The sequence below is a fragment of the Wolffia australiana genome, chromosome 12, assembly GCF_029677425.1.
Source record: "Wolffia australiana isolate 7733 chromosome 12, ASM2967742v1".
NCBI classification, from domain to species: domain Eukaryota; kingdom Viridiplantae; phylum Streptophyta; class Magnoliopsida; order Alismatales; family Araceae; genus Wolffia; species Wolffia australiana.
In genome coordinates this window covers 3,459,475-3,522,211 of record NC_135846.1, presented here as the reverse complement: position 1 = coordinate 3,522,211, position 62,737 = coordinate 3,459,475, and the positions used below count along the sequence as shown (strand labels likewise).

At 41.4% G+C, this 62,737-nt stretch overlaps 2 protein-coding genes across 6 annotated transcripts in view; both read right to left on the bottom strand.

Moving 5' to 3' along the window:
• Positions 1-2,826: 2,826 nt before the first annotated feature.
• BLI (protein BLISTER) lies at positions 2,827-29,368 on the bottom strand. 2 transcript variants are annotated; one of them, XM_078584420.1, is made up of 14 exons: positions 29,083-29,368; positions 28,812-28,937; positions 27,772-28,303; positions 27,149-27,687; positions 21,301-21,420; positions 19,783-19,848; positions 16,843-16,953; positions 16,437-16,513; positions 15,285-15,352; positions 7,857-7,967; positions 6,485-6,711; positions 6,317-6,385; positions 4,295-4,450; positions 2,827-3,061 (listed from the first exon to the last, which is right to left on the bottom strand). In XM_078584420.1, the coding sequence occupies exons 2-14, from the start codon at positions 28,899-28,901 to the stop codon at positions 2,981-2,983; spliced, it is 2,247 nt and encodes a 748-aa protein (XP_078440546.1). In that variant the 5' UTR covers positions 28,902-28,937; positions 29,083-29,368; the 3' UTR covers positions 2,827-2,980. The 2 variants fall into 2 exon arrangements, with proteins under 2 accessions (XP_078440546.1, XP_078440547.1); XM_078584421.1 differs by having other exon boundaries at positions 6,485-6,696.
• Positions 29,369-58,690: 29,322 nt separating this feature from the next.
• The window catches only part of LOC144709993 (wall-associated receptor kinase 2-like), a 4,189-nt gene continuing 142 nt past the window's right edge, over positions 58,691-62,737 (bottom strand). Inside the window, exons 1-6 of one of the 4 annotated variants that reach the window (XR_013583181.1) lie at positions 61,982-62,737; positions 61,773-61,910; positions 61,589-61,708; positions 60,316-61,521; positions 59,500-59,734; positions 58,691-59,177 (exon numbers count right to left, since the gene is read on the bottom strand). The exon at positions 61,982-62,737 is cut by the window's right edge and continues 142 nt beyond it. Coding sequence is in view for 3 of the 4 variants with exons in the window: in XM_078583630.1 (XP_078439756.1) it covers positions 60,317-61,521; positions 61,589-61,708; positions 61,773-61,910; positions 61,982-62,737 (2,219 nt within the window). In the remaining variant the exon portion in view is untranslated. Of the gene's footprint in view, positions 59,178-59,223; positions 59,735-60,196; positions 61,522-61,588; positions 61,709-61,772; positions 61,911-61,981 lie in introns of those variants that run through there. The other 3 variants (XM_078583630.1, XM_078583632.1, XM_078583631.1) reach the window with 3 other exon arrangements.

The window sequence follows — 62,737 nt, the reverse complement described above, 5'->3', positions numbered from 1 at the left end:
TCCTTCCTCTTTTGTTTTGGATCATGATAACCAAGTTCTCATTTGCCAGCGGAGCCTCTGTAACTTGAATAATTTTCTCAGCAGTTCTTGCAAAGTCAGCTAGCTTTCATGCTTCACCTGTATCCTTTTTTTGCTCCATGTCAATCCTTTCTAACTAGTGTCCTTTTCTCACCTTTTGCTTTTCTTTTGGCAGATTCTTTTTATGGAACCATTCCCCCGGCTAGCTTCGTTAAGCCGTTGAGTAAGGTGACAACTAACCCCCGAGGAGGCAGTGAGAGGAACTTACTCCTCGAATCTCAACTTCGTAGGAGAGTGAAAGCGCGCACTTGGAATGAACAGAATGGTCCTGTTTTTCTAAGATCTTGGTTGAGTTGGCTATCCCAAAAATCTCGTGCACTCTGGCAAACTTCTCTTGCTCGTTGGTTGGGAAGTAGGACATGACCAGGCATTCGCTGGTGCCTTTTGAGTTGCAAAGTCCAGAGAAGTAAGTGCACTGATGAATGCCTTGTCATGGCTTACTTCCCACCCGGCAAGCCGGAGAAGTGTGCCGGAGTTCACCGGATTTTTAGGGTGGCCAACACAACCAAGATTTTGGAAAAACATGACAATTCTTTTCATTCCATATGCGAACCTTCACTCTCCTACTAAGTTGAGAATCGAGGGATATGTCCCTCTTACTGGCTCCTCGGGGGGTTATTTGTTACCTTACTCAACGGCTTAATGAAGCCAGCCGTGCGAGTGGTTCCATGAAAAGAATCTGCCGTAAAATGGATGCGAGATTCTTCCGTAAGTATGCAATCCCAGTGATCAATTGAAGGAGGAAAGGTGTATCCTAATCTATTGTTTAGATTGACAATTTATTTGACATTCGTCTAGTCCTTCTGCAAGCCCTCAACTGATGATAAAATGACGGATGATGGTGGTAGATTTGTGTTGATTGCATGGCAATTTCTGTTGTTAATGAATTATTGGAGTTGTATGTTTGTTCAATGTCTCTCTACCTCCCTCTCGCTCTATTATTACCTTACCAGTGGAGACCAGTAACAGTTTGAGAAAATGTCTTCAGTAGAAGCGTGGAATGCAACCTAAGATGATTTACATCAGAATGTCTGTTGTTAATGAATTATTGATTGTAGGGCAACTTCTGTTGTTAATGAATTATTGACTGCAGGGCAATTTCTGTTGTTAATGACTTAATGATTGCAGGGCAATTTCTGTTGTTAATGAATTATTGTTGTTAATGAATTATTGATTGCAGGGCAATTTCTGTTGTTAATGAATTATTGTTGTTAATGAATTATTGATTGCAGGGCAATTTCTGTTGTTAATGAATTATTGTTGTTAATGAATTATTGATTGCAGGGCAATTCCTGTTGTTAATGAATTATTGTTGTTAATGAATTATTGATTGCAGGGCAATTCCTGTTGTTAATGAATTATTGTTGTTAATGAATTATTGATTGCAGGGCAATTCCTGTTGTTAATGAATTATTGTTGTTAATGAATTATTGATTGCAGGGCAATTTCTGTTGTTAATGAATTATTGATTGCAGGGCAATTTCTGTTGTTAATGAATTATTGTTGTTAATGAATTATTGATTGCAGGGCAATTCCTGTTGTTAATGAATTATTGACTGCAGGGCAGTCTGTTAATGAATTGTATGTATGTTTAATTCAACAAAAAATGTTTGCTCACTGTCTCTCTTCCTTCCTCTCGCTCTACTATTACCTTACCAGTGGAGACCAGTAACAGGTTGAGAAAAAATCTTCAATAGAAGCGTGGAATGCTACCAAAGATGATTTACATCAGAATGCCCAAAACAATGGGTTAAGTGGCTACCATGGGCAGAATGTAGTCATATTACACCCTACCATTCTGCCATTAAGACGACACATTTTAAGATAACAAATAAACAAGATCTGTCCACAGTATTTAGAGATTGGGGGCTTCTGTTTCATATTGACTCCTTGGACAAGCTTAAGGCTGAAATATTAAGGTCGTATGGTTTATATGAAGAAAACAGGCCCAGACTTTCATTATCATGTAGAAGACAATGTGATTGTCAAAAATAGTTTTTAGTATGAAACCATTAGCCAAACAAACCTCATGGAAACTCGCTCCAAAATATTTCAGTCCATTCAGCATAAAGATTAACTTAATTGGCATATCACCTGAAGCTACCTGATACTTCCACTATTCATCCCATCTCCCTTTTTTTCAAAACATGACAAAGTTATTGGTGACACAACCATCATACAATACCATTAACATCTCATCTTTCTTCTGTTTGGGAATGATAGATGTATGTGAAAAAGGCCATATTATCTCATCATTTCAACATGTATGACATGTGACTAGTAGTAAGTTAGAAATAACATGCCAAATTATGAAGCAGCTAGGAATAAGTTAGTGTCAAAGATCACCAATTTTCCAAGTTCTAAATTGAGGACAATGGGGCCCTTGAGGAGAGGGGTTCTGATAGGATTCATTCCCAAACATATAGGACAAGGAAGAAACATACCAAGTTTGCATGTGCAGATTCAAATAAATGTAAAAAGGATGACAAAGCGGTTATGTACTAAGTAAATAATGAAGGGAGAGGATACCCTGATGATAATTTCAGATTCATGTATTAATTTCATACCTAAATAATTACAGATCAATTAAAGTCTTTTATTTACTAATTGAGTTATTTTGATGTTAAGGCATCCTTGAACAATAGCAGGTTGAGAAAAAGAGCTCATCTTGTCAATTGTTCCCCAAATTGTCATCACATTAACTACAATAATCACCCATAATTTCACTGAAGTGGAATCTCCCACAGCTTTACTCAAGAGGAGCAATTGCTCTTTATCACCCCTCAATCAATGAATCTAGATTTTTCACAACGCATAATATGCTCTTCGTTTCTTCTGAGAATTATAAAAAAAATACATGAGGCTTATATAACATAAAATAGGCGCATTAGATTTTTAAAAATCATAGAAGCTTGCTAGTCCGGCGCTTAGATGGACCTCCTGGAAACAATTTCATAATCCAACCCAAAACTCTTTCCACGACCTGTTTAGAGTGAAAAATTCATTAGACAACAGTTTGAGGACATTGCAGAAAAAACAACGATAAAAACAAGCAAAATCAGAGTAAATGGTCATTTTATGCAACTTATTGAAGAAAGGAAATAAAATAGATAAAGGAATGAGATAGAATATCATCCAATACAGGCAGATTCTAAGAAATAAAAAAATAGACAGAATAATTTTTTTTTTGATTTTTTCAATTAAACTACATAGTTCGAAGAGATACAAAAAAAGAGAAACTAAAGAAAAATGACAGGTAATGATTATTTTTTTATTTCTTGAATACCGGGAACAAAAGAGAAAAAGAAATGAAATTAGACAGCACATCATTCAATTCCAGTGCGGCCACCTTCCCGTACCCTCAAAAGATTGCCTCAGATAATGAGTATCGCATGAAGACTCCAAGAAATCATGAAATCATGAAATTTTTTGAAGATATTCCACAACAATAACGAGAAAATTAGGAGAAAACCACAATCAATGGTAATTGTGAGCAAATTATTGAACACAGGAAACGAAAAAGTCCGGAATGAGTTGGAAAAGTTTGCCTCTAATGATGAATATCGCAGGCAGATTCCAATAAATCATGTTAAGGATAGACACAAAAGTAACACATGACGAAAGTTTAAAGGTTCTTTAATAAGGACATGAAAGCTCAGTGAAACAACATTTATGCAATGCAAAAGTTACTATGTCGAATAATCATTCTGTTGTAGTTTTTCATGTTACAGACCTGCATTCGATCGACCAATTCTGTTGACAAAATTTGAACAGAAAACAACAATGACCAAAATCCAATCCAGTTATGTATTATATTTCATTGCATTCGATGCTTATTCTCAAATTTGAACCTCTTCTTGGCTGGGCCTGAAAATTACCCGTCTGTCATTTGAGTTGAATACGTAACTGGATTGTTTTTAGTGACACGAATTGACGATAAACGACCTCAAGCACATAATGCTTTAGTTTGTGGTGTCACAAACATTTTTATGGATATTTTATAAAAAAGGTTGCAATTCTTTATTAAATATCCAACAAAATGTTGCTGAAAAATCTTTATACATGTAGAATATTCAGCTACTTCTCAGCAAAAAGTAGAACTTAATCTACTTTTTATTTTAATCTACTTTTTGAGAGCATGTTTTTTGCTTTTTTTGAAACGTGAGAGCAGGTTTTTGCTACTTCAGCACATGATTCTACAGTTAAATATACTGACCTCATCGCCTTCATCAGTGTATGCAGTCGTCTCCGGCAAGTTTTGAGCCTGTACTGGCCTTTGCAACACAGCCTCACTGGCCATTTGTTGAGAAGCGATGAATTCTAGTCTTTGAGTCTGTCTCTCCAGCTTTTGTGATAAATCCTTGTTTGCATCCTTTAGAGAAAGAGTTCAAATCGTGAGTGCACTTCCTTCAACTATGAGAAATAAATCAAGTTTACACATTAAGAGAACATTAAATCGTGGAAATAATATGAAGAGATGGGCACAGTTTGAAGATATTGCAAGATTGTTAACTTGTACCAAAGACTGAAAAAGTTGAACATTTTTAAATAAAATCCCCATGGGAGGAAATATTATTACCTAGAGAAGGTAAAGCAGCGTTTAGAGCAGTTTAGAGAAGGTGGTCTTGGAAGAGCTAAAAAATTCAAGCTAATTTTATTAGGCACAATAGTGACAAACAATCAACAACTGATATTGCACACAGCCCAGTGCAGCATCACAGAAGAAGGCACATTAAGACGAACACATTTCACCGAGGTGGACGATTGAGTAGAAGATTATTCAGATGGCCCATGTTTAATTGTCACTTCAGGTGGTAGATACATGCACAAAAAGAGTTCATGGCAGGACATTCTACAGGCTAACAGGAGATGAAGAGTATTTATGCATCAGCTTGAAAGGGGATGTAAGCCAGTCATGAGATTTCTACTTTATTATCTTTGTTGAAGATGATCTCTTCTTGAGTTGGACTCTGTTAGGCACCTGATGGACTGTTGCGATCCCCATGGAGATCTATCAGGAAATGGGACGAAGCGTAGAGAGAAGAATAGGAGAGATGGAAGAGGCAAGAGAGAGGAAGAGAGAAAGATAGGTGAACAAACTCTCAAGAACCTCCGAATCGGGAGTTCTTGCCCTCACGAAAGCCGGATACAGCTACTCGCGCCAAGAAACCACAAGTTGATCTTTCATCAAAAGTCCCTCTAATGACCTTACAAGGGGATATTTATAACCCTACGATTTCAAGAATCTGTTATCTCATCAGGATTCTAACATGGACCCGACAGGTGGTTGACAGTGGAAGGAGGATCGGATATCTGGCCACAACCTAATTCCTCCACATAGAGGTTCAGCCATACCACGACGACCTAGGCCTCATAACTAGTCAAAAAGCTCCGTTCCACAAATCGGGGTCTTTATGACCCATCAGAATCATCAGAAAGACTGCGTCCAAAAGACAACACCCTTTCCCTGACCAGAATAAGTCTGGGGCAGAGCATGAGGTCGTTTCTTATGATAGGTCCGGAAAAAGATCCTATCAGACTCTTTAACGCACTATTAAGAATGGCCAACTCCTTAACTGGTCTACCCGTTAAATTATTTCTCTCTTACCCTTTGTATCAACAAGAGGCCCATCTTCAACAAAGATAATAGAGAAAAAACATATCAAGGAAAGCATTTTTACCAGTGCACCCTGTTTGTAAAGGTAAGGATGCTTTTCAATTGATCATCTTCCTTTATCAATCCAGATGTCCTTTTTTATTTTCACATGCTTTTATTATTGCAAAGCCCCCCTTTTCATTAGATTATCGTCAATCATCATAATGGTATTCCTCATGTAGTGGTTCTTAGTACCCTACAATCTATAGCAGCGGTTGGTTACATGAACCAAACGAGGAAGTTTTATTTCAAACTTTTCTTTGCACACCACCTAAGCGAACAAGGGGTCAATGGACGGAAGGATTTAATCAGCTTTCAAGACAGAATTAAACTGGTTTAACTTTTATTCGTAATGAACAAATAATTGAATAAAAATTTTAGGACAAAATTTTAGAAAAAATGATTGAATAAAAATTATTTGCTTTCAAAGCAGGAAAAAAGGTTTTTTGTGTCAAGACGTCATGAATCTCCATGGTAAAAAAAGATGCCATTGATCAAAACGATTTAAGTAAATTCATTCAAACGACATGTGAAGGTCATTGATATGGATAAAAAGTCTGACAAATTCCCACAAAAAACTACCATTAGTTTGGAATTGTCCGCTGATTTGGCTCTTAACTTTTGGAGCAGCTCTTCTTTCTCCAGTGCCAGCTGATAAAGTTGATTCACACGAAAATGTTTAGTTGATTCAAGTCTAGGCACTAATGATATTTATTTCTAAAGAAGGGTGTCACAAAATGGGCAACCCACCTCTGAAATTAAAGAATTAATATTGGCTACCATTCTTTGCTGCTCAAGAGGGATGACACTTGGCAAGTCTGCGACAAAAGTTCTTCCGCTCTCCGATGAGAACTGGGACGATGATATATTCTCAGCGAAATTGCCATTGCTTTCTCTTGCTGGCGAGGAACCAACATCAAAGATTGATGCCGTTCCCATAGAATTATCCCCATCCCTGGCATCTGAACGCTTGATCACTAAAAGTTAAAAACAAATTGACAATTGGGCACTTGTCAACTGACGATACAAAAATTATCATATTTGTATCCAGATCTTTTTTGAGAAAAAAAACATACCAACTGACATTCAGATGAAAAAAACTAAAACAGTGGAGTTGAATCTATGATATTTAAACCTCTTTTGTGCATATATGATAAGCTCTGGAGTCTGAATCTATGAGTGGATGAAAACCCAGTGGATGAGCCAGGCCAATGAACGGGCCACGCTCACAAATGGAGCAAAATAAGCCCTCAAGCCATGCTCGGAAGGAATTGAGAAGTAAGCATCCTTACCCATTATCTCCTTCTTCTCTACTGGTTATGACTCATTCCCCATCTCGTTCTGCAGAGGACCGCATCCTTTGGAGAGCAGCGATCATGCATCGCCAATCCTTCTTTATCCTCCCCCATTCCTGTTCTTATCTTTTACCCCTGAAACTCCTCTCTCTTCTCCTCAACCTCTCTATCCTCTGATTGTGGAACTCAGTTTGAATTGAATCTTTTTTGTCCAATTGAATATTATTGGGAAAATCTTATAATCACGAGATACACCCATTAGGTTTGTATCAGTATATTTTTCCCAGGTGAAAGCAATTGAACCTTTTTGGTTTTCAGGTCCCTGTGTAATAGGGATCTACATACGAAACCTAACAGGAATGTGACCTCAGAGTAATAAGCATGCAGCCGCTTATCTACATCAGTTCACATCCAAGATAGTCGATGTACTTCCAAATTCCTTCCCTTTGTTCCTTGGGAGGCCGCATGTATCCTGGTAATCCATATTCAAATGGATAATTCTCTTAAAGTTCCATGGAGGCTTTGACAGTGTCCAGTCCAAGGATAACCAGAAACTATATATTTTTTTAACAATAAAGGATAACCAGGAACTATGAATACTGGAAATTGTTAGATGTGGGCCATTAATACTACTAAAATTTCTATCCTTGACATTAGCCAGTACTTTTCTAATGGAAAGTAATGATATACCATCACAATCCCTCATAACTGAACAGAATCTCCCGTCACCATATGAGTTAAGATTCAAGTGTCCAATAAACAAAGAAAATTTGAAGACAATGTTGAGATCAACAAAAAACGCATATTGAAAATTTTTAATCACAAACCTGAATCGTCTGTAGATGTGAACGCATCCTTCTTTGGAGAAGATGCCCTTGGAGCATCTACTCTCTCATTCAAAGCAGTTTTACGCACTTTACTCAGCAAAAGCTTTTTCTCTGCACAAAACCAGAAAATTACAAGGAAGTAATATTTTGCACATAAGAGTTGACACGGCTCTACTTGACAATCTTGTACTCATGATCAATATGCCATAGCATCACCAGCAAGGAAATGGAAGAGAGTGGAAAGGAAGGGGATCGGCGGAGGTTGACGCTATAAGGAAGGGGATCGGCGGAGATTGGTGGCGGAGAGCGGGGGGAAGGTCGGGAATGGCGGAGTAGTTTCGAAAACGGCGGAGGGGAGAAGCTTGGCATAGATCGGAGGCTTTCCCTGAAATTGCATTGATCGCTGGGAGATCGGCGGAGGTCGACAGAGATCGGCAGAGGTCGACAGAGATCGGCGGAGGTCTACGCTCTAAGGAAGGGGATCGGCGGTGATCGGCGGCAAAGATCGGGGAGAAGATCGGGAACGGCGGAGAAGATCGAGAACAGTGGAGGAGGGGGGAAGCTCGGCGGAGGTCGGAGGCTCTGTGAAGTCGCGTTTTGACCTCTGGGTGATCGGCGGAGGTCGGCGACCGAGGAAAGGGTAAAAGCTTGAGTAGGATCGGGGTCGGCAGAGGTGCTAGGAGAAAAAAAAAAAAAGCAAGCTTGAGGAAGGCCATCGGAGGAGCGTCGGAGAAAGGGCATCGGTGGAGGACCGTTGAAGGAGGATCGGAGGAGGAGGAGAGGACCGTTGGAGGAGGTACAAAGAAGGGCAGGATAGACATGCCGGGGCAAGAGGAGTGGACGGAGGTGAGAAAGCGCGGGGGAAGGCGGTCAGGATGGGCGGAGCATGGCAACGGGCGTGGACAGCCATGGCGAAGGAGGAGTGAGGCAGTGGAAGGCAGGGGACGAGAGACGTGGAGTAAATGCTTCAGGTGTCTGGGGGGGGGGGCGCATCATGCACGTGATTGTCGAAGTTCGCTCGTTTGCAGGCGATGTCGGGGGGTGGGACATCGACAAGCACAATGCCCCGACGTGGCCTCTGACCATAGAAAGACAAACAAATTAATGGTCGCGAGGCAGGTGAGTCTTACCCAAGCCGCGTGCATTGTTGGGTCGATTGAAGCAGGTGAAGTGAGAGAGGAGGAAATACGAGAGGCATTGGTGAGGAAATTCCCGGCATGCTTTGGTGGAAGGGTGTTGGGATGGAGTGTGGTGTCCAACTTTTGCGGTCATATTATCTAGTTAGCGGGTGGAGGATTTTTTAAGCCTTCAGCAAACACTGAACAACTGGAGGCCAATGGAGGGGATGACAGATGGGTGGGTATGGGCATCGGGTCCGTTCTCCAGCCGAGGAGTTTACCAGAGCTTGAGACCACACCACTATGAGGACCCAATCATTTTAGGGGCATGTCGCTCAATTTGGAGGCAAAAGATTCCCTTAAAGGTTAGGGTGTTTGCATGGCTGCTCGCCAGGAAGCGGACAATGACCCACATAAGACATCGAAGGTTCCTTCCAGCTGAATCTTCACTATGCCTTGTGTGTACGAAGGAGGAAGAGGAGTGCGAGCATCTCTTTTTCCAATGTCGGCTTGCTCGGGCGCTATGGGCAAGCCGGGGGCTAGCAGAGATTACGTCGAGCTCGCACCTATGGGCCACACTGCCGCGGCGCCAGCATGGGATTGACAAGGAGCGGGGGCTGAGATTCGCGGTGCTTTGGGCGATATGGTCCCATCGCAACGAGGTCGTATTCAAGGGGGCGACAATGTCGGTGGAAAGGGCTATAAATGATGTGGAGAGACTGGTATTTTGTTGGTTTGGTCCTGGATGAGGTGGTGGGTATGGGGGGAAGGATGGGCCATATGTGTCTTGGCCTAGACCCCTCCACGTCCACGTGTACGGAGGGTCACCAAGTAGGGTGATCTTCTTTATTGTTCAAAAAAAAAAAAAAAATTCACCAGCAAGGAAATCCATATAGGAGAACACATTTGACATATTCAGAATATCTAAGATTTCTTTTTTTGAAGAAATATCAACTATTTCTTTTGAACAGAGAAATGTCGAAGTTGAAACCTTATGTAAATTCCATAAAGCAGAACTCAATGGCTACAGAGAACTGACTAGACATGAGTTTCTACGAAGTCCACATAAAAAAAATGTAACTATTTTTTTCATTTGAATACTTTCTCATTGTTAACAGGCCTTATGTGGTTCCAATGTGAGATGGGATTTGATCCCTCTTTTTTTGAAACAGGATTTGATCCCTCTTTTGTCCAACCTTTGATATTTAAGTGTGAGAAACAATGTCCAGATCGCTCACGGTCGAGCTTCCTCAGCAGAGAGTCGTCTGCTAGGGTTTTGGAGAGAAAAAAGACTTACTTTTCTAATTCGATCCCATAGTCTTATGGGTACACGGTGGGCCCCGCTTACTGGGCCTAAAAACACTCATACATAGAAAGTACTTAAAAAGGAAATACAAATAAGATAAAAGGAACATAAAGAAAATATATTAGCTTGACGAGATCCCTCGCTGACACCCCCGCTCAAGCTGGTGAACAGATGCTTCTGATCCCAAGCTTGCTCCGTATACGATCAAATAGTGCTCTTGTCAGACCTTTGGTGAAGACGTCTGCAACTTGATTCGCAGATCTGACTTGTTTAATCAGAACACAACTCTGGTCGATCTTCTCCCTGATCCAATGCTTGTTTAGCTCAATATGCTTTGTTCTGTCATGTAGAACAGGGTTGTGGGCAATATCAATTGCTGCTTTACTGTCACAATACAAAACAGTAGGTTCCTTTTGCTCCAGCCCAAGTTCAGTAAGAATGTTTCTAATCCACAATGTCTCACAGATTCCTTTCACCAATGCTCTATATTCTGCTTCAGCACTGGATAACGAAATTTCCTGTTGCTTCTTACTCCTCCAGGTTATCAAATTTCCTCCCAGAAATGAGCAGTAGCCTGATGTTGACCTCCTGTCTATCAATGATCCTCAGGAGTCAGCATCTGTGTATACTTCAATATCTGCTCCTCCATGGCGTTGATACAAAATTCCATGGCCTGCTGACCCCTTCAAATACGCCACTACTTTATAAGCGGCTTCTAAGTGAGATTTCATGGGATTGTCCATAAATCTACTCAATAGCCCAACTGCGAATGCTATATCAGGTCGGGTATGATTGAGATAGATCAATTTTCCAATCAGTCTTAGGTATTGCCCTTTGTCCACAGACGACTCTTCTTCACATAATCCCAATTTCACATTGGAATCAATGGGTACATAAGACGGCTTACATCCCCCCATTCTGGTCTCTTTTAGAAGATCAAGGATATACTTATGTTGTGATAGAAATATCCCATTTGGAGAATACACCACCTCAATTCCAAGAAAATATCTCAGTCTTCCGAGTGCTTTTATTTCAAAGAGTTCTGATAGTTTGCCACTTAAGGCTCTATTCTCAACTTCATCGTCCCCTGTGATAATTATATCATCCACATAAACAAGTAATATTGAGATTTTTTGTGACGTGGACCATTTCACAAAAAGTGTGTGATCACCGTTGCTCTGTTTGTATTCCATATTAACCAAGCTGCATGAGAATTTGCCGAACCAAGCTCTTGGGGACTGTTTAAGTCCATACAAGGCTTTCTTCAACTTGCATACCTTTTTTCCTGATTCTGTCATATAATATCCAGGTGGTAGCTGCATATAAATCTCCTCATTCAAATCACCATGGAGAAATGCATTCTTTACATCATACTGCCATAACCCCCAATTAAAATTAGCTGCCAATGCAATAAGAATACGCACCGTATTGAGTTTAGCGACTGGTGCAAAGGTCTCTCCGTAGTCTATTCCATAGGCTTGTGTGTACCCCTTGGCGACAAGTCTAGCTTTATATCTCTCTTGAGTCCCATCAGCTTGATATTTCACAGTGAATACCCATCTACAACCCACAGGACGTTTACCAAGTGGGGCATCAACAATATCCCAGGTGTTATTTCTTATTAGTGCTTCCATCTCAATATCCATAGCCTTCTTACCGTTCCTCTCTTTAAGTGCTTCAGCATGAGTTCTTGGAATAGACACGGAATTAAGAGCTGTAATAAATGATTTATATGCACATCCCAAATGTTGATAGCTTACCACATTGGAAAGTGGATATTGGTGCTTCTGAGTACACTGCCTTTTTCCTTTCCTCAGAGCGATAGGCCATCCACTATCATCTTCTTCCACCTCAGCTGTTGTATCAAGAGTGTTGATTGCCTCCCTCTCTGAGGGTTCTTTCAACTTCACCCTGTCCATTCTCATCAACTTCACTTGATAATTCTTCCTGATCATATTCTGTCCTTGGGAGTCTTTCATTTCGAATGTCAGATGATTTGAGGCTTGTCCAGGGCGCTAGGAGAATCACGACTCATGACTATCTCTTGAATACCAGACAGAGGTGGCTCACGGATTTCATCATTCAGCTTTTATTGTGCCTTGAAGAAACTCACACTTTCATGGAATGTAACATCCGCCGATATCAGCATTCTCCTTGAAGACGGATCATAACATTTATACCTTTTTTGAGTATGAGAATAACCCAGAAACACACATTTCACAGCTCGAGGACTGAATTTATCTCTCGGATTATGAATGTGTACAAACGCTGTACAGCCAAATATCCTTGGAGTCAGATCAGTCTTCAACCGAGCATGTGGAAAAAATTTTATCATCAAGTTTACGGGACTTTCGTAGTCCAAAGATTTTGATGGTAATCTATTAATTATATGCACGCCTGTCAGGACAGCTTCCCCCCAGAAACTCTTGGGCACTTCATAATGTAAGAGCAATGACCGTGCCATTGTAGTTACATGACCGATCCTTCTTTCTGCTACCCCGTTCTACTGTGGAGTATACACACAGGACGATTCATGTACTACACCTTCCTGAGCAAATAGAGATGACAGGGTCTTGTTGAAAAAATCCTTCGCATTATCCGAACTTAGTCGCTTGATACAAATATCAAATTGATTCTTCACCATACGAAAGAAATTGCCAATTACTTCAGCAACCTCAGATTTGGATTTCAGTAAATAAACCCATGTTAGCCTGGTACAATCTTCTACAAATATTAGATACCATCTTGCTCCCGTTAAAGTTGTGGTTGAGGATGGCCCCCAAACATCACAATGAACGAGATGAAAAGGTTCTGTACTTTGTTCTCCTTTCCCAGGAAAGGGCACGCGCTTATGTTTAGCATATTGACACGTATCGCACAAGACATGAGAAGAATTTACTTTCTTAAAGAACACCGGAAACATAAGTTTCAAAAGTTCAAATGACGGATGTCCAAGACGATAATGCATCAGCTTAATAATACCCAGATTAGCGATTTTAACATCGCCTATCCCAGTAACCGGCAACATCTCTCCTCCTGCAGTAAACACCCGTCTACTCCCTTCAAGGAGCATAATTATGAAACTTCTTATAGCAGGGAGTCATATGATCCGTGGCACCTGTGTCAATAATCCAGTCTGAATAAATATTAGAGTAAGAAGTTGTCTCACCCACTTGGGCCATAGATGTAGAGCTGATCATAGTCTTCAGCTTGTCGAATTCCTCCTTCAATTTATCATATTCTTCCATCTGAACTGTTCTGACACCGTCTCCTTGTCCTTCTCCACCACTTGAATCTGCTTCTTTAGCATCTGTAGCATGAGCTTGGACAGGCCTGAGGTGTGGATTTAAAATCCAACAGTGTTCCCTTGTATGATTTCTCCTCTTACAATATGAGCAGTGAAGATTGGACTTATATTTGCCACCTTGACCCTTCTGACTTTGAGTATCTTCTCCTGGTTTCTTGTCATAGTTGTCACTTGCACCTTCACGTCCAGATGATGCCCCCCTTGCTTGCTTCGCCTTTACCAAGAATCCTGCTCCAGCTTCATCTTTCCCACCATCTGGAATTAACTTGATGCGGCTTTCTTCATTAAGTACAATCTGAATTGTTTCTTCCAAATTGGGTACATGTTCACGGTTGAGAATCTGAATCCGTAAACTCTCGTATTCTTTGTTCAGTCCCATCAGGAATCTGAACATACGATCTTGTAGGGTTGACTGCCATTCCTCAGGATTTTTGATTGGTCTGAAATGGTCAATTGCTAGCCACAGAGTTTGAAGTTCTTCGGCGTATTCTGCAACTGACATCTCACCCTGCACCAGCGTAGTTGCCTTAGTAACTAGCTCAAATATTCTCCAGGTGTGGCTCTTTCTCACATTACTCTTCTGAAGATGATCCCAAATTTTCTTTGTCGTCTTAAGCTATAAATATTTCCGGAATCGATCTCCAGCCATACTGCTCAGCAACCACTGACGTACATTTGCATCTTTGTTTGCAGGCTTTATATCTCGGGTTACTTGAGTCGACCTCATGAGTAAGGTGATCATCGAGTTCCCTGCTCTCAAGAATCATCTCAACATATTCGCTACAATCAAGTAGGTTGAAGCCATTGAATTTGACTGTCTCTGGCACAATAGGAAAGATTACCTGGTTCAAGATCTCTCGTCCAGCTTCAGTAGTCTGAACGATAACCTCCTGGTTTGCTTCCCCAGCCATATTTGAGACCCAGTCGCCTGTGTTGATAGGACCTTCTTGAGCCAAGTCAACTTTATGTGGTTAGCCTCCTAAATCGGAAGTACGTATTGCCAGTGGTGCCTTGAATGGCTTTCTGCCACTCAGCTGTGGAACATTTTCACCACAGGTACTCGACAGAGCTTCGTTTTTGACTTCTGTCCGAGTTCAACTCTTCTCCTGCGTTGGCAGATGAACCACAGATGAAGACGATCCTGCTGAAGAGCTTCCTCACCGTGGCGGGAACTGGGAGAGAAGCAGAAGAGAGATTTCTCCTCTGGGCGTCCTACGCCTGGAGCTCTGATACCATGTGAGAAATAATGTCCAGATCGCTCACGGTCGAGCTTCCTCAGCAGAGAGTCGTCTGCTAGGGTTTTGGAGAGAAAAAAGACTTACTTTTCTAATTCGTTCCCATAGTCTTATGGGTACACGGTGGGCCCCACTTACTGGGCCTAAAAACACTCATACATAGAAAGTACTTTAAAAGGAAATACAAATAAGATAAAAGGAACATAAAGAAAATATATTAGCTTGACGAGATCCCTCGCTGACATTAAGACTGAAAGAAAATTAGCGTCTGGATTTGGGGTCTTTCTTCTTTATTAAGGTTTTATGCAATTAAGTCCATTCTCTAACAAAAATATGAGGGTGACTTGTTTCAGTAGCCTCCAGAAAAACTAGCAAAAAGGGACTAACAATTCTACAGAGATTTGTTTTTGAAGAATGAATATGGAAATGAAGATTGCAGATCAGGAGCCACGAAAATTTAACCTTCTTGCAAAGCTTCAATTGTCGATTGAAAATCATTTCGTTCCTTCTCTAGGCTAGATAGTTTTCTTCTGCAAAACCACAGATTAAGAATTTTATTATGTGAAAATCCAAAATCCTGATTTCATAGGACTTTAACCCCTAGAAATGTTTCAAAATTAACACTCATAACGGCTAAGAGAAAAGTCAGACCAAAGTGAAAAAGATAGCCACGAGAAATAGTTTCAGAGAGAACCATTAGACCATGATATGAGTAATCACATCATTTATTTGAATAAAAGTAGACAATTAAAGCTTCTCGTTGACGCGGCATAGGAGGACAGAGAGGAACTCTAATTTGGGTCTGTAGATGTGTCCCGATCTTTTGCTATTTAAGATTTATTCTGGATTGTTTTGAACGATCAGTATTCTCTGATTGATTTGATCTCCGATGTAGCTAGGGTGAGTTTCATCATGTTAGTTCGGTAGGGTACTTCGGTCATTTGGCCTTTTACATGCAATCAATCACTTGTAATTATCTATTTTTATTCTTTTGAAAATAATGAGAGGAAAGCCACCAAAGATTGGTGATCCTTACACAATGATTAATATATAAAATTTATAAATATACATGTCACCAGTCTTCATCTCTTCTTGTCGTTAAAGACCTTCGTAACCAGATCCACCTCTGGTCTCAAAACTCTGCCACCCCCTTTGGCCAAAAGGGTGAGATTCATGTCTTGTAGCTGCAACTTCCATCGCAACCCCCGGTTGGCCCGTCTGCAGAACACGTACCAAGATATTCTTCCTATATCCTTTATATTCATCATCTTCTTCTTTCGATATTGCAACATTGGTATCAGAACAGGTCTCTTGTTTCGATTAATTTAAACAGAACTTGTCATGCACCAGAATCTCTTTTTCGACATGAGGAACAAATGGTCAAGATACAAATAAAATTTTGAAGAGGAAAAAAGTCACGAGCTCATGGGGATATACTTTTTTTTGAATTTATTCATGTTGATAAAAAGACAGTCATTATAATAAGTCAGAACCGATATTCTGGACCAAAAATAGCATGACTGCGTCAAACCAAGAGTAAAGGTAGCTCGAATGTTATTTAAGCACTATAGCTTACGATCGATTAAGACGATACTGAAGCAAAAAGAAACTTACTTGTAGGAACCAATTTCAGTATTCAAACTTTCTAGTTGTTTTTCCAATTTCAGCTCATTTGACCTCAGTCGGAGAGCCTAAGAAGCAAGAAAACGAATGAAGACTCCCACAGTAAGAAGATAAAAAACAAAAAAATTGAAATCAAATCAAATTAAAAGACCAACAATGAATATTAGATAAAGTCAATTATTTCAAAAAAGAAAGTCCGAGAAATTACGTCTAGCATTAAATATTAATAGGGAATCATCAAATCTGAGGAAAATCCACCTGTTCAGATAACATGGATGCTTTGTCACAGTGAGAAAAGAGACAAATAATATTTTTGAAATACAATTCTCCTTTTTATTTGTATCATATCAATAAGTTCAACTACGACAAGAAAATCAGATGAGAGTAAATAAATAACCTTATCTTCAAGGCCAATGACCTCAGATGCCAGTATTTTTGCTCTTTCATCAGCAGCAGAGCATTCCAGCAGGGCATTTGCCGATTCCATTTTTGCTGCCTCAACCGCAACCTATTTCAGATAATAATCAGAGACGAGATCTACACTATCTTTACATAATACATATTTGAAACAACTTATTGAAAGAACAAAGTTGCAACTAGGGAACTGTTTGTCACCAGTCCTTAATCCCACCTTTTTCTTATTTTAGACCTCATCATTATGCATACATCCATAATGTTGGGAGAACTGAAATATTTCCCTGGCATTGAGGTATATTGTAAAACTAATATTTTTGTGTCCTGGGAAAGTATATCATAAATTTATTGAAATTTACTAGTGTAAGTACTGCCAACAATCCAATAATCCAAATTTAGGCTAAACATTTTACTGGGACATTTTCAAAGAGTAACTGGGTGAAAAAATGGTAACTTGGATGTGGTCCTTGCTGCCAATGGAGACTAGGATGAGAAGGTATAGTGGGAGTGGGGAAATGGAAATACTGGACAGGGAGAGCCGGCAGAGAAGAGGAGATGTCTCCTATGATACGGTACTCTAAAATTCACCAAGCCAACTACTACCGAAAGAATTAAAATTATCCTACCATAAATCCTGCACAAATCTTTTAAGGGGAACAAGGATAGTGGCAGAAGACTAAGATACCCCTGATGGTTTATAGGTATATATGACATTTCACTGCTTGTTTGAAAGCCCATTTATTTATCTCAAACAAGACCTGGTATTGCTTTTTTCTGTGACCCCCTTAGCCAATCTATGCTTGACTCCAGTGAGGTCCACCAACAAGCTGGACCATACTTCTCGTAACACAGTTGTAGTGCAGGAGTTGTCGCCAAGCAGGGCCTTGGATACACAAAGCCTACTTCAACCCTTGAATCCAGAAGGAGTGTACCTAAATCTCATAAGGAAGGATAATTCAAAGAAAAACATCCACCAAAAAGAAGAAATCTGTTAAAGTGTGTTCTCAAGGGGTACACGGTCTTTTGTATACATGCAATGGAGAAAAAAAAAATCAAAAGAGCACTATTAGGCTAACAAGGATGCCTTTTTAGCACAATTGCAGTGCAGACAAGAGGAACAAAAAATGCAGCAGGATTCGAAGATTTAAAGTTCTGTCGACAAGTTGACAAAAAATATGAGATCTCTGCCCGGCCTGCAACTCTGATGAAAGGTGTGTCAGCCTGAAATGATACCTCTGAGAGATAATCTGTCACATGAAAGGAAACTCTGTGATACAGTTCTAAACATTGAATATAAGAGAAGTTGAAGGAGCCAAAAGAGTATGACATATAATGTGATGGCAGAGATCAATGTAGATCGCCAGAAGGGTCAATCAGCGATTGACCAAAAGCTGACGACATAGAGAAATGTAGAAGTTCAGTCACGTGCGGGCCCAAACGTGACAACTTGGGAATAAAGACCCACTGGGCAGGCCCATTAAGGCAAGCAAAGATAAGCCCAGTAAGTGCAATAACAGTTTCGAATAAGAGGATACATGGGCCTGAGAGGGAGGGAAGAAGGGGCTTTTGGAAGGTCACTCAAGAAGTGGGTGTTTGGCAGTTATCTGGGAGCAAGGCTGCATTGGGTTAACACCCGAGGAGGACAAAGGCTTCCGGAGTTCTTGATCTCAGGTAGAGCAAGAGGTCAGTCAAGCGAATATTTGAATTGCACGACAAGCCATGAGTGCTGACAAACCACTTTGAGATAAACCAGGTTCATTACCTTCCGTTGGTCATGATGACAGAATTTTGATAACTTCATATCACTCTGATAGGTAGCACTCACATCAAAATATAGCATCTGAAAGGTAAGGACTAGATATGGGCGTGCATCATATTGGGGAACCATTTGTAGATGTGTGGCATGCATCGGTGGGACACAGAGAAACGGTCTTCAATTTACATGTGAAGATTCTCCCCAAATTAGTGCTTCCACTGATGCAGATTATATTAGTTCTGTGGCTGACGAACGTTCGGCGTATGACCATTTTATTTTCATTGCTGAGAATCTTGTGAACAATAGTAGAAACCAAAAGCTGTTGCTCGATCCACAGCAGAACTAGAGTTCAGGGTTATGGCTGTGGGTCTGTGTTAAAGCATTTGAATGAGAAACATTTATGTGATTTCAAGATTCCAGTAGTGAGAACCCATCGCCCTCCTTCGGGATGATCATTCTGCTATTAGTATCTCTGAAGATCTAGTCTGGCATGATAGGATGAGTCAAATTGAAATGGAAAGATATTTCAACAATGAAAAAAGGAGTCAGGCATATTTTTCATTTTTAAGTGCGATCAGCTAATCACTTTGCGCACTTCTGTCTTAAGGGATCCAGGGAACAGGATTTCACCAAAAAAAGAGCACGCCAGAGCAAAAGATATCTATTCCAGCTTGATGGAGAGTGTTATACCACAAGATCTGTTAAGCTGTAGGGCGTTGCCAGTCACGGTCAGAGTTCTTCCTGCCATTAGTGTATTCTCTGTGCATTGAACATTTATCTATTTAAATAGCATCAGGTTAATTCCCGATGATCTTATTTATTTTTTCAATAAACAAAATATTGGGCCCCATTATGTTAAGCATTTATGTGTATGCTGAGACACTGCACACATGTGTCTCAGCATACACATCACTAAATCCGAGGAAGAGAAGCGTGAAATAGAACAAAAGAAGAAATGAGAAATAATCAAACTTCACAAGGGGAGAAGCCAGTGGCCTGCAATATTAGTAATTATAGGTTGGTTGCTAAAGGCCATACCTAGATCTTTGACATAGATTATCAAGAAACGTGTATTCTGGTGGCTACGATGAATGCATTGAAGACACCCAAAACTGCCAAGCAATGCTAATACTTAAATCATGAAAAAAATGGAATAAACCAACTCACCAGATGAACCCTGATTTCCTCTTGCATGTGCTCCATCTGTAGTTTCAATTCGTTGATCATTTTTCTCTGAAAAAAGAAAAGGGAAAATAAACTTCTGTCATAGAAGACATTGATAGTAAAATATTATACAAAAAAACGTACTATCAAAAGTGATGAAAAATCCCTTGTTATAGTTCAAAAAAAAAAGTGATGAACAATAACGAAACACCCAGCGCTTACACTTATGCCTCTCATAAGTAAAATTCAGTAAGAGATGCGATTAGTCAACAACACCCAATCAAATTAGGTAAGAGATGAAGAAATAAAATTCTAAGACTAGGATAATTGGCACGTGAACCAAAGGTTATCCTATCAGTTTCTGATAACTTCCCAAAACCTAATTCAAACCCAACAGTCCAATCATGTTTTTATTTTAAGTTAAATCAAATTTAAAAATCTAAAATGAAATAGGGAGAGAAGGAACCAAACAAGAATCACACGTGCAACACATTTCTAAAAGCCCCATGATAACTTCTTGTAAACCCGTGTCAGCAGTTCCCCAGCCACACATGGTGGATAGCTGAGTACTCCCTTTTTTTACGTTAACCCTACTCTCCCCACCTCCCATCATCACTTAAGGGTAGGTTACACTCTTATCACATGTGTTCATAAAAATGCACTAGGCGGGCTCTTTTACGTTAGAAGAATGAAATCGGCACATGACAATGCCTCTGAACGTGCAGGATAAAGATCTTTTGGTTCCCCTTTACCCCAACATTATGCAGTGAAGTGAATCAATTTTGACCACAATTCTTGAAGGCCATCGAAGCCTGCACTTCATCCTCCATGACTTAGGGTACCCTCACAAATTGGAGAGCCCTGATTGGCAAGAGGATCAAAAGAGAAGCCACTCATGGCTCACTTAAATGGAGTATAAAGCCTTTTAGGAGAAAGTGCTGTGCTTCAAATGTAACAAAATAGTTTATGCCAGGTCATCATTGTAAGAAGGAACGGCACACTGTGAAGAAAGATCTATAAGACTAAGGCCAGGGTTTCTCAAAGAGAAAAAACTCATCTTTTACAAAAGAGAAGACCTCTTTAAATTTTTTATTGAAACAAAGACCCGTTAAATCATGAGTAACAAGAAAAAGAATCTCAAGCTCAATGTTTAATTTTTGTGGACACAAGAAGTCTCAATGTATTTATAAAGGTGATATCCAATATAATAACAGATGAAAGGGGAAATAAGACATTTTTTGAGAAAGGGGAAAAATGATATTACATACAAACTACAAAAAGGGAAAGAAAAAACAGATCAACAAAAATAATAGCAAGTCCAACTAGAGAAAATGCAAAAATGACTGCTCATCATGAAATAGAACCACATAATGAACCCCAAGTACAAAGACGTAGGCATCGACCCTGAAAATTCCACAAAGTACTGCAATAGAATTTATATTTCTATTTCTTTCGGATATATTTTTTTTTTACATTTCTATGATGTAAAAAAACACCGCCAAACAAGGATATTAAGCTAACCTGTTGATTATAATTCTCAGTTAATGATGAGTTCTCAGATGCTAGAGACTCTGCTAAAGACCGCGAAGACTCAAGAGCTCGTTGCAAAGAGAACTTTTCTTGAGTTAGATCTTCAATGTGCTGCAGAAGAATACTTAATATCATCAGATAATTTATCGAAGCATAATATTCTTCTCTAAGCTTAAAATTTTAAAGAATGCGCAATAATACAGACCGACAGGGAAATGCCCACACATGGTAAAGACAAAATCACATGAGAACCAATCTAGATGATATTGAGAGTCCCAGAATAATCCTACCATTTAAGGTGTAAGCTTCATAAATGATAATATTTTGGAGGAAGAATCACATATAGTGGGAAAACAGACTTCAAATCATTTTCTGCACATATTGTGTGAATGAAGGAATCCAGATCCAGGCTCACTTCGGAGCCATTTAATGAAGAAGAAGTGTTGACATTATTGTCTCCTTTCCTTTTTCTTTTCTTCTTTCTATTATTAGCTCCTTTCTATTATTAGCCCATTAAGGGCCCTTTCTATTATTAGCCCATTAGGGCTCCCTATAAAACCCCTTGTAATCTCTTTGTTTGTGTATCAAGAATTGTTCTTTCTTCTTGTCTTCATGGTATCAGAGCCCTAACCCTAACCCTAATCCGGGTTCTGGGGCTCGACCGTAGCTCCGATCTCTGGCGTTTCTACATTCGCCACGATCTTGAGCTCCTTCTCCTTCCGGTTGGCTACCTGCTCCTGGCGGCGCAGCTTCTTTCCGGCCACATTTCCGGCTTCCCGCACCGCGCTCCCTCCTCGGCTGTGCTTCTCTCTCGGCAGCGTACGCTTCCCTCTCGACCGCGCGCTCTCCTCTCGGTCGCGGCCGCGCTCCCTCCTCGACTCTTCAGCCGCGCACGCAGCCAATAGCCGCGGGCGTTCCTGCAGCCGTGTGCTCCTCGTGCGACACTTCATTCTGTGATCAAGATGACGGAGCCTGTATCGGTTTCCGGTGTGACGCCAGCATCGACGCCAGCATCGACGCCACCCAGTGTGGGTCAAACGTCAAATGCTTCGGAGGCACCTCTTGAGTCGGGGAATTGGTCGGCTTCACCTGGACCGTTTTCTCTGCCTCGTATGCCTCCAGATGGGATGTTCACCGGCTTTAACCTTCTTCAGTGGCAGCAATATGTCCAGATTACTCTCAAGGGACGACTGATGCGTCCTTTACTTGAAGAAGGGCCTTCCAAGACAGACTCCAAGTACTATGACTGGCTAGACGTTGAAGGGGTGGTCCATCGATGGCTTTTGGATAGTATTTCACCAAGTATCAAGGGTGAATTTCTGTCTCTTGAGTCTGCTCGGGCCGTGTGGGAAGCGGCCCTTGACAGCCACTCCAAGAAAAATAATATTGCCACACTGTATGAGCTAGTGCATCGGGCCGCCAATCTGCGTCAAGGAGACAGGACGATCATGGAGTACAGCACAGAACTCATTTCTCTGTGGAATGAGATTGATCACTACATGCCTCCGGACCCTCACTCGGTGGATCGCAAGTACACTCTTCAACTTCGGGTTTTTCAGTTCCTTATAGGACTTAACCCGGAATATGAAGCGGTACGGGCTCAGCTTATACACCGGGAGAAAGAGCTTTCCTTCAAGGATGCGCTTCGCAGCGAGAATTGAAGAATCTCGCCAGCAGTCCCAGACCCCGGCTTCTACACTTGTAGCACATTCGTCTTCCTCCACGCGCTCCTCGGTGACGACCACATCGACTGGAGCAGGAGCTTCGTCTCGTGGTCCATCTACTCGGACTGAGGAATCCTCCAAAGGTGATCCTTCCCTTTTCTGCAATTACTGCAAAAAGCGGGGTCACTCCAAGGAGACGTGCTTTAAGCTTCAACGGAAGCGAACACAACAGAGCAATCTCGCTACGGTTGCACCTTCTGTCAACCAAGTACCGATGCCTGGTCAAGTGCCTCTGTCCTATGGTCTTCTTCCAAGTGGAGCGTCTTCGGCGAGTGCTTCTCTTCCCGGCTTTACACCTGAAGAAGTGGAACGTCTTCGGCGATTGCTTGACCCTCCAGTCGTGGGCTCGTGCTCTCTAGCTAACGCGGGTATGTCCACCATTCCTTCTCCTCCTCCTTCACCATCTCCGTCGTCATCATCATCCACTTGGCTTCTTGACTCTGGTGCCACTGCCCACATGACACCCAATCCTAGAGCTTTTGTGACCTATGAACCCGTTTCCGGCTCCTCCAAAGTTAAAACAGCTTCCGGTGATCTTCTCACTATGGCTGGGATTGGTCGTGTCTCTCTCTCCTTCGATGAACCTCACTAAAGTCCTTCATGTTCCACGGCTTGCTCATCATCTTCTTTCTTTATCCCGCCTTGTTCGTGATCTGAACCAAGATCTTACATTCACTCCTAATACCTGTTTTTATCGTGATAAGGTGTCGGGGAGGACGATTTCCATTGCTGAGAAGCATGAGGGTCTCCATCTTGTTCGATCTCCCTTGTCTCCTCGCTGTTGCTGCGCTGCAGTTCCTTTCGGCGCCTCATGAGCGCTTGTGGCTTCTCCATCGACGCCTCGGCCATCCATCCTTTGCTACTCTTTATCGTTTATTTCAAAACTTTTCCAAGGCCACTCTGTGGACCGCTTTGTTTGTGATGCTTGTCGAATTGCTAAACATCATTGTACTACGTATCCTATTTCTTCTTCCCATTTGACGACTCCTTTTGCTCTCGCTCACACCGACGTGTGGGGACCCTCCCCTGTTCATAGCACGTCCGGTGCTCGGTGGTTATGTATATTCATTGATGACGCTACTCGTTTCACGTGGGCCTATCTCTTGAAAAATAAATCAGAGATCTCCCTTGTTATTTCTCAGTTCTACTCTCTCATTCAAACTCAATTCTGCACTTCTATTCGTCGCTTCCGCTCCGACAATGCCCGAGACTATGTCAATTCCACGTTAAGTACTTTCTTCCAAGAAAAGGCATCATCCATGAAACCACATGTCCTTACACCCCCCAGCAAAATGGAGTTGCAGAACGAAAATTTCGTCACATTTTTGAAATGGCTCGAGCCTCTTATTTCACATGCATGTGCCAAAGTATTTTTGGGCTGAAGCTGTCCTAACTGCCATTCATCTTCTCAACTGTCTTCCGTCTCGCGTACTTAACTACTCTACTCCCATTGATTGTCTCCAGCATTCCTTCCCCAACATTTCTCTCCGAACCAATCTTACCCCTCGTGTCTTTGGGTGCGTTTGCTTTGCTCCTAACCACCATCTTGGTCGTGACAAGCTTGATCCTCGGCCATCCAATGTGTCTTCGTCGGCTATGCTTCTACTCAAAAGGGTTATCGATGTTATCATCCACCCTCTCGTCGATTTATTGTCACCAAGGATGCTACCTTTGACGAATTCACTCCGTGATACCCTCTTCTTCTCCACCTTCTCCTTCTTTACCACCTCAATCAGATCCCCTTGAATTTCTTATTCTTCCTAACTCATCTCCTCGCCACCTGTCCCAAGTCCTTCCTTGCCTGTTCCTCTCGAAGAGCCTCCATCTGATATTCCCATGAACACCTTGTCCTCTGATCCTCTGCCTGCACCAATCCCAAATCCACCTGTCCTTACTAAAGATCCATCCTCTGCTTCATCGAACCTCCTGCAGAGTCCCCATCGGATCCCTCTATCCCACTATGTTGTGCCCCTTTACCTATACGCCGTTGCCAGAAAACGCTATGGTATCACTCTTGCTCGCCGCAAGCCTCGTGTTCCTCCTACCCTGAAGTTCCCTCATCCTCCTCATCCACTCCTCTTGAAAATCCTTCATTAGCACTTGTGTCTTGCCCTCATCCTTCTCCATTGTATCCATTAGCCGCATCCATCTCATCTCATCGTCTTTCCCCATCCTACCATGCTCTTCTCACCTCCCTTGACACTATCTCCCTTCCAAAGACGGTGGACGTAGCCCTCTCTCTTCCTCATTGGCGTCGGGCAATGGAGGAGGAGCTACAAGCACTTGCCCTAAATGACACATGGGATCTGGTTCCACTACTGCCGGGCAAGCACTTGGTTGGCAGTCGTTGGGTTTATGCTGTAAAGCACAATTCCGACGGCTCTATTGAAAGGCATAAGGCACGTATTGTGGCGCAAGGGTTCACCCAACAGTATGGCATTGATTATCAGGAAACGTTTGCCCCTGTGGCCAAGATGAACACTGTCCGGATTCTCTTGGCTCTTGCCGCCGATCGGGGCTGGATATTGCAGCAATATGATGTCAAGAATGCTTTTCTTCATGGTGATTTGACTGAGGAGATCTATATGGCCTTACCTCCTGGATATGCCTCCTTAGTGCCGTCTACTCCGAGTTCAGTTGTTTGTCGCCTGAAGAAAGCGCTGTACGGTTTGAAGCAATCTCCTCGTGCTTGGTTTGGCCGTTTCACCATGGCCATGAAGAACCGGGGATACCGTCAGTGTAATGGAGATCACACGCTTTTCTACTGTCATTCCACGTCCGGGGGAGGGGCTATTCTTCTCGTGTACGTGGATGACATTATCATCACGGGTGATGATACGGAGTCCATTACTCAGCTGGCTATGTATCTGTCGTCGGACTTTGCCATACGTCATCTTGGCCCATTACGATATTTTCTTGGTATTGAGGTGGCTTATTCTTCGAGTGGGATTTTCATCTGTCAGCGGAAATATACAGTGGATCTTCTTTGCGAGCTGGGAAAGGAAGACTCCAAGCCTATTTCGACACCGATTGATGTGAGTCATCGACTTGGTGCGGATGAGAATGAAGATCCGGCTTAGCCCGGACAATATCGAAGACTTGTGGGCAAACTGCTCTATCTCACCCACACCCGTCCCGACATTGCATATACAGTGGGTGTTCTAAGTCAGTTTATGCAGAACCCTCGAATGAGTCATCTTCATGCTGCCCATCGCCTCCTCCGTTTCTTGAAGGGCACCATTGGCCGTGGATTAATGTTAGTCGTCACAGTGGTCTGCGTCTAGAAGTCTACACTGATGCCGATTACGCAGGATCTGTGGTTGATCGTCGGTCGACCTCTGGGTACTGCACCTTCTTGGGAGGCAATCTTATTACTTGGAGGAGTAAGAAACAGAAAGTGGTCTCTCGATCAAGTGCTGAAGCGGAGTTCCGTGCCCTTGCGCATAGTCTTTGTGAAGCACTTTGGATTACCCAACTGCTTCGTGAACTAAGGTGTCCGGTTTCTTCCCCTGTTCAGCTGTTCTGTGACAACAAATCGGCTATCAGCATTGCTCATGATCCCGTCCAGCATGATCGTACAAAACACATTGAGATCGATCGACATTTCATTAAAGAGAAGCTTGAGTCGGGAAATTTCTGCACGCCATATGTTCCGTCAGCTGAACAGCTTGCAGACATCTTCACCAAAGGGCTTCATGCCCCTAGGTTTGAGGAGCTCTGTTCCAAGCCGGGTGTGGAAAACATCCACGCTCCAGCTTGAGGGGGAGTGTTGACATTATTGTCTCCTTTCCTTTTTCTTTTCTTCTTTCTATTATTAGCTCCTTTCTATTATTAGCTCATTAAGGGCCCTTTCTATTATTAGCCCATTAGGGCTCCCTTTAAAACCCCTTGTAATCTCTTTGTTTGTGTATCAAGAATTGTTCTTTCTTCTTGTCTTCAAGAAGAAATACAGCGTGAGAGGAAAAAAGAAACTTCATAAACATTTCCAGAAGTAAAGTGTTAGAGTGAAGAAATATAGATGTAACAGCGATGTTTCACTCCGTAGTTGTTGGAAAAAGATAAGACGCAGAAAGAATCTATATCTTGAAACCACTGAATATTATAGATGTGCCTACCTGCTCAAGAACAGAAAAATCTTCATCCTTTGTAGAACTTGAAAAATCAGGGGATTTTGTGATACCACCATCGACAATGTCTTGCATTCCAGTGTTAGTACTGCTCGAACTAAGATTATCTAAAAATGGATCTTTAATGTCCTTGGGGTTCATGCTATCAACCAAAGAAGCTCCTTTAAAGTACAACCCATCAGACTTCTGAGAAGGCAACAGCCGACCATCAGGTATAGAAAATCTCTGACTGCTGAAGGAAATTGCTGACTCATCCTTATCTGGTTGAGAAAATGATGAGAGAGAACTAGATGGAGAAGCCCGGGGTACGTTGATGAAATCATGAAAAGACGGACGCGACCGGCCACTAGTGGTGGGGAAAGACGTGGATGATGAGCTTGGAGGTAAAGCAGGACGCTTGAAAGTGGAAGCTGAATCTAATGAAGATTGGGGTTGCCTCGTCAAATCACTCGACTTTAAACTACTATTTGATCTCTGGATATCATTTTCATTGGAAGCTGACCTATGAAGCTGTAGAGTAGTAGCATCTGTAAAATGGGTTAAACGAGATGAGAACCACCAATAAATATTTCAATAACTGAAAATCAGAATAAGATCTAGCCTGGAGTTACCTTCATAGGAAGGAAGTACGGTTTCCTCCAATGATGTATTTGAAATAGAAACTGTCTTACTAAAACTATTTGATGAGAAAATCTCAAACTTATCTTGCTCTACAAGAGCTGATCGACCAAAGTCTTTTGTATCAAGCGTTGAAACAACAGACACCGAAGCCTTTGAATTTCTCTGAGGATCAACAGACTCGTTTAATGGAAGACTGCTCTTACTCTTCTCCTGTGAATAATAGTCATCCATCAACCTCGTCAATTCAAAGCCTCTGTTGGACTCCATCCCAGCGTCTCCTACTTCCACTGTCTTTATGGCAATATCTGGAGAGCCATCTCGGTTAGATGGGTATAATTTCATGGCGATTTCAGAGCCACTAGCGGTTGTAGATAATTCTGTTCTCGATACAATATCTGCATTTGGTATAAATTGATCTTCAGAAAATCTATCCAAGTTGTTGACATCAGATGACTGAAGCTGGCCAGTTGATGAAGCCTTCTTAGCCTTCCCTTCAGCCTTCTTCTTGCGAAACTCTTCCAGCTGGAAGGAGCCAACAACTCATTAATATAGATCAGCGATAGTACACATGAAACTATCGTCCTTAGAGCTTGAAGACTCGAAGAACATAAAATTTAATCTTAAAAGGCCACGTCGTTAAATAGGTTCAACATGAACGATCGAAAAATAATCCAATCTTACATACTTTCAAAACCAAAATATTTTCAAAAATATGTATAGTAATGCCACGATTTGCAAACCTTGAGGATGTCATACTTTTGAATTAAAAAACAACTGTACTACGGAACTGGGTACGTAAAGATTAGTCAATTAGAATCAATAAAAGAGGATTCTAAGTTACAGTTTCAAGATTTAGAGTTCATAAATACTAAAATTAGGCGAGACAAAATTTCAAAAAAAAAAAATAGGCAAGACAAGAGAAAATGAATGCGCTTCCTTCGCATAATTTACATTTACTGATCAGTTCCTTTAGAATTTCCCCAGATCGAAGAACATGAGTTCATGATTAAAGAAGCATAGGAGACATTACCCGTTTTTTCCCAGCTTCAAGATGCCCCTGCTTGCGCACCGTAGTTGCAGTCCCCGCAGAAGAGTTTTGCAGCAACTGAGCCGAAGACATGCCGGACACAATAAAAAACGCGCCACCCCCGAAATTCTACACAAAACGCACAAATCCCTTCAAAAATCCTCAAACCTTCCCATCCACCGCCGCACAAATAACGAAGAATCCTTATAAAAAAAGCTCCGCATGGGCTGCCAACACCATAATTCAAAAAATTCAGAAGCCAAATCAAACGAACCTAACTTGGGCCTTCGATTTAGCCGCGGATCTCGGCCTTTCCTACCAGATCTTGCCCTTTCTAAAGTTTGAAATTCCTCAAGGCACGCCAGACGACGGATTCAGAAGGGAAAAGAAGGCGGATCTTCCACCTTAAAACTGCAAAATATGGAGAGAAATGCAGAAATTGAAGATCAAACAAGGCGAAAGAGAGAAGGAAGACGACGATCGGAAGTCCGTTCCGCCGCTGCCACGACTCGGCCGGCGGCAGACGAAGAACCCACAGAGAACAGCCGGATGAATTGGAATTTAAATTGTGTACATTTAAATATTTAATTTTCCACGATTTATAAATAGAATTAGAGAAATTCAACCAGGCATGTCTTTTTCTTCACAAAATGCAATGCATAACTTTTAATGATTGAAGATACAATTTAAAAATAAAATTCGAAAAATTAACCCAACATTGAAACTGCACTGACAGCCTTGATATTCTTGTGTCGAACCTAAGTTTTTTTACTTCAACAAAAAATGTAAAGCCTATGTTTTAATGATCAAAGATACAATTTAAAAATAAAATTAGAAAAATTAACCCAACATTGAAACTGCACTAACAGCCTTGACATTTTTATGTAAAGCCTAAGTTTAATGATCAAAGACACAACTTAAAAAGAAAATTAGAAAAATTAACCCAATATTGAAACTGCATTGACAGCCTTGACATTCTTGTGTTAAGCCTAAGTTTTTTACTTCACCAAAAAATGTAAAGCCAAGTTTTAATGATCAAATATACAACTTATTAAGAGAATTAGAAAAATTTACCCAACATTGAAACTGCACTGATAGCCTTGACATTCTTGTGTCAAGCCTAAGTTTTTTACTTCAACAAAAAATGTAAAGCCCGAGTTTTAGTGATTAAAGATATAATTTATCAATAAAATTAGAAAAAAATACCCAACTTTGAAACTACACCGACATCCTTGATATTCTTATGTAAAACCTAAGTTTTTTTCTTCAAACAATGTAAAACCTATGTTTTTTACTTCAACAAAAAATGTAAAGCCAAGTTTTAGTGATTAAATATATAATTTATAAAAAAATAGAAAAATTAACCCAACGTTGAAACTGCACTGACAGCCTTGACATTCTTGTGTCAAGCCTAAATTTTTTTCTTCAAAAAATGTAAATCCTAAGTTTTTTGCTTAAAAAAATGCAAAGCCTAAGTATTAATGATTAAAGATACAATTTACAAATACAATTAGAAAAATTAACCCAACATTGAAACTAGACTTAAAGCCTTGACATTCTTGTGTCCAGCCTAAGTGTTTTTCTTCAAAAAACTATAAAGACTAAGTGTTTTACTTTCAAAGATATAAAGCATTAGTTTTGATAATTAAAATTACAATTTATAAAGAAAAATAGAAATATTAACCCAACATTGAAACTCTAGTGAAAGCCTTGACATGCTCAAGTAAAGCCAAAGTTTTAATGGTTATCTGATTTTTTGTAACGTAAATTGAATGTTATCTTAAAATTAGAATTTAAATTGTGTAAATAAAAAATACTTTAATTTCAAAAATTAATAAATAAAATTAGATACATTAAACTAATATTGAGACTCCACTGAAAGCCTCAAGAGGCTTATATATAGCATAAGTTCTAATGATTATCTGTCTTTTCTAACCCGAATTATATGGTATCTTATGATTGGAATTTAAATTGTGTACATATGAATAACTAAATTTGAAATTTATAAAGAAAATAAGAAAAAATTAACCCAACATTAAAACTCCAGTGAAAGCCTTGAGATGCTTATATATATCCTAAGTTCTAATGATTACCTGTCTTTTCTGACCCAAAATAAATGGTATCTTATGGTTGGATTTTAAATTGTGTACGTATAAATAACTAAATTTAAAAAATTTATAAATTAAATTAGAAAAATTGATCCAACATCGAAACTGCAGTGACAGCCTTGACATGCTTATGTTAAGCCCAAGTTTTATTGATTATCTGTTTTTTCTAACCTAAATTAAATGATATTTTCCAATTGGAATTTAAATGTTGGAAATATAAACAATTTAATTTCAACAGTTTATGATGAAAATTAGAAAATTTATCCAACATTGAGACCATAGTGAATGTCTTGACATGGTTATGTAAAATCTGACTTTGAATGATTATCTGTTTTTTCTAACCTAACATTAAATGGTATGTTGGAATTGGAATTGAATAAAATTATAAATAAAATTAGAAAAACTATCCCAACATTGAAACTACAATGAAAACAGTGATAGACTGTATAAAGTATAAGTTTTAATGATTATCTGATACTTCTAACCTAACATTAAACAGTATGTTGGAATTGGAATTGAAATCGTGTACATATATATAATTTATTTTCATAATTTTATAAATAAAATTAGAAAAATTAGTAGAATATTGAAACTACAATGAAATCATTGATAGAATGTATAAATAATAAAATTTAATGATTATCTGATACTTCTAACCTAACAGTAAACAGTATCTTAGTAGTGGAATTTCAATTATGTACATGACAATTGTTTATTTTAAACAATTTATTAATAGAATTAGAAAACTACAGTGAAAGCATTGACATGCTTCTATAAAACATAAGTTATAATGATTATCTGTTTTATCTAACGTAAGATTAAACATTATTATGGTATCAGAATTTGAGTTATGTAGGTGTAAATAATATTTTGACAGTTTATAAATAAAATAAGAAAGGCAAAACCAACATTGACTACAGTGCAATCAATGTGACCAGTCAGATTTTGGTGCGATGTGCGGTCTGGTTCGAATATCGAATCACAAATCACAAATCACACATGCTGTAGAAAAATCAAACCGCACAACGCACAAAGGCCGGTGTGGTGAAAACATGTGAATCTGCCTAAATTAAATTATTTTTTAAACAAAATATTGGCTCACTTTCTTACTTGAGTCCTCTCCCTTCTCTTCTTCTACCTCTATCATTATTGTCTCCCTCTTCTCTCTATCTGACCTGCTATTCCCTCCATCTCTCTTGATTGTTATCTGCTCCCTGGATCTTCTCCCTCTTTCCCTCAATTTTCTCTTCCTCACTCTTCTCTCCCTCGATCAATCCGTGTTATCTCTAACTCTATCTTTTCTCTGCCTCACTCTCTATCTTGTTCTCTCATATTCCCCTAGCTTTCTTTCACTCTCTCTCTCTCTCCCTACCACTCTTTATCACTCATCTCTCTCTCTCCATCTTTCTCTTTCTCTTCTTTCTCACTCTCTATTACTCTTATTTCTATCTATTGCCCTCTCTCTCCCTTGCACTCTCTATCACTCTTCTCTCTCTCTATCACCCTTCTCTCTCCCTCTCTCTCTTCTCTCTCACTCTCTATCGATCCTCTCCCTTTTCTCTCTTACTCTCAATTGCTCTTTTCACTCTCCCTCTTTCTTTCTCTCTCTTGCTTCTCTCACTCTCCATCTCTCCTCTCTCTCTGTCACTCCTCTCTCTCCCTCTCACTCTCTATCACTATTCTCTCTCTCACTCTCACTCTCTATTGCTCTTCTCTCTCCCTCTCTCACTCTATCACTCTTCTCTCTCTCTCCATCTTTCTTTCTTTCTCTCACTTCTCTCTCACTCTGTATTTCTCCTATCTTTTAACCTCCCTCTCTTTCTCCCCCCTCTCTCTATTGCTCTTCTCACTCTTGATTGGTCTTCCCTCCCCCTCACTTTTCTCTTCCTCTATGTCGCCAGCTCATCTCTTCCTCTCTCTTTCTTAGCCGCTTTTTGCTATCTCTTGTTTGCTCTTATCTCTCTTTCTCACACTCTTCTTTCTCTCTCTCACGATGACTTGTGAAAACGTGTGCAATGTGCTATGTGAATTTCTGTACAAATTTGTGCTAGGGTTTTGGTGCGACTGCAAAATTTGCACTAGTGTACAAATTTTTAGACCCCATTGCACAACCTTCCCTAGGGCACATGCAGTCTATTATGCACGTGTTACACAACAATCCCTTAGAGGAAGGGCAAAACAAGGTGGCCAACAAGTGGGAGAAATGGAAGTTTACAATTGCTTACCTGTTGGACTTGTTTCTAGAAAACCCATGCCGTCCAGTCCATGAGATTTGTGGAAAAGGAAGGAAACCCACCTTTAAGTAGGCTAGAATGTGGAGGTCAAGCCCATAAAGCTAGAAATTTTTGGGGCTTTGATTGACAAGATCCAAACTTGATAGCTCAACAGAATATTGATCAACCAGAAACCGCACTAAAGACTAAGAACATAGAAAAATCAAAACCATCACCTTTGTACAGATCAAATCTACAGCTTCTTGGTTTCTCAAGTGAGCATCTTCAAGCTATTGAGATGTCTGGCCTCTCGGCGTATCCACACAATCTTCAGAGCACTATATCCTCTCCTTTCCGCAAACTCTGATGCAAGAAATCCAATTTCCTCTCCATCAAGTCACCACTAGAAGCAACACTTGGGGAAAAAAAGAAAAGAAAAAGAGGGTACTCAAAGTGAGTTGCATGGTAATCAAATTAGGGTACCTCCCTATATTTAATGTATGGGAAAGATTATGCAAAAGTCCCTATCCTTGGGAACAATTAATAAAGCTACAATACTTTGAGTATATCCACCACTGTTCAAAATACCTTGTGACCCTCTCGTCCCTTGTATCATTCTAGTTAGTAACTTGCATAACTATTATTGGATTATTAATTAATTACCTATTAATTACCTGGTTAATTGCCTATAACACACATATATATATATATTCATTAATCACAAATTGATTTGATCTAACCGATTGGTTAAGTTGCCGATCCATGGTGTGACAAGCTACACCTTGTGCCCTATATGATAAAAGGAGTATCTCAACCCTCTCATGGAATCATGAAACTCTAATTGATCATTTTATCTAGTACTAATGCATGGAGAAATCATCATAGCACAACTTCTATGATGTTTCCACTACCCTGGACAAGGATTTAACTACATCATCTTAATTTAGTCATTCTCCTCAAACACCAAGTGTAGACGATCCCATCTTGACCACAAAATCACCTTCGTGGACTTGTTGATGAATTTGAACTAGGACGGGCTGAAATGCCCTGATTAGAGACTGGTAGGTCATAGTCAAACAAAACTATCCATCCACAAGGTGTCTTTGATGTCTCACGTCTAACGGCCACTTACACAACCGTGACATGAATCAACATGATTGACAATAGGTATAAAACCATTCAATGATTCATACGGATCAATTTAGTGAACTCTTTCCTTAAGAACACCCCTGATCTGTCCTTGATAATTCCCTAGTAATGACTAAAAGATTGGCCATACTCATTATGTGAAGGAGAGTAGACTATGTTTTTCTATCTAGATACTTAGATGTCATTGTCGAGTATTTTTTAAATAGGAATATTTAGACACAAGTTTAAACATCCGTGATGTTCATATTATGATCTCATGATAATTTACTTGGTCACTGCAATGTATTCATGGACCTCTATTATAAGCATCACACATGGATTAATATATATATATATATATTACATCAATCTTTATGGAACGAGCCATGGAATGTGCGGTTGGCTTGCAGGCCACACATATTTCCAACAATCTCCCACTTTGACAAAAGCCAATCACTTTTAGAGAACAAACATGTTGCTTTCTATTGATGGTTAAATATATTATGCTAGTGGCTTTCTGTACGGATATACTATTATCGGCCAATGGAACTCTTCCATCACGTTATCTCCTTTAGGCATGATCTCTCAAATCAAGTTAAGTGCCTCAAAAAGTTTTTTTGAACTTCTGATGAGACCTCAATCGTTTTACTTGTGCAATTGCACCATTGTTGTTCTGACAACAAGGAATAGGTTTCGAGATCAATGGGAACAATGCCAAGGTGAGATTGTGATGTAGGACCACGTCCGAGACAAGGTCCGGCCATCACCGAGGGTTTGTACTCGGCCCCCTCTCGTCAGGCGACGGTTCTGGCCGTCGTGGGGAGGTAGAACCTCCGCGTTGAGCTCTCCGGCTCGATCGCGCCTCTATGGCCATCCCTACGGAATCCTAGATGCGTTTCGAAAATGATGAGATGCGATGCATGCAGATGTAGCTAGTGATGCGGAATGCGGCGTCGGAGGCGCGCTGTGAGCAACCACAGCCTGGCTCTGATACAAATTTGATGCAGGACTACATCCGAGACGAGGTCCGGCCGTCACCGAGGGTTCGTACTCGGTGTCGATGACGTGTCGGTGCGTGACGAAACCGGGGTTCGTCGGGCACGGGAGTCCTACGAAGATGAGCTAAAATGACGAAAGTCCGGTAGGAATGTAGTACTTGCAGCTGCCGACGAACAAAGAGAACCGATGACCGGGTCGATGGGGTCGCCCGAGACGCGAGGACCTTCCGACCTCGTCCGGATGGACGAGGTTGTTAAGTCGCCGAACGGGAATTTCCCGCCGAGGTTGCCCGCACGCTGATGGGCGGGCCGACTGCATAAGAACTGGGTGAGATGCTCGATAAGTCGTGAAATTTCACTCGCCTGTCTCGCTCACCTATGTCTAACCCGAGCGCGGTGGAGGCAAAAGAAAAGGCACTTCAAGAAATAAGAGACGTGACGAGGGAGAACAGCGTACCCGGTGGTCGTCCGATGTTAGGCCGCGTAGTCGTGGTAGGTTCGGTGTGGATCGTGGGCGTCGGTCAGCTGTAGTGGCAGCGGCCACGTCCGGGCAGACGGCACACGGAGTAGTGCTCTCAGGGAGCGCTGCGGATGGACTACGGGGTGCGGTGAGGTGTGGCGCAGCCTGGGGGGGGGGGCGCCACAAGGAGGCTGATACGTTACGCCCACAAAATGCAGCTCGAGCGAAGGAGGCGGCGAAGCCAGTAGTGCACGAGCAGCGTTAGCGCGCAGCGCTGAGGAACACAAGGCGCTGCGGGCGCACGGCGTGAGCGTAGTAGTCGGCCCAAGAGGACGTTCTCGTCGTAGGCGCTCACCTTCAACGGGACGTGGCACTAGCTCTTCACCGAGAGCGATGAAGCGTCGATCCACGACACGTCGTAAGTAGTCGGGTGGGGTATCAGGGTCAGCCCGAGGCGGAGGATCATGGCATCGGATATGGCATTGATGCAGCTGCCGCTGTCGACGATCAATTTACACATTTTGTCATTGATCTTGACATAGGTGTAAAAGATCGAGGTGCGGAGCGACTCGTCCGCCATAGGGTCCGGCCGGGGCATCACGGGGGCGGTCCGAACAGGGGGCGCGACTCGTGGTGGTGGTCGCGTCCTGCTAGCACTGGGCTGGTCAACGGCTATGCTGGCTAGTGATCGGTCCGTAACTCGTGGCACCGGTGTCGGGGAAGTGCGAGGAATTGTTATCTGAATGTAACCGATCTGTCCGTCGGATTCCTCGTACTCGATGGTGAACTCCTCGTCTACGTGATAGTGGTCATCCAAGGTCTCGTCCACGTCCTCCGTATAGCCGGGGTCAACGTCCCCCATGTCGATGAGCAGCGTGGACAATGGGCACTGACTAGCCCTGTGCCCTTTTCCATGGTACTTGAAGCACGTGTGCCTGACTGATGGTGATGCTCCGGGTTGGAGTGTCAATCGTGACGACCCGAGCAGGTGGGTTGGAACCCACGGAAGTGGGGGGGGCGGTTCCTTGCCCCCCGGCAATCGGAGTAGTCCGTGCAGGGACGGGTCGAACCGTAGTGGCTCGGGGCGCTGTGGTCGCACTGGGAGGAGTCGCCTCATCACTCGGAGGCTCCATGTGCTCGACTAGGTGGTACGCCTCGTCCACCTCAGACGGGTTGCACTTGAGAACCTCGTTGCGCTGGGCTGTCTGAAGCCCGTGGGCAAACAGTCCAATGACGACTCGCGGGTCCTCCACGAATCGGCACCGCATACGGCACTCCTTGAATGCCTCGATATATTCCGTCACAGAGAGTCAACCTTGCTTAAGGTCGAGCCACATGAGGAGCAATGATATCTGATACTGACGAGGTACATATTTGCTCCATAGCTTCTGTGCCATGTCGACCCAGGATGTGATGGGTCACCCTCATCGTTCGGCGACGACACGTTCGTTCTCCCAAAATATCTTGGCCTGTCCGCCAAGTCTCGTCTCCACATACTCTACGCATATATCGTCGTCCATGCGGTACCACTGAAAGTAGGAGTTCATGTTCGACTCCCAGTCGATGAACTCCTTGGGTTTCCGTGAACCCTCGAAGACGGTGACGTCTGCACGCACACTCCTCTGGATGCGGGCGCGGCGCTCCTCCCGTCGTCGCTCCTCGTCATCCTCCTCTAGATGCGGGTCGACGCGTCATTGAGGTGGGGTCAGCTCACGGGCACGGCCGTCCCGAGGGCGGGGACTATCGTCACTAGGGGCGCGAACCTCATGCATCGCGCGAGGTGGGTGACATGGGACAAGGCAGTCCCGCTCGTTCCGGCGGTGTGGTGGCCGGTAGAGGTTGTCATGGCGGGCAGGTATGTCTGCTACCTGCGGGCGATCGCGAGGCCAGACGGGTTCGTCTCGGCGCGCCGGGTGGTCGGCGTCCAGGTCGCGATCGCGGCGTCGGACGTAGTAGTCTGCTCGGGCCGGAGGGTCGGCCAAGTACTCGCGGGCGTAGTCGTCCCGCGGAGGGGGTCTATACCTGGCGCAAGCGTCATACGGGTCATGCCACGGGTCTCGGTCTAGATGACTGGGGAAGGGGACGTCTTCGTAACGTTCGTCGTATGCCTCATATGCGTCTTCAATGTCGTCGTAGGGGCTCCACCGTTGTGGCGCGTATCAGTCGACCCATGCCAGGTCGTGTCGTGGTCCTCGTGTGGGAAATGCTGGTCCTGGTCCGCGTACGGGGGATGGGGGGGCTCGAGCATCCGCTCCATGCGCTCCATCCGGGCGGCCATGGCGCGAAAGTACGCCCGTTCGTCGTCTTGCGGGTCTTCCTCAAGTGGGGGCTAGCGGTGTACTCCTCGTCCGCGGGTGTCGGCGCTCCAGGGTGCATCCTCGTCTTCGGGCGACTTCCTGTGCGGGCGACGGTGTATGGCCGTCTCTTCGTCGTAGTCACTAGGGGGGGGCTCGCCACGAGGGGGTGGTGAGCCGCGCGGGGAAATCCGTAGTCCACGAGACATGCTGATGGGGTCTCGTGGCCCGGACGACTCAGGGGCGTTCGTAAGGGCGGGTGCCATCTGCGCGGCCTCGATAGGCGGCGGTATCGGGCCGGCTATCGGTGTCACAGGACGATGCTCCGAGAAGGCAGTAGCGTGCCCTCTCTCGTCAGGTGATGGTTCTGACCGTCGTGGGGAGGTAGAACCTCTGCGTTGAGCTCTCCGGCTCGATCGCGCCTCTATGGCCATCCCTACGGAATCCTAGATGCGTTTCGAAAATGATGAGATGCGATGCATGCAGATGTAGCTAGTGATGCGGAATGCGGCGTCGGAGGCGCGCTGTGAGCAACCACAGCCTGGCTCTGATACAAATTTGATGCAGGACTACATCCGAGACGAGGTCCGGCCGTCACCGAGGGTTCGTACTCGGTGTCGATGACGTGTCGGTGCGTGACGAAACCGGGGTTCGTCGGGCACGGGAGTCCTACGAAGATGAGCTAAAATGACGAAAGTCCGGTAGGAATGTAGTACTTGCAGCTGCCGACGAACAAAGAGAACCGATGACCAGGGTCGATGGGGTCGCCCGGAGACGCGAGGGGACCTTCCGACCCTCGTCCGGATGGACGAGGTTGTTAAGTCGCCGAACGGGAATTTCCCGCCGGAGGTTGCCCGCACGCGATGGGCGGGCCGACTCGTACAAGAACTGGGTGAGATGCTCGATAAGTCGTGAAATTTCACTCGCCTGTCTCGCTCACCTATGTCTAACCCGAGCGCGGTGGAGGCAAAAGAAAAGGCACTTCAAGAAATAAGAGACGTGACGAGGGAGAACAGCGTACCCGGTGGTCGTCCGATGTTAGGCCGCGTAGTCGTGGTAGGTTCGGTGTGGATCGTGGGCGTCGGTCAGCTGTAGTGGCAGCGGCCACGTCCGGGCAGACGGCACACGGAGTAGTGCTCTCAGGGAGCGCTGCGGATGGACTGCGGGGTGCGGTGAGGTGTGGCGCGGCCAGGGGGGGGGCGCGTCACAAGGAGGCTGATACGGCACGCCCACAAAATGCAGCTCGGGCGAAGGAGGCGGCGAAGCCAGTAGTGCGCGAGCAGCGTTAGCGCGCAGCGCTGAGGAACACAAGGCGCTGCGGGCGCACGACGTGAGCGCCGCACGACGAGTGCAGCTCCGGACACGGCGTACGGGGCCAGGGACACGGGGCTCTTCGTCAGCAGGCGTTTACGACCGGCGTGACTGCGACCGAGCGGGCCCGCATGGGACGGCCGTCAGGCACGGAGGTCACGGGAGGCGGGCTGAATCGTCGGGCAGAACGGGGCGACCGCGGTTCAGGTCGCAGCCGAGGCTCCAGAGATCGGAAACGCGGCACCAGCCGCGTGCACGGTTGCACTCCTCTGGAACTTGCAAGTCCGCCGCGAGGCAGGTGCGTCGGGAGCAACAGCGACCTAACGGAGGCGGAAGTCACTAGTGCAACAGAAAGTCCACCCCATGCACGCCGAACTGTTCTTCCGCACGGAGGCGGTGTACCTGGGCCGGTGCAACTCAGGCACAGAGATCTCAGTGGGCGGCGCCGACGCGGCTAGGCGGCACCTGTCTGTCGCGCGTGTGCGGGGAGCTGGCCACGCCGCGGCGCAGGGACCCGCGCGGGGCGCGAAAGCGGCGGGGAGGGTGCCGATTTGCGCACGACAGTCCTTATTCACCTTCTCCGCCTCTCCTTCGAGCGTCCTCTGCTTCTTTCTCCTTAGCAACCTTCTCCTTCACTTCGCAACCCTAGAACTCCAGGAGCTCGATCACAATTCCTCAAAACCCAACGAGGGGAAATAGTTTCATTCTTCAAAAAAAACAACAACGTACCTTTTAGGGCAACCCTACGTCCCTTATATGGGGGGGAGAGTGGGGTTGGCCCATTAAACCCAAAACAAAACAAAAATCTGAAAATTTAAACTGCTAACCTATGACTCCAACGGAATGAAAACAACGCACGAAAAGCAGCGGAACAATAGGAGGGGGGGGGGAGATCCTTATAGGACGAACCTCCCTCCTTACATACGATCATGACGAGTTAGAAAACGACGAACGATGAAGACTAAAAGGCAAAATGACGCGTAAAACATAAACGTAAAGATAATGATACGGTGTCCGTTACCCAGAATACTTGAATCCGGGCATGCGTACCTCGCCTTGGCTTGCCGAGCGGGCTGCATGGGCGGCGGCGGCGACGTCTCCGAAGACGAATACGGTGCTGGAGCCGATTCTGTCGGGGGCGACGGTGACGACTCTGATGGCGTGTCCGGGGCTGCGCCATCACATTGACCTTTTTTGTTGCATCAGCTGTTGTAATATACCTAGCTTCCATTGTTGAATCTACAGTGATACTCTACTTGGAACTCTTCCAAATCGTTGTACCTATGTCTAATGTGAACATAAATACAGACGTAAATTTACTATCATCCGAGTCTAACTATAAACTAGAATTAGTGTAACCCTAAAGCTTTAGCTTCTTTTCTACACATTTTAAAATTAAATTCTCAGTCTTTCTTAAGTACTTAAGGATGCATTTCACGAATATCTAGTGTTTATATCCTTGAGTTAACCTGAAATATACAAATTAAAATTTAGAGTAAATGACATGTCAGGTCTTGTACATATTATTACATACATGATGGATCTGATAGCCAATGCACCTATGATTATTTTCACAATTGCTCTCTATTTAGGAGGATTTGATGAATGCTCCTTAGAGATTTGTTCTCCATGTTCGAGTAACATGGTATATTTTTTGGAGTTCTCCGTCCAAAACCCTTTTCATTGATGGTATTAATGTACATAGATTTGGCTAATTTTAACCAGGTACTTGATATATTTCCATAGATCCGTATTCCTACATCAGTTAATTCTCAAAAATACCTTTATGGAGAATATCTTTGACGGTCAATTCCCTTGTTGAGCATAATACTCCCACATCAGTTCCAATGAGTAGAATGTACTCTTCATAATGGATTATGAAATTAGTTGCACTACCACTAGCCTTCATGTATACACACATGGTTCATCTTAATTCTCAATGAAGACATGATATTTTACAACTATCAGAAACTAGTATTCCAACTTATGAAAGCATGCGTCAATCTATAGTTGGACCTTTGAAAAGTGCACACCTTGGATGTATAACCTTTAGGTTGTAACACATACCTTCCTCCTCAGGGGTTCCATTGAGGAAATCAGTCTAGACATCTATTTCCTAGATTCCTGAATTATGGTGTGCTCCATTGGCAAGAAGGATTCTAGTTAAATTTATCATGGCGGATAAGGAGAAGGTTTTTTCGTAGTCAATTATTGCCTTTGACGATAACCATTCTCCATGAACTTTGCCGTGAAATTATCAACTTGTCCATTTGCAGAAATCTTTCTTTAAATATCCTCTTACACCCAATAAGTACCATATCCTCAGGAAGGTCTAACCAGTTCCAACCTAGGTTGGGTATATGTACCACATTTTAGAATTAATTTGTTCTCGGCAAGTAGAGGATTCATTCAAGGTAGGCATATATGGATGACTGAAACTTCCCTGTAATGAATAGTAATTGGAGAGCAAGTCTCATTAGTTGACAATATAAAATTCGGACTTATGTTGTTATTTTATTAAATTCTAGCTGACATGACACACTCTCATGCAACATATCAACATATAAAAGTTTAATTTCAACCCTCCGTTGTCACATAAGGGGGGATGGGTATGTGGAAAAAATATGGTAAGGCCTCGATTCATCGTTTTTCATGAACAATCCTAGTCGTTAATTTCAAGAGTTATAAGGGCCAGAAACAGAACTGATGGAGTTTCACAATAGGGATTTTGATGCAATTAGCATTCCATAAGTGTGAAAAAATCAGTCCTTTTAGCACATATGAAGATACATGTTTTGCATCAAAAATAAAATTGAATCCACGTAAATATAATTAAAATCAATTACAATGGAGAATATAGGTCAAATCCAAGGGAATTGGATCAATGATAACTATAGAGAAAATTGAGTCTAATTTAGCTAATTCAGAGGGCACAAAGGTCATGATAAAATTAATGTAGTAGGACATTTCAAAAAAGGGAGAATACAAGAATCAAATTAATCAAACATGGCCAGAACATATTTGAAATCAGGGATATATCATAAAATGATCATCAAGATTATAAGACAGGGAATCCCATCCAAATCATTAAGAACACACACAAATGTACCGGTACACCTAATATAACCTTAAATACACCTTATGTGAACTTGAGAAAACTCTGTCAAATCACCAATAGTCTTTTAAATTTGGTTGATTTATTTTTAATAATGTATTATCATTTCTCATATCATTATATTACTTGAGTTTTTATAAAGTTCTGAGGAACTAGATATATTGAGAAACTAATTGAATATACTAGGTGAACTCTCACCGAATCATACTAAAGGTTGACTTATAATTTAGGTTGGGATCAATTTTGAAAATCAATTTTGAGAAACTACTTCTTGAATATAACTTCTGAAAATTGATTATTGGATGTTGTCTTTGATCAGGCATACAACTTCATGTTCATTGAACCTACTTCTTGGTCATCAATGTTTCTTGTTAGCTTGGCTTTCAGTGGTCTTCACTATTATCATTTAATGAGTCTTTCTTTTGGCCTTTAATTAGCCTTCATATTTATGTTTAATTGGCATTTCGTTCCTAATTATCATTAATGAACCTTTCTAATTTCCTTTAATGTGCCTTATTGTTTGCCTTTAATAGGACTTCCCATTGTCTTTCAATGGGCCTTCATAATGGCCATTAATGGCCTTTCTATTTGCCTTTGATAGGCCTTCTTAAAAATCATTTGTGGGCCTTCCTAATAGTTTTTTATTCGATGTTCTAAGTATAGATATAGAAAATCAGACATATATATACTGATAATTTTTCATATCTCTAGTATTATATATAATGTTTATATATCAAGAACGTACAATCAGTAGGGATATATTTGAATATGAATCAATAATGAGTATCCGATTAAGTATAATCATAATTGTAGATCTATGTACTGAAATGGCCTCAATAGAAAATCTGTTCATGAAACAAACGTTTAATTAGACACACCTACTAACTACTATTTGTCCTGAGAAGTAATTTTAATGATAGGTAACAACTAATTATAATAAAATCAAACAATTAACACAATTTAATACCTCAATAAATGGAAGATATAAATTCTTAAAAAATTTGTAAACAAAACTAAAGATGTCACTAGACAGTATTTAGTGAGACACCAACAGAGATACCCCCAACTTATACACATCTAAATTAGACCTATTAAAGTAGGGCTCTCAACTTGGTTTTCAGGGGATGGCTGCATGTCAAGAGCATGGAATCATGTTGAAGAGTACTCTAGTTAAATTGATAATTCCACCCGCTCTTCATGGAATGATCCAGAAAGTTATTCCCTCCCAACAACTTCTTTGCTACATTTCCTCCCCACTATACAAGTCTATTACTATTTAATTAATAATTTTTCATTAGTTTATTTTTGTGTTCTGTTGTTCTTCATGAACTTGTTTATGATTTTTCTATCATTTTCTAGAATAGTTAACAAAGCTTTGCAATCAGACCTAAAAAATAGTAGTCAGAACTAAATGAGCGCCATAATATTACCTATCCTACCAACTATATTCAGGCCTAGAGTTGATAATATTCAGAAATAAACAAGAAACAATGTTCAAACTTTAAAATAAAAAATTAGACTGATAGTTGTGGGTTTATAGGGATATATTTATGCCTGAGGAGTAGGGTGAATTAGGTATTTAAAAGTTTTATTTTTATATTTTCTAATTTAACTCATAGATGATTATTGCCTATCTAATGTAATAGCGATTATAGATTGGCTCAATAATTTTTATCAAGGTTAGGGCTAATCCCTTACTCTTGTCCCAGGATATCTTTGCCCGGAGTTCAATAAAAACCAATCTGAAGTTCAAAGCTCTCCAAGAAAATGCTTAGAAATATGGTTGTACAAGGATTTCAAATAAAGATAAAGTTGGTAAAAATGTGAACACTCCTCAGCCCCCTCAGTCTTGTCAGATGCCCATCTATTCCACCTCCTCTTCTCCAAGCCACATAGGTCACACACATGGCCCATTTAGCTATAGTGAACAAGGTTATCAAACCTGGGTGTCAACTGTTGGGTTGTCCCTTGGTTGAACCATAGAAAACATAGTTTCCATGATGCAGAAGCGATAATTGATTCTCAATCGAACTTTAAAAAAATACATCACATGTACATTATGGGGAACTTATTCCACCCTTGACTTGCTTTTGAGATTGTTCTGAAGCCGTTCACATGCCCGACTTCTAGACGTATCCACACAATCACGTTGGCCTTGGACCTCCACTTCTTCTCCAACTCTTCTTGAAGACTCACTCCTCGGTTGAATAGAGAAAGAGAGCAGAGTGGCGAAAGGGGACTCTCAATTATAACTAGCCTAGGTGCTTGAAATGACTGGCCCTTCCCTATTTATATTTTACTTAAGTTTTTCTCAAAAGCCCCATAAAGTAAAATATACTCACCAATGCTCCTATGACCTTATGCGTGTAACCTTGTAGACCAATGTATCATTCTAGTTAATAACCTTAGTGGCCGAATAAAAATTACTAGCTAACCTTATTAACTAACTATATCAGCATATATATTAATTAACTAAGGATCAATTTAACCCAATCGATAGATTAAGTTTCCAGCACGTGGGGTGCCAAGCTACACCTCGTGCTCTAGAAGATACAGTGTAGTGTTTGAACTTTCTCATGAAACCTTTACTGTCATCGGTTATTGTATATGTATAATCCATCATCCACGAAAAACTCCTGTGCGATTAAGGGTATGGTTGATTATCAAACCCTAATCCATCATTTGATTGGTACTGATGCCTAACGGAGATCATAGGAGAACGCTTTCTCCAATATCCTCACTACCCTAGAAATGGATTTGCTGCATCATCTTCCTCAAGTCAATCTCCTCTTATACCGAGGGTGGATGATCCCGTCATTTATATCTGTGAGCTTCTTACTACATCCGAGCTATGAATTGTTTAGATCCCATGATTAGAGGCTTGTAAGTCATAGTCAAAATGTAGTCGTCCATTCATGAGAGGTCCTTGGTGTCTCAGATCAGTGGATCATTTATACAACCATGACATGAATCAACCTGATTGAAGCTTAGGTATTATACCATTCAGGGATTCATATGGATCATTTCAGTGAATTCTTTCTCCTTAGAGAACCTACTATATGTCTTTGGCGTCACCACACTAATAGCCATGGGATCGATCAGCTATACTTATCATAGAAGTAGGATCAGTTAGTGCTATTCTATTCAGATAATACAATGCCTATCTCGACTATCCATTGAATATGAATACTTAGAATACATCTTTAAAGTCTAGTGATCACTGTATTATGATATCATTATAATTTACTATATCATTGCACATTTTCGTTGGCTTTATTATGAACATCACACTAGAATAATAATGAACATAATATGTTATTCAATGAACTTAAACAAATATGGTGGTGTGATTTTGATTGACAACCACATAAGATCCATCACATAGCCCCTATAGCCGTGGTGAACAAGAATATCAAATCTCGCCGTCAACCACACAGTTCACTGAAGTGGACCCATTAGTCTAATATATGGAATACCATACTAACAATCAAGATAAAATAAATGTTATGAATATAAAGTACTTTATAGATTTTTGAATTTTTTGTCCTAAAGTCAACCATTCATAACTTTAACTTCCCCCTTGATGACTTTTGGGTTGACAACTTGATGTTGAATTCCACCTAGTATAGTATCATATGTCAAATTCCACCTAGTACAGACATTCTCAACAAGAATATTTTTATTCAGAATTTCCAAATCTTTGTACATTTTCATTCATGAATCCTGTAAAACAAAATGAACAATTTCAATGATGTTCTGAAGTCTGCAAAATGATTAATCTTGCCAAACAGTTTTTTGATTGATGAGTTCTAGGGCCTCAACATGTTCTTCATTATCCTCACTATCCGTGCATTCTTGTCATTACCAAGCTCCATTGAGCCGCAATGTACTTCTAGATTGAGAATGCATGCCATAAATAATGAGATAATTAAGGCATAAATATCACATATTAATATAAAATATATTGATCATAGATGCAATTTATTGTGGTTTAAATTGACTATTTATATGTTTATAATGATATTCTGGTTGTCTAGAATGTTATAACATTTTTTGGAAATTTTATGACATTTAAATAAATGAAGAAAGAATTTCTGAAGTTGCGAAATAAAATTTCTATATATTAGTGATTTAAAAATGAATCTTTATTCATGGAAATATTGATGAATGCATGTTTTACGTCTGAAAATGATTGATTTTATCTTTTTAATAAACTTCCAATATTCTAGTTTTTTGTTTTTTGAGAATTTATGATATTTAAGTATTTAAAAATAAAAATTAAAGTTTTAAAAAATGTAAAATAATATTTAAGTAGAGAAGAAGCGGAAGAGAAAAGATAGAGAAGAGAGAGAAGAGACCATACAATACTAGATGAAGATAACATACCTTATTTACTCCCTCTCAAATATAACAAGGAGGTTCCTCCATAAATATCTCCAATAAATTGCAGCAGACAAAAGTATTGGAGACGTCAAGTTAGATGATATGCAATCCTTGGTTAACTGTAACAGATCAGGTAATGTAGACAGAACTAAGGTGAACCACTAAAGAAAATTCCTCATGGTAGTCCACCCCATACTGATGTGAAAAACTGGAAGAAACAATTCATACATTCTACTTATGAATTTTGTAGTTTAATATATATTTGGTGTGAAAACCCATTGAAAATAGGCAGCATTAGTGCCTCTAGGGAGAGAAATCAACATCCAAGTACCCACACAGATGAGGGCAGCATATTCCACGTCCATATTGCTCTTCCAATGAGACACCATAGCATCAGCATGGGACATGGGCGTTAACTCAGCAGCATAGAGTAAGAGGAAAGGAATTTTATGAGGGTGTGTGTAGGAAACTTACACATACATTTTACTTTCATTACAAATTTAATTTACAAAACTCAAAAAAATTAAATTATGCAAACTCACTCAAATAGATATATAGTGGTAGTGAGGTCTTCTCCATAGGGACTAGCCTGTAGAGTAGAATTTAATACATATAGGGACATGGAGAATTTAGGATGATAAGTAATGAGTGGGAATCAGTGTAAGACTTAGGAAGAAATAATAAGGGCAAAAGTAAGGTGTTTATTAGATGTGATATTACTGTTATTATTATTTTTGTTCAGGCGTTTATAATGTATGCATATTAGATTGAGTGAGTGAGTGGATAATGAAATTTACTTATATTCCTAATAATCAAAGGAGTAAGAAAATTGTGTTTAGAGAGTTAACTAAGATGTAGGGAAAATAGGGTGTAGAGAAATCAATATATATACATATATTACCCTTAATTGGAGATATACTTAGTGTGCTTATATATTTTAAGTGATGTTTAGGTCGGATGTAGGGTAAGATAGATAGGTTTTAACATGAAAGAATGATGAGTATTGGTGTAGATAGGAGTTTTAGAATAAGAGGAATACTATGATAGTTTTTATTTTGTTTCAGAGTAGACTTAACTAATTAGATTGAGAGGGGAAGAGTAGTACTTATTAATGTATAGTCAGGGGATATCATATGATAACATAATACAGCTTATATAGTTAATAAATAAAAAATATATTTTTAGTAGTTTTGAATAAGAGAAAAGTGAGAATCAATAATAAAAATAGGAGAAAATGATAAGTGCTTCAATGAACCCGCAATACAAATTCGGCAGAAGAATCGATTCCTATTGCAAGTAAGGGTGATCTGTTGGGTTCTAGAGGCCTTGACATAGATGAATAAAATAAAATAATTTGCAGCAGAAGACTTGAACGAATCGAACGGCATCAACAAAAACATTAAACATAGTACCTTTCCACAGATCGCATCCGTGATTTCTTGGATCCCAGAGAGAGCCGAGACGAGCTGCTCATGTGTGCAGCCTCTAGACATATCCACGCGGTCCATGGCACGTCAGATCTCCTCCTTCTTGTTGACGAGCCTCGTTCTTTCTCCGTCGGCGTCGTTACTTCATCCCGATCACATCGGGGAGGGAGAGGGGTCTTGGGAGATGGGAGAAGAAGGGGAAAGGCCCTTAAATAATTCTGGCCTGGGTGAATTTCGTTAAGGGCCTTCCCCTATTTATACTAAGCGGGTATTTTTCATAAAACCCCCAAAACTTAAGTATATCTTCCGACGTCCAAAAGACCATTTGCGTGTGCCCCTCTAGGCCCATGTATCAGTCTAGTTAACGACTCGAGCGGCCCAATAACCTTTATTGGCCTTCCAAATTAATTAACTGTATCATCATATAGATTAATTAATGTCGGATTGATTTAATCCAATCGATAGGTCGAGACTCCGACACGTGGGGTGCCAAGCTACACCTCGTGTCCTTGAAGATACAAAGGAGTGTCTATCGACTCACTCATGGAACCTGTTCGTCATCGGTTACCGCGTATGTATAATCCCTCATCCACTTGACGCTCCTTGGACGACTTAGGGTATGGTCAATTGTTAAACCCTAATCGATAATTCGAGTTAGTACTGATGCATTCGGAAATCATCGGAGAACTCTTCTCCAATATTCACTGCCTTGGCCAAGGACTCATCGCATCGTCTTCCTTAAGCTGTCACCTCTTATACCGAGGGTGGACGATCCCATCTTGAACACTCAATCATCTTCGTGAACTTCTTGATGTACCCGAACTAAGACCATTTAGAATCCCATCATTAGAGACTCGTTGGCCATAGCCAAAGTACAACCGTCCGTCCACAAGACATCTTTGGTGTCTCAGGTCTAAAGACCACTTACACAACCGTGACGTGTAAGTGTTTGACAGTTCGGTATAATACAATTCAGGGATTCATATGGATCAATTCAGTGAACTCTTTCCACTAAAGAGTACCCACTATCTATCCTTAGTGTCGCCGCACTAATGGCTACGGGACCGGCCATACTCATCATATGAGTGAGGCTAGATAGTGCTATTCTATCTGGATACTTCGATGTCCTTCTCGCATATCCTTCAAATAGGAATGTTTAGAACACATGCTTAAAGACTAGTGATCTTCGTATTACGATCTCATCATAATTCACTAAGTCCGATCATGTATTCACGGACTTCATTACAAACATCACACGTGCACTATAATGAATATGTTGTATTAATGAACATAGAACGAGATGTGGAATGTGTAATTGGCTTGCCGACCACATATATTTCCATCATGATCTACATTCAAGAAAAGATAATGACATTATCTGGGGAACAATCAAAGGAATCATGAACTTAAAAAATGCCCTGACTCGAAGAGCAGCAAAGGAGACACTGTTCGACGTCCCCCTAGCCTGAATGTTCATTGTAGTGGGGTGCCGTTCATTGTCCCCCTCACCTCGTTGTCCTAAGCCTTCCTTGATCTTCCTGAAGACCCTTCAAGTAGGTAGAGATGTGTCACAACGCCCCTTCCAGCTCCTAGGCTCCATCCATGACCAGTTAGTTTGGTCTACGGTCCCCCATCGCTGGCCTTCGTCGACTGGCTGGCGCAAACAATGGCTAGGAATGAACAAGGATGCGTCAAACAGCTGCGATTAAGTCACAACAGTGGACCCCTTTTGATTTACCATGTACCCTTGTGTGCCCTGTCATTATTATCCCTGTCAGCACTTCCTTTCTATTTGGTCCATTGGGAGGCCCAATTGTTTTCATTGGTGGTCGCTAATGAATCAGAGGTTGCAAAAAGGAAATAATATAAGAGCACATGCAATATAAAATACACTTTCTGATCTCCTCAATGATCAGATGGTCGAGATTGAAACCCAACTTAAAAATTGATCAGTTATGACACAGGATTTGGGCTTGGTCAGCATGAAGCCCGGTCATATGTCCTTTGTAATTATCTAAATCGCAGCCCAACAGGCCGCGATACCTCTTGTTATTTCTTGGCCCGACCCAAGACAGTGCTGAAGGAATCTGTTAATATGTTATCCCATATCAAAACTACTGAGAAATGGAATTCCAATATAAATTTTGGTAAGGAATTCGATTAAAATCAACGTACTTCCCTCTCGTGTGCGTGCACGGCCCATGAGTTGGTGCATATTGGGCCTTGTGAATATGTCTTTTGGTGGGTTCCTTATGTGGGCTTTTGGGGGCTCCTTGTGTGACTCCTGGTGTGCGGTAAGGCTCGCTCGCTGTATGCCAGCTTGAGCATGCTGTTATTTCTAGCTTGCGATTGACTTGAGCGTTGCTAGTGCCTCTCTTAACAGGGGGCTAATAACATGCATTTCTAGTGCCATATATTATTGTATTTACCTGTTTTATGCATTAAATTACTCATATTTGCATGTTATCAATCGTAAAATGATAATCTATTTTTATAACAAATTTCTGAATTTTCTACATTTTTGAGATTTTTCTAAAAATATATTCTAAAAGAATATAATTTTTGAGACACAATATGATTTTATGGAATTTTTTGTCATTAAATTCGGAAAGATATGATTTTTTTGAGTCAAAAAATATATTTATACGTATGTTTTGGACTTTTACTTTATTTAATGTGAATTTTTAAGTATTTTTGAATTTTTTTGTGCAGGTTGACGTGGCACACTCGCAACCACTCATTTAAAACAAAGAAAACAGAAGAAAGAAGAGGGTGACATGGCACGCTGACGTGCCAACACGTCAGCCTTTGAAAAAAAACATGTTTTTAATGTGTTTATTTTTTCCTTCTTCTCTTTTTTTTTTATTGGCAAAAATCACGGTGCCGGGTACGGCCAACCCTAGGGTTGTGCCCGCAGACCAATCCATCCGTGTCCTGGACGCCACCCAGGAGGTTTTTATTTATAAAGTAGAGTGTTTGCCAATTCTTTTAGGCGTGGAGCGAGTATATATATCCCAATTACACTAGGATCCCACTCGTCCACGCCCGTTTTTCAATGTTTATTTTTTTCCTTCTTCTCTCTTTTGTCTTTTTATCTTCTTTCTAGGTGCATGTGGTGTGGAAAATGATGAACGGTGCACAAAATACAAAAAGTACAGAATATAAGGCGCTTTGACTTCTTAACGGGCATGGAAAACAAGGATGCTGATGAGGAGAGAAAAAATCAAGGGCTGTGATTGCTCCAACTTCAAACGACCATAACTTTTGATCTACAAGTCCGATTGAGCTGAACTTTTCAACGCTGCTTCATCTTCCCCTCCGCTTTCTATTCATACACTCTGATATATAAATAGAGTCCTGGATCATTATGAAATTCATCTTGAACTTGCTTCCTACTTTTGTGGGCTGATTGAAAGATAGTGAGTTTTGAGATCCATCAAGAGTGTTCTTGGTGTCCTTAGTGCGTGGGAAGAAGCATTGGAGAAGAGGGGGAGCTTACCGGCACTCGTAAATCACCATGATCCTGGCAGAACGTAAGGATCTAAGCTAAGTGTCTTCGCCTTTTGTTGTCTCTTTCTCGTCACTATAGTTAACATAATTAGGGTTTATAATCGTACTTGCACTCTCACTTTACTCTCTTTTCTCATCTCTTCATCCTCGTCACCATACCACTCCACATCCAATTACTATCATCGTTCAAGCCATTGTCCATCATCATGTCCGTCACGTGCACTTACTCTTCTCTTTAAGTTAAATTAACCTATATCTTACGTATTTTTAATCGATATCACTAGCTCACGTCTTCGAATCTTGTTTTCATCAATCCTCTCGTTGATCATCACTAGTATAAGAAAGTAATTCCTTAATCATCGTTCCTTGTGGAGACGATCCGTACTCATGACTAACTAAGTATTTTTCAGTACAGTTAAATATATTTTAATTGAATAATCTCAATCACCAATGACGAATTTTAACCCCAAAAAATTGAGATTATCAGTGGCCCCAATTTCTTTTAAAAACCATTATTTATTTTATTTTTACCAAATAACTGCCCTAAAAAATGTACAATACCCACATATGCCAGAATTGATTGAATTAAAGATAATAATTTTGAAACATGTTCTGAATGGGAATGTATGGCCTTCAAAAGTTAGGTAAATTTTATTAAAAGGGTGGTTTTTAGCTCACTCCAAAATAAATATATGAAATGAAAATTTATACTGAAATGAAGATAAGATCAATAAAATGGTGCATTAAAAGGATCTAATTGATGTCTCAAAATATGCTCATTAGGATGCAATTTATGTAACAAATGAGAGGGGAGGTCGGATGTAGGGTACAAGCATGGGTATCTTTATACATGGAAATAAGTAGAAAATGGTCATCAAGCGACAAGGAGGAAGGTGCCAGATCTTCTGATGAAGAAGCGGAATGGTCAGTCGACGAAGTGGAGTCTAGCGCTGTAGAGAAAGACATGGCTACTAGAATTGGGAGTTGCAATGAGATAGACATAAAGGGTGGAGCGGATAGGGCCAGGAGTAAAGGAGGATAGTAGGAAATGGCGGTGTCAGAGGTAGAATGATGAAGGATGGTACTTGAAAGTAAGAGGACAACTCCTCAAAATGTGTAATGATATGCTGATTTTTAGAGGTTAATTATGTTGTATTTGAGAAATCGTACTTAGGCAAGAATATTTCTATATTTTCTCCTTACTCACTAAATAGCCAAGGAGTGAGAAAATGATCCAATCACAAAAAGGATTGGTTTAATATCAAAATTATTTTATGAATAAGATGGTAAAAAGATGGAGAACGTGGTAGAGAGAATGCACAAAAAGAAATGAATGAAGATGGAGAGATGATCATGATATTGATACAAATATATGTGTTCGGAAAGCCAATCACACATTCCATATCTTGCTCCATGTTCATTTAAGAAATCGTACTTAAGCGAATCACTAGTCAAATGATGAATATGGCTGGTCTCGTAGCCTGTCAATTAGGTTGATTGATCTCATGGTTGTGTAAGTGGTCCTTAGACATCTTTTGACACAAAAGATGTCTTGTGGACACACAATTATACTTTTGACTATGATATATGAGTATCTAATAAGGGATTCTAAATAGTCTTAGTTTGGGTGCATCAAGAAGTTTACAAAGCCAATTCAGGGGTCAAGATGTGATCATCCACCTTTAGTATAAAAGGAGACAACTCACAGAAGATGATGCGATGAAGTTCTTGGCCAAGGTAGTGAAGTATCACAGAAGAGTTCTCTGATGATTTCTGAATGTATCAATACTAACTTGTATGAGCGATTAGGGTTTGATCATTTTATCATGCCATAAGATATCCTAGGAGCATCAAGTGGATGAGGGACTATATTTTCACGTTAATTGATGATGAACATGTTCCATTAGTAATTCAATACACACTCCTTCATATGTTCTAGAGCATGAGGTGTAGCTTGGCGCCCCATGGGTTAGAGACTCAATCTATCGATTCGGTTAAATTGATCCAATAATAATTAATCTTTATGATGATATAGTTAATTCATTTATAAGGCCAATAATGGTTATTGGGCCTCTAGAGTCATGAAATAGACTGATACATGGGCCTAGAGGGTCACACATAAATGGCCTTTTGGACGTAGAAGACATAAGTTTGGGGGCTTTGGTGAAAAATACCCACTTAGTATTAAAAGCAAAAAGAAATCAACAAAATTCAACCAAATCAGAATTTTTCAAGGGCCTTCTCCTTCTTCTCCTTTCTATCCCCAGCTCTACTCCACTCCTGATGTGATCGGGACATTGTAATGACGACAACGGAGGGTGAATAGAGCTCCTCACCGTGAATTAGGAGTTCCAACGTGCCATGAACCACGTGGATACATCTAGAGGCTCCACAGATGAGAAGCTCCACATGCCTCACTTGAGGTCCAAAGGAAACACAAATCCAATATGTGTCAAGATTATTGGTTTTATGTTTTAATAATGCTGTTATGATTCTATTTCTATTCCGCTGCAAATCATTTTGAGTTGTTCATCCAGATCTAGGCTCAGATATCAAAATCTCCCTTCAAAAATTAAATACGACAGTCAAACATGGATTTTTTTTAGGATTTTAGAGTGAGAATTTTAATATTATAAATTAGAAATAAGATTATAGAAGTAATCCCTAATCTGTTGCGGTTAAACCTCTTTTTTAGTGAGGATCTCATCATGATCAAGCATATGTGAGCCCATTTATTTTTTAGAAACTTAGATTGTTGCATCCAGCATAAATATTGACAATAGAAAGGAAGTAATTCACAAAAAAAATACTGAACACAAAATGATGATCGTAAGCTGCTCTTTTCATCTAGATAGCCAATGCTTGAAGCATACTAAGAAGCATGATGAAAAACCCACTTTTTAAATTCTATTTATAAGATTAGCCTTGATGGATGCATAGAGGGTAAAGAGTCGTGTTTAACCATGAAGTTCTAGGTCACAAGTCCTTCCAGATTGCAAGATATCAACCTTTGAAATTCTAAGCATTCCTGGCTATCTTTTACTCGAAAAGCACATCAAGATTGATTTGGGATCATCAGATGGGCTTGATAAAGGTTCGAAGCCCTCAGAATACACTGCATGTTAGGCAATGCTTGGTTGAATCATTAGATGAATCTTGGTAGTGATTATTACCATTAGAAATCCTTGATCAAGTGTTTAAGCAATTCTGATTCATTAGATCAAACTCTTTTTGATCGGAGACATGTTCCAGAATTGCATTTCTATGATTGCACTATTTAGTCACATCTGACTAGCTGTGATTTGGTGAAGCAAGGGCATGATAAAATCACATTGCTGATAAGAAACCAAATGGGTGTTGAGGTGATATGTTGGTAAGACTTCAGCGCATGTAAGAGAGTCTTCCCCTCAATAAGGAGACAAAGTCAGAATTTAAGACAAATCAGCTACGGGAAATTTGTTAAAAAATAGATCTGAGTGGCTAGCATGAGGGAGATGTGATAAGCATAACACTCTAGTTGCATCCGTGCATTACATTCCATATTTATTTACTGTATCCCAAATAAATCACAACAATGCCTCTATTACGAAGAAATATGACATTTACTTGAACTTAGCATTCTAAACCTATTATGCATTATTTTACACATATTTGTATGTAAATTATGAGACTAACCCCACTTGATTCCTCTGAAGTGAAAGGGTTTACTTTCTTATACTTTTCTATGATTATGTCAATGTCAGGAAAAAGGCAGAATGCATGATGTGGGTGCAATGACAGCGATGAAGAGGAAACATACATGTCATTGACTTCAGCTTTGATGTATAGCCATTGAGTGAGGCTTATTCTCTTAAGTAGAATATGTTTTGTGTTAAAGGAGCCGTGTACACGTGGTGTGATGGTAGCGTTCTAATCGATTGTGCCATCAGGAACCGTACAATCCCACCACTTAATCAGATCCAATGGACCTGATTAAGCAGTGCCAAATTTTCATGTGTTGTGACCAACCATGTCGCAATACATGGCATGTCTGTGAGCATTAAGTCGTGATCCAATGATCATGATCAAATAACAGTTATTTCTTTATCCTCACCCCACGTGAATCATAGCACTTTGGAAAAATCGCCATGATTGGACAGTTCCTATTGCAACCAACACTTCAAACATAGAAAAAAAAATTAAAAACATATGAAAACGTCTGTCAAGTCTGATCAGGGTGCAACATATGGTGTTTTGAGGAGTCCCCAATGGAACTAATAAATGGCCACAGTTTCCCAAAATTAAGACCATGTTATCTTGTGAACCATTTAAGAGGTTTAGTCTTATAATGATATTTCCATATGTGGTCTGATTATGCAGTTGAGCATGCAATACTTTTATATTTTCATAATGACCATTTTGCGCTCCTGACCATTAAAATTCCCAATAAAACCGTTAACGACTTCATTGGTTTTTTGGTCCCATCTATGGAGAAAAAATACCAGAACAAAAATGAGAGGATCAAGTTCTATTATTGGTATTGTTTGGTGCTCAAGCTCATCGTGGAGGTATGGTCAAAGGGTGGATTGCATTTAGTCTGAGTCTAGCATCGTTTGGCCTAGACTAGCATGAAGAATGTGTTTGTGCAAGGATTTGGATCCTTTTCTTCCTTGTAATATCTTCCAGTCATAATTTAGATGTTATTTCTTTCTTAGTTTAGGTTTGATTTGATCATTATTCATCAAATCATCTACCAATCATTCCATCATCGCTCTTACCATTGTCTTTTCCATTTTTCTCATGTTGATCATCATTTTTCCTCAAGAAAATATAAAAATCCCATTATATATTACTACCTAGGATACCCAAGGAATTAATATCATATCCATATCATTTTCTGCCATTTCATCTTCCATTTTTTCTCCATTTTCTAGCTAAATCATCTTCTTATAATCAATATATATATATCTTCTTATAATCAATATATATATATATATATATATATTGTGTTTGTGTGTATTGATACATCATTTGGAAGTATCTAATCTCATTACCTAGGATACCCAAGGAATTGAACCTTACACAACAATCTCAAAAAAGTACACCAAAATTGAGATCATGATGATAGCTATGTACTAGATAACTGTCTGGTTCTGCCGCTCACTGGGCTCTCAAATGTTCAATCTAAATGTCAAATACAGAAAAAAATCATTGAATCCATCATTCCAAATATGAAAATCTTAAGCAAATGATTCCATGACTAGATCTGATGATCTTATCAACACACACACACACACACACACATATATATATATATATATATATATATATATATATATATATATATATATTCAAAATCGATTGAATATTAATTGGAATGTTTCTGAAGCCGTCCAAACATCTAGCTTCTAGAGGTATCCGCACAATGTGATCAAAACGTTGGAACTCTTCTTCAGATTCTTTGACAAGAAATCAAGATGAAAGACACCCCTAGCGCTCCCATGAGCGCTCTCTCGACAACTCTTATGAGAAGCCTCAAGAGAATCCGTAAAAAGTGGCAAGTCCATCCCCACTAGATGGGTCTTGATGTAACACGATGTTCGGAATTTGATACGCCGTGTAGTGTTTAGAGATTAGGCTCTGAATACAATGAAATGATGTGAAAAATGCAACACAATTGATTTCGAGAAATTTTAAAATGAGAAATACTACAATCGTCAGATGATGATGGTGGTAGATCAATTAGGCGACACGTGACGGGTTAGTCACGATCGAGCTCCCAATGACCCACATAACCAGATAGAAGGAACCGACGTAATGGGGGACTTTCTCGTCCAAGTGCGTCCACACCGTCTACGTAGACAATCAGATCCGATACCGTCAATAAAATCCCTAACACAAGTATACGGTAAAATCCTAGAATTCAAGTTTAAACTCACTCACGGCGAAGAGCAATTTAGAAATCGGCACTGAGAGAAGTAGTTAACACTATAGATGATTAGAAGGGAACGAGCACACCTGTAGAGTTAAGTGATCGACTAGATCCACGGGCGCAAGGGAGAGCAAGCTGCTGGTTGAGACGTCGAGCGTTCCCGGTTGCAGCACCGTTCCTCGCTTTGAACTGAACGGGATTCGGCGGATTAGACTGACTGTCGCAGGCTCACGATCGACTAGATGACGGCCAGAATTATGCCATCGGAAGCGCCTTCCGCTGATAACGTTCCGTCACGGATTGTTTCTATGGCAAAGCCGTTCACCTGGCTCAGTCGAGACTCTCCACGTCAATGGTTGTCCGCGGTGTAAAGATTGACTGCGACGCAGGATATTCGCCGTGTCCAACAGGAAAATCGGCTGTATTAAATCTTCCAAATCAACATGCTTCGGAATTCTTCTTCTTCTCTCCCTTTTGTGGATTCACGATCGATGACCACGAGAAATTGGTAAGGGGTCGAATGGTTGGACGATCCTCAATAGTTGTGAAGATAGTGTTGAGGAAAGAGTCTCAAACTCGGCTCTCGGCGTCGACTCAAGTTAGGACTTAATTAAGATTAGTTAGTAAAACGAAATACATTATATACTCGTTAGAGACTTAGAAGATAGGGTTCAATATAAGTTCAAACATAGTTAGGATATAACATAGATAGGACACACCATAGACGGCTAGGATTTAATCTAAATGGATTATAACGGTCAGGATTATAACCGTTAGACTAAGGGGTTCACCGCACCGATCGACGGCCACGATCGGTGTACCCATCTCATTATAACGACTCAGATTTAATCTAGAAAAACGTTGTACTAAAGGTGAACCGACACCGAATCAAGGGTCACGATCGGTGCACCTCAGCTTTTATAACGGACTAGATTAAAACTGATTTTCAAACGATTATATCCATTGTAAACTGTTACAACGGATATATCTCTGCAAACGGTAACTTCTATATTTAGATTACATAGCTATTATAAAAACATAACCATTTGTATTCACAGTACGGATAATACAACAATCTTAAGCAGCATTCGCGTGTGCCACTTCTTCTCTCCCTTCTCCTCTTCTTTCTTCTTCAATCCTTCTTCTTCTTCTTCTTATCTCCAAGATCCAAGATTCTTATCAGATAGAAGTTTGAGGAACCGTAGACTGCCGTAATGTTGTTGTGTAAAGAAATTGACTTGGATCTCCTTGACGGTGGAAGAAGAGCTTCACGATGCCGTAATCCCACAGAAATGGTGTTGCCCACCGAGATAATCCCACAACAAACTATCCCACCAAGAACAAATTTCCGCGTCCCACCAGCAGGACAAAGAACATGACGGAGGAAGAATCCCAGATCGAAGTAGAAAAGGACCTGTGGCTGATAGAAGGCAAAACCAACCCTTTCTTTCCTTCTTTGATAATACCGATCTTCCTTCCCCCCCTGTGTTGGGTCTCTGACTCTTCTTCTCCTGCGATGATTTTCCTCCTCTCCCTCAGAAACAACGTAGAACAATGAACACCAAATAACTGTCACTGATGAAAAACGAGATCTGGTTTTTGTCAAAGGAATCAGACTTAGCCTCCATGTCCACTCTTCCCTATTCTTTATAGAGGGGAAGTGGCAGTTGTGGAGACTAAATTTGGCCCCCTTTTAAGGAGAAAGCCTATTGGGCTTTCCCTTATGAGGGATCTTTAGGGGGAGAAGAAGCCCAACATGGATTTCCTCCCCCTAAAGATGACACTTTAAACAATATTAAAATAAAACACGCACGAGGGGAGACCGGTACTCACACAGGAGGGGCCTCCCGATAATCCAAAGATGACGAAAGAAAGAAAGAACATAAAGATACACGATGCAAGGCGATAAGACGATGTCGGTTCTCAAGCTTGGTAGTGAAATTGTAGATTCTTCACGTCCGCTCGGGCTTCACGACGTGGCTGGCGACGGATCGGGGCGTGAGCGACTGGATGGTCCTCCATCAGGTCTAGAGCAAAGGCCTAGTGATCCATCCAAGTAATGAATCTTCTGCATCAAACTCCAAATCAGGTAACTAATTCCTGTACTCATCATACACATGTTAACATATAATTGAATTGATTCATAAATTCAATTATGCACTCTCATGACATACCGGTCTATGATTTTTAATGGTGATATTGATCATGGACATACATACATATATTTCCTTTTTAAAAGGTTATTTTTTTTGGTCATTTGACGTTCTTTTCCACCATTTATTGCAGGCACAGGAGATAAAACTTCATTTAATCTCTTTCGTGGAGGAATCGAATAAAATAACGAGCAAATGATACTAATTCAATGATGCACTCTCATGACATACCGATATATGATTTTAATGGTGATATTGATCATGGAGATACACACACACACACATATATATATATATATATATATATATATATATATATATAATTTTTAAAAGACTTTATTTCTTTCCTTTTGGTTATTTGATCTTCTTTTCCACCATTTGTTGCAGCTACAGGAGCTAACCCCTCATTTAATATCTTTCATGGAGGAGGAATCGAATAAAATAATGAGAAAAGGAGACTAATTCACGATACAATAAATAACAAAAAGATCTTGACCTCATCTTCCTGCTTCAATGTCATGAAGCCTTTGGTAGTTGGTTCCCACATAGCTGCTCGGAATATCTCCGCTGTCCTGTGGCAGGGACTGATCGCAGTCCAACAGGCTTATTGACTCAGACGCGGTGCCCTGCTCAATCCAAGGGTGTTTATGGGTAGATCCCAGAATTTGCAAAGCCATGGATACCTCTTTCATGGTAGGGCGGTCTGCTCTCTTCAAGCACAGACACCGACCCGCGAGCTCTCCGACTACTCCCAACGTCTCTGCATCGACCTCTTCTACGATTTCCGGGTCCAGGATCGTTTCCAGCTTGCCCTGATTAAGAGAGGAGATAAACGCCATGGCGAGCCCTCTCTGATCCTCCGGTCCTGATAATTGAAGGGGCTTTCTTCTCGTCAGTAGCTCGATAAGAACGACGCCAAAGCTGTAGACGTCGCTCTTCTCCGTGAACTGGTAAGTCTGGAGATACTCCGGGTCGAGATACCCGCAGGTGCCTTGAACAACGGTGGCGAGCTCGTTTTCGTCCACTGGAGCGACGCAGGAAGCGCCGAAATCGGAGATTTTGGCCTTGTTGTTCCCGTCGAGAAGAACGTTCGAGGTTTTAACGTCCTTGTGAAGAATGGGAGGGGAAGCGTAGGAGTGGAGGTAAGCGAGGGCGTCGGCCACCTCCTGGGCGATTCTCAGGCTTACCCAGAAGGAGATGGGCTTCCTTCCCTTTCTCCCATGGATGAGATCGTAGAGAGTGCCGCCTGGGACGAACTCGTAGACGAGCATCGGGACTTCCACTTCCACGCAGCAACCGAGAATCTTAACCACGTTGACGTGGTTGATCTGAGAGAGGATCGCCATCTCGCGAGCGAACTCCTTGCTCTCTCGCTCGTCCATCATCTTGGATTTCTTCACGGCCACGGCGGTGCCGTCTTCTAGCTTTCCCAAGTAAACCACGCCGTGGCCTCCTTTCCCGATAATCTGTTCATCGGAGAAGCCTTCCGTGGCTTTGGCCAGCTCCTCCTCGGTGAATATTCTGAAGGTATTTCCCGGTTGAGCGGAGATTTGCTGCTGCAGAATCACTCCGCCGTTCTGCTCGAACATCCTCTTCTTGAACTCAGCCATCTTCCTCGTCTGATCCTTCATGTTTCTTCTCTGGTATCCCCAGCAGGCAAACGCGCCGGCCGCGAGAAGAACCAAGATGCCCCCGCCAACACCTGCACAGACCAAAAACTTTCAGCGAAGAAGAGTTCTCGATCAAAACTCTCACCCAAAGAAACTGACCTAAACCCAACTTCAACGCCAACGATACCCCGCCGCCCGTCGACCTACAGACATAGCCTCCTTCCGTGTTCTCGCAGAACTGGTTCCGAGAACACGGGTTCTTCTTACATTCATTGATATCTGTCACAAAACCCGATTAGACCCTTGATCGCTACCACCGTTGATTTCTCTGAAATCTTCTTACCTTGACATATTCCTGTTCCCGAACCCTCGACTTTATATTCATATCCGGAAGGGCAGACGCATGTATAGGTACCGTTGGTATTCACACACGTCCCGTTTAACGGGCAGGAGCCGATCCCTAGGGCGCATTCATCGATATCTAGAGGTAAACCAAGAAAAGTTAGTAAAAATTCTCCTCTCTTCGTCTACTCTTGGGCTAGAAGAACGTACCCACGCAGCCTCCCGGTAGATAAGGATTCCCCTCGTACCCTTTAGCACAGTTGCAATAATACCCAACTCCATTGTTGGACTCCACACAAGTGCTCTTCTCGCTCCGGCAGGCGTAGGGAATGGTGCGACTGCTGTTCGCCTCCGCGCAGGTCAAGTTCCCGATCGACCAGTCCAGAGCTAGAGGAAGAGTCATCGTCTTCAACCTCTCGGAGCTAAGATCCTCGACGCTGAACTCGTACTCCCCTTCTTCCGCCATGAAAATATACCCGCAGCGGTTGAAACTCGCGGACCTGGAGTAGTTGAAGTAACTGCTCATCTGAGTACTGTACCTCTTAAGACCTCTGGGAATGGAAACCTGGCAGCAGCCGAGCCCGGAGCAGGTTCCTTCTTGCAATCCTTTAAAGCTGTCGGGATTCTCGCAGTAGGAAATGCAGCCCCCGGAATACCTCACTCCTCTCTCTCCGTTTATGAGCGCGTAAGTGTCGCAGCCGACGACAAAGAAGAGATTTTTCCGGTTGGAGAACGTGAAGGGGTCTCCGAGAGTGAACCAGGGGAAGGAGTAGGTCCGCGTTCCTCGTTCGTCGTAGCAGTCGTAGCCGGCGGAGGCGTTAACTCGGATTTCTCCGGCGAGAAGATCAACGTAAAGGATGGGGATATCGCTTCTGCCCAAGAAGGCGGTGGAATTGGCGCTGCAGTTGACGCTGAAAACTCCGGGATAGTCTTTGGCGTAGCAGCCGTCGCCGATTCCGAAAGGAT

What these genes read in the sequence shown, in the direction of transcription:
- BLI (XM_078584420.1), bottom strand. Translation starts at nt 28,901, where the DNA reads ATGTCTTCGGCTCAGTTGCTGCAAAACTCTTCTGCGGGGACTGCAACT. An exon ending in TCATTGGCCTTGAAGATAAG is followed by an intron (nt 16,514 to 16,842) that starts GTTATTTATTTA and finishes CTTGCTTCTTAG; the next exon opens with GCTCTCCGACTGAGGTCAAA. An exon ending in AATTGAAGCTTTGCAAGAAG is followed by an intron (nt 7,968 to 15,284) that starts GTTAAATTTTCG and finishes GGTTTTGTGCAG; the next exon opens with AGAAAAAGCTTTTGCTGAGT.